The 72089-nt window shown below is 29.7% G+C and overlaps 3 protein-coding genes across 3 annotated transcripts; 1 reads left to right on the forward strand and 2 right to left on the reverse strand.

Moving 5' to 3' along the window:
* Nucleotides 1-28615: 28615 nt before the first annotated feature.
* LOC124938387 (cytochrome P450 81C13-like) lies at nucleotides 28616-31351 on the reverse strand. Its single transcript, XM_047478813.1, has 2 exons — nucleotides 30454-31351; nucleotides 28616-29255 (listed from the first exon to the last, which is right to left on the reverse strand). Exons 1-2 carry the CDS (start codon nucleotides 31339-31341, stop codon nucleotides 28680-28682), a joined length of 1464 nt encoding a protein of 487 aa, XP_047334769.1. The 5' UTR covers nucleotides 31342-31351; the 3' UTR covers nucleotides 28616-28679.
* Nucleotides 31352-43116: 11765 nt separating this feature from the next.
* LOC124938984 (pumilio homolog 12-like) lies at nucleotides 43117-45959 on the forward strand. Its single transcript, XM_047479504.1, has 6 exons — nucleotides 43117-44087; nucleotides 44157-44342; nucleotides 45042-45165; nucleotides 45235-45398; nucleotides 45482-45740; nucleotides 45813-45959. The coding sequence occupies exons 1-6, from the start codon at nucleotides 43117-43119 to the stop codon at nucleotides 45957-45959; spliced, it is 1851 nt and encodes a 616-aa protein (XP_047335460.1).
* Nucleotides 45960-56649: 10690 nt separating this feature from the next.
* Nucleotides 56650-57640, reverse strand: LOC124938221 (pyridoxal phosphate homeostasis protein-like). The gene has a single exon (XM_047478622.1). It carries the CDS (start codon nucleotides 57544-57546, stop codon nucleotides 56815-56817), a length of 732 nt encoding a protein of 243 aa, XP_047334578.1. The 5' UTR covers nucleotides 57547-57640; the 3' UTR covers nucleotides 56650-56814.
* Nucleotides 57641-72089: the final 14449 nt, after the last annotated feature.

Raw genomic sequence — 72089 nt, forward strand, 5'->3', positions numbered from 1 at the left:
GACTATTTTAAAATAAAATAAAAGATGAAACGAAAATAAAGTAAAAAAGTAGGCCAAATATGATATATATTTGTCATTAATTTAATTTATATTTATTTTATAGGTAAAAAACAAAATAAATATAATATAATAAGAAGAAAGAAGGGAAAAGAAGAATGTAGAGGAAAAGAAAAGAAAAGAAAAGAAAAGAAAAGAAAAGAAAAAAAAAAGAAAAGAAAAGAAAAGAAAAGAAAAAAGAAAAAAAAAAAGACCGACAAAAACAAGACACATATTAGAGACATTTAATAAAGTTGAATAGGTAAAATGTGAACTTATCTAATACATCAACATCGAAAATGATTATGAAATGTATTTTTGAATGATTATTTGTCTTAATATTTATTTATTTATTTTTATTATAATTTAAATGACATCTGATTAATATATTATTCAATATATTTAAATTGTTAAAGTTTTAATAAGTCTTAAAATGTTTATCATACCACATAGGATGTGTTAGACACAAAAAAGTGAAAACAATATTTACTTAATATTTTCTTTTAAATCATTACTCTATGCATATTTTGTTAGTTTTTGTTTATTAGAAAATATTACTCTGCATATTTTGTTTATTGTTATGTATCTTTATGTTTAACTTGATAAATGTACATATTTTGTTTATGCTCACATATTTCTTTTATAACTTAAATGAATTTAAGTGCAAGACTTTGAGAATTTTATCAAAGTTATTGTTGATATACATTATTTATAACGTTGTCTACAAATACGACACTCCAATGCAGATCCTAAGTAATCTATATATATAATGATGCTTAATTTTTAAAGTGTCCGGATTGCCGGGTCGAAAGCTGTGGTTAATTTGGATATATGTGAGAGTAATGGATACTTGGGTCGGATTGTGGGTTGACCCGCCCATAAACTTATAACGGTTAAAAATAAAATTAAAAACCTAACAAAACACGTACAACCTTTTAACCAACTAGGCTAATAACACTTTATATTTTAAATAAAACCAAAATTTGATAAACGCGTGACATTTTAACAATATAAGTTCAACATTTTAACTAACTAATATATATATATATATATATATATATATATATATATATATAATTATGCTTAATTTTTAAAGTGTCCGGATTGCCGGGTCGAGAGCTGTGGTTAATTTGGATATATGTGAGAATAAATGAATACTTGGGTCGGATTATGGGTTGACCCGTCCATAAAAATTTTACCGTAATATTTTTTTCACGGTTTTTTATATTATCACTCGTGCAAATTCACGAGATACATGCTAGTTAAAAATAATAATCTTAATTCATTTTGGTTCTTAAATATAGAGAGTCAGGCTTAAAATAATAAAAATTGTTTTTAATTTTAAATGAAAACTGCATAAATTGCAGTAGGATCATTAATGCTAATTTCTTAAAATATATTAATTAGAAGACAATTTAAAAAAAACACTTTTAATTACACTAATTCTAAAAATTAAATTTTGATTGTATTAAAGATTGATACATTCCAATCATTTCTATATAGACTTTGTATAATTTTAATCTCAAACAAACAAATGAATTATCATGCAAATAGTAAGTTTGTCGTGAAGATCGCAACTAGAACTAGACAATGAAGATTGCAACTAGAACTAGACAATGAAGCTGATAAAAACAATTAGTCTAAGTTATACTATTTTTTTATCACAAACTATTTGAAAAAACTCAAAAATCACAAATTCTCATTCATTATGAGAAGTAATAATAACTTTCCAAAATATCCCCTAGTTAAAAAATTTCAAGATTAATTTATATAGTTAACGTGAAGGATATAAATTGTAGAGATTTAAACAATTAAACTTGTTATATATCATCTTCACTTGTCATATTTTAGTATGGAACACTACAAACTTAATTATTATATAATTCAAAATATCAAATAACTAGATAAAAATATCTTATAACCGCAAGCAAACCGACCTTACTTGAATACAAAGAAAAGGAAGAACACATAGTCCAAATGATTTATGTTGGCACTTTATACGAAAGTGACTAAAAATGGGTATTCTGTTAGCTTAAGATACCAAGCTTATATCATACAACATTTGTTAAATGGTCAATTTCAATTAGGCATCACTTATATTTATTAATGTATGAACTATGTCAATTTTAAAGACCAACTATATATTTAGAGAAACAATGACAATGTTAAAACCCATTTTTAATAACTTTTTATTTAGGTGGATTCAAATATAAAAGTGTTTGAAAAAAAACAATTGAATGTAGATTTAAAAGTGTTTACCGCATTACAGTGGTCCGGTAGAAAAATAAAATAATAAACTAAAATGTTACTGACTCAAATTCTAATAAGGGATCACGATGATTGAGTGTTAGCATATTTTTCTTAATTAAAATAAAATAAAATTTTAGAAAGTATTTATTAATTTAGTCATATTCTAACTTCATTCTATTTGTTATTTTGGTAAACAATTCTTTTTATTTGATTCATGATTTGAAAAGAAGAAGATATTTGTTATATATATATATATATATATATATTTAAATATTCTGAATTAATATTTAAAAATTTTAAAAATATAGTAAAAAAATCACACAATAAACTTGAATAATACTAAAATAATATCTATATCAAATAAATTACTTTCATGATCCTTATATAATATAAATAGAAATAAATAAAAAGACACTTTCCAACAACAAACCTCCACATCAACCATTAATTAATTATATATTTATCAAATTAACGAAAACTTATTGGTTAGGTGTTTCGGTTAAGGTTAATTAAATATTTAATTTAATTAAACATTATTTTAATATTTTAGTAAATAAAATATTAAAATAATATTTATTTTAAATTATTATTATTTATTTTATTATCTATATATATCTAATAATGCTTAATTTAAAAGGTTGGAAGTGCACAACACGCTCTCTCTCCATAATCATCCTAAAAAAAATGTAATTTTTCTCTCCTAATTTAATTAAAGTAATTTCTCTCTCCTAATTTAATTAAGATAATTTCTCTCTCCTAATTTAATTATCTTAATTATTTTCCCTTTTCTAATTTAACTTTTACTCTCTCTTTTTTTAATTTTTTTAATTAAATTTTGTTTTCTATTATTATATATATATATATATATATATATATATATATATATATATATATATATATATATATATATATATATATATATATATATATATATATATATATATATATATATATGATATTTCATTACCATTTATTATCTAAAAAATTATCTATATTAATTCAAGATATAAATAATTTTGTTATAAACACACCTACCTTTCATAAATTTTATATATATATATATATAAACAATTTTTTTTATAAATGCACTTACATTCATAATTTTATATTTATTTGTTACCTTATATATATATTATATTATTTTTCATCAATAATTTTATGTATTTCATACATTTTTTCTCTTATATATATATATTTAATATTTTCATTATGAGTATAAATAATTTTTATGTTATAAAAAAATTAACTAATTACTAATAAATATTAAATACAAAATATATATACATACAAAAAATAATAAAATTATTTCAACAAACATAATTGGTCTAGCGGTTTAAATATTTACATTTTATACTGAAGACTAGAGTTCGAATCCCAATACATGTAAATCTATATTTTCAAGGTGGTGTAACTTTTAAACAAATGACATCTCAAATGTGAGTGCGGTTGGTTTGACGAACATTTGAAAGTCTGAAGTCTCGAGATGGAGGTCGGGTGGTGAGTGATTTGTCAAGTGTGAGGTTGAAATTAGTGGTTGGTTTGAAGAGCATTTGAAAATGAGAGATCGAGAGATGGAGGTTGGGTGGTGTGTGGTTTGTCGAGTGTGAGGTCGGAATTACTAGTTGGTTTGATGAGTATTTGAAAATGTGAGATAAGGATATGAACGTCAGGTGGTGTGTGGTGTGTGGTGTGTGGTGTGTGGTTTGTCGAGTGTGAGGTCGGAATTAGTGGTTGGTTTGACAAGTATTTGAAAATGTGAGATTAAGAGATGGAGGTCGGGTGGTGTGTGGTTTGTCGAGTGTGAGGTCGGAATTATTGGTTGGTTTGACAAGTATTTGAAAATGTGAGGTCATGAGATGAAGGTCGGGTGGTGGTGGTTTGTCGAGTGTAAGGTTGGAATTAGTGGCTGGTTTGACGAGCATTTAAAAGTTTGAGGTCACGAGATGGTGGTGAGTGGTTTGTCGAGTGTGAAGTCGGAATTAGTGGTTGATTTGGCGAATATTTAAAAGTGTGAGATCACGAGATGGAGGTCAGGTGGTGGGTGGTTTTCGAGTGTAAGATTAGAATTAATGGTTGGTTTGACGAACATTTGAAAGTTTGAAGTCACGAGATGGAGGTCGGGTGGTGGGTGGTTTGTCGATTGTAAGGTCAGAATTAGTGGTTAGTATGACGAGCATTTGAAAATATGAGGTCATGAGATGAAGGTCGGTTGGTGGGTGGTTTGTCGAGTGTGAGGTCGAAATTAGTGATTGGTTTGATGAGCATTTGAAAGTGTGAGGTCACGAGATGGAGGTCAGGTGGTGGGTGGTTTGTCGAGTGTGAGGTTAAAATTAATGGTTGGTTTGACGAGCATTTAAAAGTGTGAGGTCATGAGATGGAGGTCGGGTGGTGGGTGGTTTGTCGAGTGTGAGATCGAATTTAGTGGTTGGTATGACGAGCATTTGAAAATATGAGGTCACGAGATGGAGGTCGGTTGGTTGGTGGTTTTTCGAGTGTGAGGTCAGAATTATTAGTTGGTTTGATGAACATTTAAAAGTGTGAGGTCACGAGAAGGAGGTCGGGTGGTGGGTGATTTGTCGAGTGTGAGGCTAGAATTAATGGTTGGTTTGACGAGCATTTAAAAGTGTGAGGTCACGAAATGGAGGTCGAGTGGTGGGTGGTTTGTCGAGTGTGAGATCGGAATTAGTGGTTGGTGAGCATTTGAAAATATGTGAGGTCACGAGATGAAGGTCGGGTGGTGGGTGGTTTGTCGAGTATGAGGTCGGAATTAGTGGTTCGTTTGACGATCATTTGAAAGTGTGAGGTCACGAGATGGAAGTCAGGTGGTGGGTGGTTTGTCGAGTGTGAAGTTGGAATTAATTGTTAGTTTGACGAGCATTTGAAAGTGGTTAGTGTTTGGTTTGAAGTTGGATAAGAAGTCTGTGATCAATTGCGATTGGTTGTTGATTTGTTGAAGTGAGAGTAAAAGAAATGTTGACTAAGATTGGTGAGTGGATTATCGAGGGATATAGACATGAAAATATGAATCACAAGATTATGGTAAGTGAGTGGTTTGCCGATGGGATAAAGAGACATATGAAAAAGTGTGAGTCACAAGATGATGATCAATTAGAGGATTAATGGTTGAGTTTTAGGTTTGTCATCAATTGAGGTCGACTAAGATTGGTGGTGGTTACTGAAGGGATAAAAAATACATATCAAAAAATGTGAGTCACAATATGAGGGTCAATTGAGGGGTTAAGTGGATACCAAAAGCATAATATATATATTAATATTAAGTTTAAGATTAAACTTAATTTTATCTAAAATATTTATAAATAAATAATATTTTATATATATTCTTATTAATATCTTTTAACTATTTTTATAAAAAATCTCTAATTCCTCAAAATCATCATAAATTATTATTATTTAAATAACATAAATTATTTATAAAAAAAAATAATCCTAACAAACTCTAAAAGTGAATCGCCATATATGTATAATTGTGTAGTTAGTTTAGAGGCGACCTTGGGCAACCCAAAAAATTTTAAAATTCACTTCCACCCATTATTAATATATATTGTGTTAGGCCCAATAAGTATTTTATTTAGTTATATATTTATAAATTCAAACAATAAACTATAATTAATTATAAATATTATTTATTATTAATGAAATACAATTTTATTTTATAAATTAATTTTGAGGAGTGAATAAAGAAAGGAATAATGTGTCACTGGTTGAAAAAAAAGATAATGAGCAAAAAAAAAAAATAGAAGAAAGAAAATTTGTATTTTTTTAATAAATATGAACATTATTTTATAATTAATTTTATTTTTTTAAACAATAATTATATTTAATTATATATAAAAATTATCACATTAACATTTTTATACTTAAAATAATATAATTTTTTTTTACAGAGATAAAAAAATATAAATTAAAAAATCAAATAAAAATAAGTAATTGTGTAATTATTATTATTAAAATTTAAAATTAAACACAGTTAAATTTAAATAAATATTTAATTATAATTTAATATTATTACTATATTTTAAAATTTTAATAATTTTATAAAATCAGGGGTAAAAAAGAATATTAAATCTTATAATTATTTATGCATTTTTGTAATTATACCCATTATAATGTATAAATTAAATAACCATTCTAATTTAATGTAGGTACCTTATATAAGTTATTATATATGGCGAATGGAAGATACTTGTTAATTATTTTCTACAAAGACACCCCAAAGCTTTGGGCCGATAGATATACATGGGCCTAAAGCCCACCACTAGATCATTCTTAATAGAGAAGAAGAGATGTGAGAGATATATATACTAGTATTCATTTATTTTTATTGTAAAAGATTATTTAATTATGATTATTTAGATTTTAGTTCTTTTTTAAGATTTTAATGATACAAATATTTTAGTATTGTTTTATTAGTATTTTATAATAAATAATTACTTTTAAAAAATCATTAACATCAAGTAGCCACTGTAAATAAGAATTTATATATTCAAAAATTTCAAAAATAATAGTAGTAATGTTATTTTTAAATTGGTTAGTATGATAATTTTTTGTAAATAATGTTCTATCCACTTTTATGCTACATATTGTTTTTCATTAATTTTTTTGATTACATTCCAAATATTTTCTAATTTTTGTTTAAGTCCACTCATAACTTTAATTTTGGATATATATGATAAATTCTGCTCTATACAAAGAAAAATGGCCTAATATATTTAGGTTCTTCAGATAATTTGAGATTTTTTTTATCTGTTAAATTAAATTATGCAACATATTTCTTTATAAAAAAATAAACATGTATACGAAAGATACAGTACTTCTTAAGATTATAATTTATTAAAATATGAAAAATATGTGACGTTTATAAAAATCTTATTTATAATCATATTAGGAGAGAGAAAAAATTAGTTAAATTATGATTTTGAATAAATTGTATAACGTTAATTAATAAAATAATAAAATTTTATCCGTTATTAATTTGTTAAGGAATGAATATTAAGAAATGTATTTTGAAATAATAAAATTTATCGGTTATTAATTTTTCAGTTAAGTAACGTTAAGAAATATATTTGGGAACGTTCAAATTTTTATTTTGAAATTATTCATTAATTAAGTGAATAACCTTAGTTAATAATTAAAAAAAGTCTTTAATTAGAAAAAGTTTATTAAGTAAATTTGTTAAGTATATTTTGAAATAATTCAGCTATTAATTAAGTGAGGAAAAATTGCAAAATATTTTGAAATTAGTCAAGAAGAGGAAGGGAGATAAAATAATTATTTTAAATCTCATTATATAAATATTTAAATATAATATTTATTTATATGATATTATATAGATTTAAAAAAAATATGTTTAAGTAATTAATATTTAATTAATTAAATATGTTAAATGTGAAACTTTATTCTTTCTTATTTAAAATTAATATACTTTTATTAATATACTTTTTTTAATTATATTTATTAATTTAATACTTTAAAAAAATATTATTATATTATTAAAGTTAAATTATTATCCTATGTTTTGTTTGGATGTATTAATAATAATTTAAATTATAAAATAATTTAAAATTTTAAAAATAAATATGTATATTAATAAAAGTAATATGTGAGAAAATTATTATGAGATTCAAATTTCTATTTATATAATTTATTTAATATTTATATTTTATTTTAATTATATATATTACATTTATAAAATTAAATAATTTATAAATTTAAAAAAATGTAAATATATTTAGAGAGACAGTCAATTTGATAATACTGAGCTAAATGTGGATAATTTAAGTAATAAAATAGGAGAGAAAGTGAATGAGTGGGTAGAAATTATAAATATATATTATTATATTATTAAAATTAAATTTATTATCATATATTTATTATTTAATGTATTAGTAATAATTGCATTTTTAAATAGTTAAAAAATTAAAAATAATTAATTAAAGTAATACAGAAAATAATTAATAATAGGTTTACATTTTTATTCATATAATTTATTTTTTATTTATATTTTATTTTAATTTATATTATTTAAATTATTATTTTATTTTAATTTATATTATTTAAGTTAATATTTTATTTTAATATTATATTTTAATATGTTTAATTTTAATTATAAATATAAATATTACATTTATGAAATTAAATAATTTATTAATTAAATAAAGATGTAATAGAGTTAGAGAAGGTTAATGTGAGTAGCTTAAGTCGTTCGTTTCGTGTGTATACTCGTATTCGTGTCTATACTCGTGTTGTGTCCGTATCGACTCGTAACCGTGTTTCGATTGTATAAACTATAATCGTATCGTGACCGTGTCGTCTCGTGCTTGTATCGTGTCAACCCAAGACCCGAGTGAGATAATATCGTGTCGTGTCGTTTCGTACAAATGTCGTGTTGAATCGTGTCGGTTCGTATTTATCCAACCCATTTCCCAACTCAACCTCTAACTAAAAATCTTCAATTCAAACTTTTTTTTTTTTTAAATATTATTCTATTTGGTTGAAGAATGTTAAGACATTCAAGTTTTTGGAGTTCTTAATTTAGGTGATTGAGACGTAATTCAATGTACACGTAATTTAAGTTGTTAGAGTTGGACTTAAGTGGTTGAAGTTCAATATTATGATACTTCTTAAGATTTATATCGTTCTATGTTAATTTTATTGAGTATTTAATTGTTTAATGAAAAAAAATATATGAGAGAAATATAAATTTTTATTCTCTATCTTTTTTATTTTTTTTATTTTCTGCAATGTTTGTTGGTTGTGCTTTCTTTTTCGTATATTAGATTAAGATAATAATACTTTTCAAAAAAATAAGAAACAAATGTCCCATTATTGTTTTATATAAGGAAAATATATAATTTGATCAATGAACTAGCTATTGGGTTTCTTAATTAAGGTAAACAAAGAATAAAATGTCTTTAAAGTCATAATCTAAATATAGCATGTATTCCGTGTAGAACTGGGCAAAGGGTTAATTAAATACGAACCGACACGATCCAACACGATATTTGTACGGAACGACACGATACTATATTATCTCACTTGGGTCTTAGGTTGACACGATACAAGCATGAGACGACACGGTCACGACACGATTATGAATTTATACGATCGAAACACGGTTACGAGTTGACACGGAAACGATACGAGTATAGACACGACACACGTATAGAAATGACACGAGCACGAATATACAAACGAAACGACATAAACACAATTAGTCAAATTACCTAAGTTACCCACATTAACATTCTCTAAACCTATTACATTTTTATTCAATTAATAAATTATTTAATTTCATAAATGTAATATTTATAATTAAAATTAAACACACTAAAATAAAATATTAACTTAAATAATATAAATTAAATTAAAATATAAATAAAAAATAAATTATATGAATAAAAGTGCGAGTCTATTATTAATTCTCTTCGATTACATTCCGTTAACGCCGTTTGGGGTGACCCGAAATGAAATTCGAGTTTCGGATTCTCTCCCTTCTCTTCTACTCAACTTTGATTGGTCCGCAACAGGGGAACACATGAATCGTTAGCAGAAGATCCGGATTGAATACGGTTTTCCTCCCTTTTATATATAAAACAATATATAAAAATGAATTGAAATTATTTGTATTTATTTTTTCATGTCCTTTTTTGTTTTTGTGTTTAAACTAATCTTATAATTATTAATATATATATATATATATATATATATATATATATATATATATATATATATATATATATATATATATATATATATATGAATCATTTATAAAAATAAATACATTATTCTAATATATAACATATAATATATATTAACCTAATATATAAATTATAAACAATTAGTTTACAATATATTATAATAATAAAATTATTTTATGTTTGTTATTTGTAGCTGATTAAGTAACTAGAGTAGCAAATAAAATAAAATGGTGAAGATGTTGGGTTTTGTCTCCTAGATGGAGAGACCCAACTTGTTGTAAGCTTTATTTAGACCCACGATATATAATGTGAATAAATATTATTTTTCCACTTTAGGTTAACAGTGTTTGGAGAACAACAAGAGAGAGACCAGAGCAAAAACATATTCAAAGGTTTGAGGTAGTTGTTGGAGAAGATTTCCGTTTTCCGGAGTTTGCACCGTTTGATCGACTTCAAACGTTAACTGCTTATTGGTTATTTCTGGGGCTACGTTCTAAACAATGAAGATTTGTTTTTTGGTTGCAGAATTGATAAGGTTGGTTGATCTTACTCTTTCTGCTCTTTGTTGTTATTTGTCAAGATTGTTGTGTGCTCTTGTTGCAATTGATTAGTGACTCTAGTTTATATCTAGAGAGAACCCCTGTTTGTAACCTTATTGATGATAGTGGATTGTTAAGTGGCCTGACTGGTCCCGTGGTTTTTACTCTCAATTTGATGAAAGATTTTCCACGCTAAATCTTGTCTTGCAATGTCGTTTTGATTTCATTCTGTTTTTCTCATCTCTTATACTCAGTTAATTGGAAAAGCATTCTGTTTTGAAGAATACATTTACCCATCAAAGTGGTATCCGAGCTTGGTTTTATTTGAGTATAAGGATGGAGACTAACACATCCAGTATGGTGAGCTTGAATGGTTCCAATTATAATATCTGGAAGGCTAAAATGGAAGATTTACTGTATGTGAAAAGTTTTCATTTACCAGTGTTCTCTTCAGTAAAGCCGGCAGAAAAAAGTGTGGATGATTGGAAATTCTTGCATAGACAAGTATGTGGTTATATTCGTCAATGTGTTGATGACAATGTTCTGAACTATGTTATCTCTATTACTGATGCTCGTACTCTTTGGACTAAGCTCGAAGAATTGTATGAGAGAAAGACAGGTAATAAAAAACTATTTTTGATCAAGCAATTGATGTCCTTAAGGTATCAATTTGGTTCTCCAATGACTGATCACTTGAATACTTTTGTGGGAATTATTAATCAATTGGAGGCGATGAAACTCAACTTTGATGACGAGATACAGGGCTTATGTTTACTTGGTACTATACCTAATTCATGGGAGACTTTTAGAACAACTCTGTCTAATTCTACTCCAGATGGTGTTCTTTCAATGGATTTAGTAAAAAGTAGTGTGTTGAATGAAGAGATGAGACAAAATACACAAGACTGTTCTTTATAATTAGAGGTCTTGGTTACAGAATCCAGGGGGAGAAGTAAAGGTCGAGAAAGTAATCGTAGCAAGTCTCGTGGGGCTTCTAATAAGTGGACAAATGTTGAGTGTCATCATTGTGGCCTAAAGGGTCGTATCAAGAAAAACTGTTTTAAATTGAAGAAGGAGAACAAGAAGAAAACTCAGAACACACCCATTACTTCTAACCACATAGAAGGTAAAAATCATGATGATGTTGCTATTGTTGATGATTTCCTTATTGTTTGTTATAATGGTGTTGAGAATGTTAATGTGTCTTGTGATGAGATGGATTGGATTGTAGATAGTGGTGCTTCTACTCATGCTACATCACGACGAGATTTTTTCTCAACATATGGGGCTGGTGATTTTGGTATTGCTCGTATGGGCAATATTGGTCAAGCGCAAGTGGTTAGAATTGATAATGTTTGTGTGGAGATGGCCAATGGCACTACTCTTGTTCTAAAACAGGTTAAACATATTCTTGATATTCGCTTCAATCTTTTATCGGTTGGAAGATTGGGTGATGAAGGCTTCTATAATTCTTTTTCTGACGGTGAATGGAAGCTTAAAAAGGGATCAATGGTTGTTGCCGAATGTAAGAGACTTTCGAATCTGTATATTGTTCGTTCTGGGATATCTAAATGTTACATCAACACTTGTGAGGTTGATTCTTCTTCTGAGTTATGGCATAAACGTTTGACTCATGTTAGCGAGAAAGGCTTAGCTATGTTGGCTAAGAAGAATGTGTTATGTGGGGTTTCAAATATGCACTTGAAGAGATGTTCAGATTGTTTGGCTGGAAAACAGAGACGGGTGTCATTTAGATTATCTGAATCAAAAAGAAAGTCAGAATTACTAGACTTGGTGCATTCTGATGTATGTGGGCCAATGAAGTCAAGATCACTTGGTGGTGCATACTACTTTGTAACATTTATTGATGACTAGTCCCGAAAGGTTTGGGCCTATACATTGAAGACGAAAGATCAAGTGATAAACACATTCAAAGTGTTTCAAGCCTCAGTTGAGAGGGAAACTGGAAAAAAAAGGTGAAATGTATTCGAACAGATAACGGGGGAGAGTACATTGGACCTTTTGATGAGTATTGTCGACAGCAGGGTATTCGTCACCAAAAATCACCTACGAAAACACCACAGTTAAATGGGTTGACTGAAAGAATGAATAGGACACTGGTGGAAAGGGTGAGATGTGTGCTTTCACAAGCAAAGTTGCCAAAATATTTTTGGGGTGAAGCATTGAGTACAGTAGTCCATATGTTAAATCTCACACCATGTGTTCCTTTGAACTTTGATGTGCCAAATCATGTTTGGAGTGGTAAAAATGTTTCTTATGATCATCTTAGAGTATTTGGATATATGGCTTATGTTCATGTTCCCAAAGATGAGAGGTCAAAGTTGGAAGACAAGACGAAGAAGTGTGTATTTGTCAACTATGGACTGGATGAGTTTGGATATCGGTTTTTTGATCCGATTAATAAGAAGCTTATTCGTAGTCGTGATGCTATATTTATGGAGGATTATACCATTGAAGATATCGAGAAGATGGACGAGGTTGTTCCAACTCAAGTAAATGAGGAGATGGTTGAAGTGAATTCAATTCCAGTTGCTCCTAACTTGATAAACATCAACAACAATCAAACTGAAAATCAAGGTATGGGTTTATATTTTGGTAATCCTTTAAATACTAATGATTTTGTTGATGTTGACTCTAGTAGTGAATCTAATGTTGGAAATGAAAATAATCAAGGAAATGAAAATGTTGATGAGTCCATACCTTCTAATGAACCAAGACGGTCTACTCGATAAAGACGTCATTCAGTTAGATACTCAGCAAATGAGTATGTATTTTTCATTGATGCTAAAGAACCGGAGAGTTTTCAAGAAGCTTTGGAAAGTGAAAATAAAAAGGAATGGATGAATGCCATGGAGGATGAGATGCAATATCTTCGTGTGAATAACACTTTTGAGCTAACAAAGTTGCCTAAGGGCAAGAAGGCTTTGAAAAATCGATGTCTTTATCGATTGAAGCAGGATGAGCATACTTCACAGCCTAGATATAAGACTCGGTTGGTTGTAAAAGGCTTCTCGCAAAGAAAGGGTATTGACTTTGGTGAGATTTTTGCTCCTGTGGTGAAAATGCATTCTATTCGTGTGGTTCTTGGTTTAGCCGCTAGTCTTAATCTAGAGGTTGAACAAATGGATGTGAAAATATCATTTCTTCATGGAAATTTAGAAGAAGAGATATATATGGAACAATCAGAGGGTTTTAAAGACAAACTGAAAGAAGGCTATGTTTGCAAGTTAGTGAAGAGTCTTTACGGTTTGAAATAAGCACCACGACAATGGTATCGAAAATTCAGTTCAGTTATGATTGAACATGGGTACAAGATGAACAAGACTGACCATTGCGTTTTTGTGCGAAAATTCTTTGCTGATGATTTTATTATTATTCTTCTGCTATATGTAGATGATATGCTGATTGTTGGAATAAATGTTTCTAAAATCAGTGAGTTAAAAGAAACTCTAAGTAAGTCGTTTGCCATGAAAAATTTAGGACCAGCACGTCAAATTCTTGGGATTCGAATTATCCGTGATTGGGATAACAGAAAGTTGCATTTGTCAAAAGAGATGTACATTAAGAAAGTTCTTCGACGCTTCAATATGAACAAAGCAAAAGTGGTGAATATTCTTGTAGCTTCTCACTTTAAGCTTAGTCATACTGGTTGTCCTTCCATTGATGATGAGAAGTTTTTTATGAAGAACATTCCATATTTTTCAGCAGTTGGTAGCCTTATGTACGCTATGGTTTGTACTAGACCTGATATAGCGCATGATTGGTGTGGTGAGTAGATATTTATCAAATCCGGGAAGACATCACTGGGAAATCGTGAAGTGGATTATGAGATATCTCTAGGGAACGACGAATCTTCAACTAAATTTGGGATGTGAGAAGCCTATGTTAATTGGATATACTGATTCTGATATGGCCGGAAACTTAGATAATCGAAAATCTACTTTAGGATATTTGGTGACTTTTGCCGGGGGAGCTATGGCTTGGCAATCTAAATTACAAAAGTGTGTTGCTCTTTTTACTACTGAAACTGAGATTATAGCTGCAGTTGAGGCAAGAAAAGAGTTATTGTGGTTGAAAATTTTCACAATGAAACTTGAGTTGAAACAAGAAAGGTACGTTTTATTTTGTGATAATCAAAGTGCAATTCATCTTGCCAAGAATTCTTCATTTCATTCAAAGTCGAAACACATTGAAGTTCGTTATCGCTGGATTCGTGATGCTTTGGATGAGAAGATGTTAGAACTTGAAAAGATTCATACAGATGATAATGGATCAGATATGTTGATAAAGGTGGTGTCACGAAACAAGTTCGAGCTATGTCGCTCGGTTGCCGGGTTGACATTACCCTCCAACTAGTCGGTCGGGGGAGTTTGTTGGGTTTTGTCCTCCTAGTTGGAGAGACACAACTTGTTGTGAGCTTTATTTAGGCCCACGATATATAATGTGAATAAACATTATTTTTCCACTTTAAGTTAACAGAGTTTGGAGAACAACAAGAGAGAGACCAGAGAAAAAACATACTCAAGGGTTTAAGGTAGCTGCTGGAGAAGATTCCTGTTTGCCGGAGTTTGCACCGTTTGATCGACTTCAAACGTTAACTACTAATTGGTTATTTCAGGGGTTACGTTCTAAACGGTGAAGATCTATTTTCTGGTTGCAGAATTGATAAGGTTGGTTGATATTACTTTTTCTGCTCTTTGTTGTTATTTGCCAAGATTGTTGTGTGATCTTATTGCAATTGATTAGTGACTCAAGTTTATATCTAGAGAGAACCCCTATTTATAACCTTGTTGATGATAGTGGATTATTAAGTGGTCTGACTGGTCCCGTGGTTTTTACTCTCAATTTGATGAGAGGTTTTCCACGTTAAATCTTGTCTTGCATTGTCGTTTTGATTTCAATTTGTTTTGCTCATCTCTTATACTCAGTTAATTGGGAAAGCGTTCTGTTTTGAAGAATACATTTACCCATAAGAAGAATTTAAATAAAATAAAAATGACTGAATTGAATTGTGAATCTACACTCCTTTGTTTAGAGTTAATTAAGATTTTAGATCCTTCCGTTTAAGGTAGGTTAATGTTAAAATTATATAAAAAATAAAATTTTCTCTTAAAAGTTTCAAACGTATATATATATATATATATAAAAGTTAGGTTAATTTCTTAAATATATACATGATCTATGTATATCCTTGAAGTTGATAAAAAAATTTCAAATTTAATAAATCAAACGGTAATAGGAAGACGACGTTAATAGTTTGACATGTATCGGCACGTGGCTTTTCTTTTTATCTCATATTTCGACCTCAACGGTTGAAATCTGTTGTTCCAAATGTTATGTCCACTATGTACCACTTTCACAAAAATTAATTATTTTATAGAATAAGTCAAATGTAATGAAGAGAGAGAAAGAAATGTCCATATATTTTGTGTAGGTGGTACAAAGTGGAATATAACATTTGGAAAACTTATTTGATCCCTACTTCAACCTTGTTTTCATCATTCCTCGGCGACGGTTGTGGTGCTTGTTCTACAGATTCTTCCGGTGTGGCGGCGGTTTCAGGAAAACAGTCTCAGAAATGGCCGGAGACGAGCATTTCCAACATTGTAGCTGAGTCAGGGTGTGGTAGTTCCGACCTTCAACATATCCCTATCGACGGAGGAATAATAAGACCCGTCACGGCGGAAGAGAAATTCGAGCTGGGATGGAAGATTGGGAGAGTATTTTGTCGGAATCGGTCTCCAAGCCAAAAACAGTCTATTCTTCGTTGGATCATGAGAGATATGATCCTATGGAGGACCCTTCTCTAGGGTTGAACAAGCTTCTCCAAACTGGTAACGGACAAGCGTCGGATTCGGCGTTGTAGATCAAGGGTTTTCGTTGGATTCTTAAGGTCAGGCAGTTGTGACTAATTCTAACAGCGGCGAAAATTTAATGAGTATGAATTTTCATTCAAATCCTCAAAAATCGAGCAATGACAAGTTTGAATTCGCCCAAAACTAGATGAGTCTCTCGAATTGCAAGGGACCCGCATCTCAAAATCTGATATTCTCTCTGTTGCCTTGCCGAGAAACCTTATGCCCATTTCACTCTTAACTACAGCTTTCAATCCGCTGCCGCAGCTGCCTCACCAGTTTAATAGCTCCTACGTCAAGCCACAGGTTTATAACCCAAATCTGATAATCACTCAAAAAAAGGCACGTGTATATTATGTGTTGATACATATAAAATTATTAATTAACGGCCTTCTTTTCGTTACCGTTTAATTTATTAAATTAAAATTTGAGAATTTTTACCAAACTTAACTTTAAGGATATACACCTAAACGTAGAACAGTCTCCGGTTCCACGGGTTCTCCAAGGCATGGTTGAAGACGATGAAAGCTTTTATTTATTCGAAGAATCATATAATTCTTCTAATTCAAACAAAACCTCTCAAGCCCAAGACACTTCTTCTTCTGGTCATTCTCATCCCTAAAGCTAGAATTTCTCCATCCATGAGTGAGCTCAGTTTATATTCGTCTAGGGTTAATTTGATTACGCTTTGAATAAATGCACCACTTCCTTGATTTTCTGTACTGCCGTATTTTCTATGTTAAATATTAATATATAAAGGTCTATATTTTGTTTTATGATAAAGTATTGTTACCAAATTGATTGGAATTCACAAAATCTGCCACTTTTTTCAGTTGCAAAAGAGATTACAATAGACGATCTATAAAACCCATTGATTCTTTAAGCACCAAATATATATCAACGGAACAAAGCTTCGATCTTCAAACATTGATTCATCAAACTGAAGTTTGTCTCCGTGCCCATGCCAAATATTCTATGGCCACCCACAGTTATGACCCATAATTTCTCGCTTGTCATTTTGTTAGATGCATCACAACTATCATTAATTTCGTTAAGCAGCACAAATTTTTCCTAAAAATATATACAAATAATATTGTTCAAAACAAATGTAATTTTTTTTAAAACAATCTTAAACTGAAATAATGTAAAAGTAATTTAAAAGTATAAAAGTTATTATATTCTCTTTTTTTGATATGTACGCATGAAAGTCTCCATTACCGTTGGTATCCTTTCTTATAACTCGATAAATACATGAGTTAATTCATAAAAGAATATTACTAATTAAAAAGATTAACAAACTCACAAGCCGTCTTTTATGTGTTAGAATATTTATGGATCCTCTACAATATATGGACCTCATAGATTCCTCAGAATTCGATTTCTGACTTGTCTTTGCTTTCTTACTTTTACACTCATATTTAGGAGTCGCGAAAGTACTTTGCATTTTTGTCCAACTATGGTTGAAAACGAACCATGACTTTTTGTTACATTGTTTCGCATGATATACAATATTTCTTATCTTTTAACCCCATTTTCTATTGAAAATTCGTCGAATATCTGATGTGTGAATCTCATCGTTTTTGAAACGCAACTGTCATAAGTTATGACATATTTTTATTCATTTACTATAAACAAAAAAATGAAATTAACTTACATTGAATTGATGCCATCATAATTTTTTAACTTCTAAGGGCACATCATTCCAATTAATGTAGGGACCGTCTTGTTGGGTCTTGCCAACAAGACGTCATTATTTTGTTCAATATCCTCGTAACATCTAGTAGAAAGTTATCACAAGTATTAAAAATTAAATATATTATGAATAACAAATAAAGTGAAATCAATGGAGAGAAAATTACTAATATAATCTATTTATATTAAAAATTTATAAAAATGTGAAACACTTACTTAAGTCTGTTAGGTTGGATTTCCAAAGTATCATTTATTTGTGCATATAAAGACAAAAATGGAACATATGTATCTTGTGTATTCTCTTCAGACATAATCTTCATGAAAAAAAATAAAACAAATTATAACAAAATCTGAAATGAAAGCTTTAATAATTCCCATGAGAAAATTCACAACACTGTAATGGCCTCATGTCTAATAGAAAAAACAAACCAGCATAAATGAGTTATGACATGTGTAGTCAAACCAAGTCAATACAAAAATTAATGCATAAAAATAAGAAGAAAAAACAACCTAGAAACATGAAAAACTCAAATAAAAGCATTAAATGAAAGATATATGAGATCAAAACTCAGCAAAGTACTATTAAATAGCCTCTATTTTAAAATAAATGATTATTTATATACCCTAATATATATTTAATAAGACAACTTAAATTTTTTCATAGCCACCCAGATCAAACAAGATCTTAATTGGGTGCACATAATGATTAAATTAGCATATTTGAAAGCAAGATAGATGATGATGCTTTTATTTCTGATTTTACTTTCACATTAGAAAAATCAATGGTACAAAAACTCAAGAACAATGTACCATTTTTATATCAATGCCTCACCCACAATGCCTCACCCGCAATGTTTCAGAAGAACTCTTATGGTGAGAAACATGAATCAAAAGAGCAACACATATAAACTTGCACTATACAAGATAAAAATCAGCATCTCCTTCAAGAACATCAACTTTGAGAATTGAAACATCTGAGCTTAAATCAGAAAACACATTTTTTTTCAAGATGAATGTAGAAAGTGACATAAATATCAAAATCTTCCAATTTATCATCATAAGAACAATGATTTGAATAACTGGAATATCAACTTTCATTCTTTAAATATTTGAAATACTCAATGTTGTTGAGCAAAGTTTGTGAAAAAAGTTACTCAAATCTGTCAACGCGCCCCCACACATAATTTGACAATAATGTTTTGAAAGTAATTGGAATTAATCGTTCCATAAAGATATGAAAATCATGGCTCTTTAATCCACTCAACTTGCACCCATTAAAATCAATACATCTTGCAATGTTTGACATGTAACCATCAGGAAATATTAGATGTTTAAGTCATTCAAGCACTATTCGATTTTTTTCTTTGGTTAACGTATAAATATATTTAGACTTCAGACCATTACTATCGGGATGCACATAAAACGAGGGACGATTGCAATGTAGAAACAAGTATTTCATCGAATTGATATTGTCTTTTGTCTCTCCTTTCACATTCATAACGGTGTGAATGACATTGTCGAAAACATGTTTTTCATTATGCATGACATCAAGGTTGTGACGGATGATAGAATGTTTCCAATAAGGAAGCTCCCAAAAAAATACTTTTTTGGCAATTTATGCAACATACCGAAATCTGAAGGCGTGCCATTAGGATTTTCCATAGTCGTGGGCAAATGACACACCATTGACAATATTTCATTGTTTCTTGGTCTTTGTGGGGAGGTGAAAACTCAATTCGGTCTTTGATGATTTTTTTTATCTCGTCTGAATTGATATTGTTTTGGTGAAAATTGTCTATGAGAATCAAAATAGCACGACTTCATAATAAATTTCAGTCGAAACGATTTTGATTTTTTCATACATATAGGACATCCATGAATTCCGACATTACTCCAACCATATAACATTGTCTATGCTGGAAAATCATTAATCGTTCACAAAAGAGTCGCTCTCATATTGGATGTTTGTCCACTTGATATGATATGTCGAATGTTGGAACACCTTCCACCCATAGTTGTTTTAACTCTTCTATTTTTGGTTGCATATATGTGTCAATATTTTTCTTTTGATCCCGACACAATTAAGGAAAAAAACATGCATTGTGTCTTCATACACTTACTTGGTGTGGAAGATTATATAGAGTCACCATTATCGTTCAAGAAGAATATGTAGATATATTAAAAGGTGAAAATTCATCAGCGCATAGGCCCTAAACGGATATTGCGTTTCTCGAATGGAAATTCGGGAAATTTATGGTCAAATGATTTCCTCACATCTCCATCTAAAAGATGACACATCACGCCATTTGTTATCATGTTGCGCATGCCACGTCATGTGTTCTGCTAATACATTTGAAGTGTATAATCTTTGTAACGTCAAAGGTAAATATATTAATTGTTTCCAAATTTTTTTCTTTGTAGAGTTGACTTCATTTTTTTGTATCTTGGTTGCAAAAAAAAACTTACAATGTTCAATTAGGTTATCATCCTTTCATAAAAGTATACAACCTTTAATACATACATCAATCTTTACAATCGATAAACCTAGTTCTTTGAGCAGTTTTTTTTGCGTTATAATAATTCTAGGCAAGTTGTTCTCATGTGGCATTATATTGCGCATCATTACAATAATGTCATTCATTGCACTTTCAGATAAATTGTAACCAGATTTAAGACTTATAAGTCTCGCAGTTGCCGATAATTTGGTTTCGCTTGGGTGACCTGGACAAATAGGTTGATCTGCAACATTTAACATTTCCCAAAATTTGTCTCTTTCAATAGGTTTATCTACTGGAACATTAGATGAAGAACTTCCATCTTTATTTTGTATTGGCGGATCATAACTAGCTGTAACATTGAAAACCATTTTATGGTACGAATAATGTCGTCAACACTAGAATTTGGTTCAACATTAACTTCATCCAAAAATTGTACAAACTGAGTTGGTGCTTCCCCGTGACATACCCACGTATGATAGTTCTCAATAAAATCACTACGATAAAGATGACTTCTATAAGTTTCTGAATTTTAAATTTTACGATTTCCGCATTTTTTACATGGGCTCAAAATATTTCTTCCATTCATACCGTTAGCATTGTGCATAGAAAATTGAATAAACTCTTCTATCCCTTTAATAAACTCGTTAGTTAATCCTCGACGATCTGATAAATTTTTATTGTACATCCAAAGTCGATTTTCCCTCATATTTTTTTGACAAAATTGTAATTATCCAAAAATTTAATTGAAATTACCTTGGATAGACTTTCTTGAGAAACTTATAATAATTAGTACAAATGAATCAAAATTATTGATGGACATACATGTATTATTCCAATAGCAACTAAAGATTATTCATTCATTAACGAATGCAAAATGATAAGCTCAGCTAAATCTCCAAATATAAGTATCGAAACTTTAAAAGCCCTATAATATAATCAAAATTTCAAATAAGAAACAAAAAAAAAAAATCCATACATTTCATTTATAAAAAAATCATTGTTTTAGATTATACTATAATATATAAATGTCAATATTCTACTTTATAACATATAAAGACCTTGTCAGTGCTAGTACCAATATTGCCATATATGAGTTCATGAAAATACAATTTAACATTGAACAAACATGAGATATTTGATCAAAATTAGGCAAAATTGGATTCACTTTGAACTAATTCTTCACATTTTGTGAAACTTCTTCTCAAAAAACTTTCTTCCAAAGTATAAAAACTGGAAAAACTGCTAGACGAGAAAGTCTAGAATTTGAAGAAAGAAAGCATTGGAACATGTCTCACCTCATATTCGACCTTGTGTTTCTCAGATTCCTCGAGGGGAACGTATTACTTATCTAGACGAGTCTTCCCCTGCCTATTCAGAGCAATATGAACCGGATCTGGCAACAATGAAACAATTTTCATTTCCTGCGTGAATCAAATACAATATTCTCCTAGGTTAAAGCAAATGAGAGATGGTAATTTGGATCCATACCATGTTCGAGAAGATTGAAATTTGAAATAGAAATAAAGATCACAAAGCAATTTGTTGTCACTGTTGATGGAAAATTACGGCATAAGAAGCCACCTTCGTTAGGGCTATTATAAATGTTTGTCATTTGCGATGAAATTTATGACGAAAACAAATGTAGAAAATAAAGTTGAAAGTAACGTCGAAAATCTACGACGAATTTTTTCTCCCAATATTTTCTACGAATTTTTTGACTAACTAAAAAAAATTCGACACTAATCATTTTCGTCATAAATTTAATACAAAAATATATTATAAATTAATTGAGAGATTTTCTTACGGAAATTTACCTTTTAATTTATCGACGATTATTGATCATAGGTAAATATATTTATTTGTTGTAATGAATTTTTTTTCATGTTTTTCGTGAATTAAACCGTCGCGATTACCGTCACATATTTCCTACGCTAACTAAACGTCGCTAATTAGACTTTTTTTTTTATAGTACATTCGTCCATAAAGGAATCCATGCAAAAAATTCAACAAACTAATGGAAGAAAGAAATCCAGTGAGGGTATAGGATGCGCAATAACGCCCGAGTTTTATCTTTAAATGATCATTTAATTTTTACTTCCCGAAATTTCTTTTCCCACGAGTCTTCTCCTCAAACGTATGCACTCGCTGGCCGCAATTTCTCTCCTCCTTCTTCGAACAACATATTCAGGGTGACAGCGCGCGAACTTGGAGTCTATGCAATATTCTATCTCTGATTCATAGTCCTCCAAAAATTTGAGGTAATGGATTTGATTCACAGTCTTCTCTACTTCTTATATGTGATAAGCTAGCTGCATTTGGTTAACCACTTTATATTTTATATGTGATAAATTAACTTAATCTGAAAACATGGGAATTTTGATTTGGCTTAGGATTGATATGATTGGCTAAAATGAAAAGGAAAAAGATCATCAACTTATGACTGAAATGGATGAGACTGATTATAACAACAGACCGATATTTATTTCATAACTTGTACGGAATTGTTTTTGAATGATTTTTTATCATTTAATTACGATTTTTTTTAATTAATTTGATTTTTTATAAAGAAAAAGAAATAGAGAATATTGAAATTCTCAAAATACTTGTTCAAACATAGCTAGTTTTCAAATAGACCTATTAAGTAGGTAGGATGGAAATAAATATGTTAATTAATGTTTAGAGAGTATGGACTCACCTACACAGTTAGAATGTGTTAAACGAGACTATTATTATAAGAAATTAAATGTTTCGAAGGAGGAAGTAATTGATCAAATTCAAGTCATAAAATATATACAATAATGAAGTTTAATATGGAATAAGCGGAGACGCAGGTGAATTCATTATTTATTTTTATAGATTTTTGAATTTGTTAACGTTAAATTTTGTTCGTTTGTTAATATTTTTACGTATGTTTGTATTGTTGCTCATAAATGATTATTTTTAAGGCCGGTCCTAGGGTAAGCCCGACAAGTCCTTGGGCTAGGACAGCCCCTTTCCTAGTGAAGTCCAATTATTAAAATTAGTAAAGAGCTGGCTCTGATTATACTTTGAATGTGTTTAGTGATAAAATGAATCCTCGTGTTTTTATATTGTTTTATGGTTATAATTTTAAACATAAAAGTATTAAGATATTTTATTAAATTTGTTATAATTTTAAACATAAAAGTATGTAGTTTAGTGGTAAAAGATATAGGTAAGCTTTTTAGTTGATCATGGTTCAAATCTCACAAAAACCTATTTTTTTAATTTATTTTTAAAATTAGACTTAGTAAAGAGCTGGCTCTGATTATACTTTGAATGTGTTTAGTGATAAAATGAATCCTCGTTTTTATATTGTTTTATGGTTATGGTCAAACAAATATTATTTATATTGTATTGCATGAAATAATAAAAAATAAAACATTTTGGGTTAATTAATTCTGTATGCAAGCATGTGCATAATAAATTTATTATATTTTCAAGTCAACAAATAAAAAATAAAAAAAAAAGTGTCTCTTAAGTCAAATTCCAACAACAAATAGCTAGCTCATTATTCCAAACACGTAAATTAAAACATCATGTGATCGGTCTTAAGAGTGAAAAAAAATCCCATGGTTCCATTTATTCAAACATCTAATGCTGCCTTCATAGTCAACATTCTCCTATTGTACCTTTCATTCATATTAGCCACTCTACTATATATATATATATATGTATGGCCGATCGATCTTATTACTTATTATAGGTCATCTCTCTTAATTTATTACTCATAATTATAATTATGAATAGTCTTTCTCGTTTTTCTATCGGTATTATTATAGTTATTCTGGTAATGGGTTCGTGTTTCATAGATGTACAAGCTCGGGTTCTTTGTCAGAAAAACATTTCAACTATCGCTTCATCTTCGTCTTCAAGTGCTTCTAATTCTATCAACTCGAGCGGAGGAACCATGCGAATTTATTCCATTTTGAGAAGCATGTCTTACAATCTTGCTTCTGGACCAAGTCCAAAGGGTCCTGGCCATTGAATTTGCACAATTTTTTCCTTGGTTCTTTTCTTCTTTTTACCACATTTATTTCTTCGATTTTCGGATGTAATTTTATTCAAAATTAGATTATGGTAAATAATTGTATTGATGTGGTATTTTAACTAAAGTTATTTTTATTTGAATTAATTATAACTATTTGATTCACATATTATAAATCTTATATTTCTTGTACGGACACATAATTCTTAAATTTTATGTAAGTTATGGATGATAAAATTAGTTAAATTAAGTTGTTGAATTTGGAATCAATAATACAAGAAGTGAAATTCAGCCTTCTACTTGGAATTGCAAGTATACTTTTCTACTACAATTATGATAAGTATTTTTTATATTTTATAATAATATGAAATTTTAATATATTATTATATACACATATAATTTAAGTTTAAATATTGCTTATAGTGCTATGTGAATGACTTTGCCCCCCATCTAAGATAGTTTTTTTTTTTTTTTTTTCTTTTTTAAGGATTACATTATCACTATTTTTAGTGTGACTTTAAGGCAACAAGAACATAAGGATGAAATAACAAAAGGAAATTCATAGTTAAGCATTTAACATCTCAAAATCAATCATATATCTACATAAACACGCCAATTAAGTAAATCATCCCAACCCGACATGTTGTACAATCGTGTGTTCCATGCCATTTGAGATAGTTATCGCCAATAAATAGTGTATAGTAGCATAAATTATCTGAGTTATGAATCGTTGCAGTTTCTTTCTTATATATTTTTATTTCTTCCATATTCCTTAACTAAGTTCATTTTCTTGTCTTCTTCCAGGATAATTCAAACACGCGATCTTAAACTTAATGCTAGATATGATACATATGAAAATTCAATATGAATTTGATAAAATATATTTTTTGGAAATTCTGTAGCTGATTTACAATACAAATTTCACTGCATTTATAAGAGTTCAAATTTAATTTGTATCACGAACTAGTATATGAAATTTAGGGTTAGGGACGGTCCTGCATGCATTAGAAATACATAAACTTCAATTTTAAATATGATACTCACAAAATACACCAAACTTATTACTAGGAGAACTACAATTAATCTTGAGATTTACATCAACACTTTGGGAAATCTTTCTCCTGTTACATGAATCAAATTTTCATGGAATTTGGTTTATATGAGTTGATATTGTCAATTTACGATATTTTTGATCTTCATATACCTGGTTTAATGAAAAAACATTTTAGTTTAAAAGAAATAAAGAATAATGAAATAACTGTGAATCTGAAATTCGATCTAAATATTAAAGTCTTGGATACTATTTGTAATGAATTCTAATGAATAATTTATAATAAAGAAAAAATAAGAGAATTAATGATGCCGAACGACCATTCAAACAAATATTTAATTATAAATTTAAAATGTTGAAATTATATAGACAAAAAAATACTTATTAAATAGAAATAAATAAATAAAAAATAGGAAAAAATAATCAAATTGGATCGATAATTGTTGATAAACTGCTTCGTTTGTAAAAGGCCAGCTACTTTTCAACTGTCGGCAAACAAAGTCGTCTTTCTTTTTTTTTTTTTTTTTTTTAATTATGAAAATTCATGTGCATATATAATATTTAATGTCCCACATCCAATTGTCAACATCATAACTTTACAAAGTTATTCGAAATCAAATTATGTTCATGAAATGCAGACAAGAAAAAAAAAATAGAATAAAATAGTCTTAACAAAATATATTTAATAATTAGCTTAATAATATATTTTTAATACTTCTTTAATTTAAATTTTCTTTTCATTTATTTTATTTTTATTAATATATTTTGAAGAAACTTTTTTTTATTTTTTTAAATAATATAAATGTTTTTTATTATATAATAATATTATAAATTTAATAATAAATATTTAAAAAATAATAATCCAAAATCCCAGAAAGTTAAGAATCGATTTTAGAGAGTAAGATGTTACAACTTTGATTACATCTGGAACAGAAATTATGATGGTGAGATTTAAATTAGTTTATTCTTAATTAAAAAAATAAAATAAAATAATAATAACTAAAATATTTATAAGCCCAAACCCAATTACTTGTCTAGGGCCTCGTTTGATGAAAGAGTTTTTGGGATAAAATCCAGTTTTTATCCCAAAACTCAAACATCTTCTCAATCATCAAATCAAAAAATTTTATCATTTAAATACCAAAACTACCCTATAATTTTATCCTCTCTCTCTCAACCATCATTCTCTCATTTACACCATTTCCTCTAAAGTCAAAGGGCAAATTAGTATTCAAATTTTAAAAACCATTTTTTTTCTACTTTTTATCAAACAGTTTTCTTTTTTTATAAAACTCAGACAAAACCTAAAAATCCCTCCTCAAACAAGGCCCAGGTTTTTTTTACTTTAAATGGGCTGAGGACCTATATGGGCCGGACCGAGAGGGAAAGGCAAGGCTGGCTTATTAATAACTAAAATATATATAAGCCCAAACCCAATCACTTGTCCAGGTTTTTTTACTTTAAATGGGCTGAGGACCTATAAGGCTATATGGGCCAGCCCGATAGGGAAAGGCCGGTCCATTTTATTTTCAGGATTTTCTTTTACTTCAATTTTTTTCTCATTCGGTTTCGAAAATACTGAGTGCTAAGAACGGTTAATACCCCATTTTCTAAAAATAATAATAATAATAATTTTATTTTTCTAATCAAATTATATTAGAAAATATCATCAGCTTCCCATTTCTAGTCATCTACTAGTTAAATCGAAAAAATCGTATAAAATGACATGTTATAATTATTATCTATAATAAAACTCTTTAATTTAACCCAAACTATTTCTCTTATCCTCTAATTTCAGTACTAGAAAATAAAAATAATATATAACAAAAAAAAATTTAAATAAAAATAATATATATAACAAAATAATGTAAATAAAAATAATATATTTAACCTCTATTCCAAATTGAGGTTAAAGTTTGTGATAATCTCAATTAGGCTGAGATTTTTAAATAAAACTCTAGTACTGAAAATAGAGTATAAGAGAAATATTTTTAATGTTGTATTAATAGGTATTATACCGATTAAAAATATCCAATAATAAGTTAAAATAATAACAATGAGAATAAGAATAGTTCATGCGTTTGTGGCTATGCTCGTCAGGTTGTCACAAACAAAGAATTGAAAATGTATAAAAGAGAAGATAACTGAATATAAAATATTAGAGAGAAAATAATAATGTTTTATTTTTTAGTATTCATTAAAATATTCAGCATTTACATATTAATAAAGAACATTAAATAAAAATTAAAAGCATAAATTTGTGTTGAAATTCCAATCAAATCACAAATAATTATAAATTCAGATCTAAAGATATATTTCATTTTCATTTAAGATGTTCTAAGTTAAAAATCGAATTAATAGTTAATCTCTTGAGAAATAGTCTGGTCACTTGAACAACAAACATTTTTTACTTTAAAAAAAATTGACTAAGACTTTTTTTATCGCAACCTAAAAAAATAAAATCAAATGAGATAACAAAGTTAAATGAGAAATATTTGTAAGTGAACTAAAATGGTGAAATTAATAATGTGTAATTGTAAATCCATCTCTACCTACTATTTATAATTTTAATTTGGATTGAATTAAATAACTGTATTCATGTTATTATGAAATAAATAAGATATTTTAGATAAAAATATTTTTAAAAAAATATATAAATAATATATATATATTAATAATAAAATTATAACAAATATTTTAATTAATATTTGGAATAATCTGTAAAAAATGATAAAAATATAAAAGGTCAACTCTTTTTTATATTTTTATATTGACAAATATATTTTGGAACACATGTTAATAAACATATAAATAATGAAACTGATCTTATTATAATTAAGAAATGTTACCTTATCTTCAAAGAAAAAACATTAACTATTCTTTTTTTTTTCTTTTTTTTTAAAGATCAAAGATAACATGCAAATAGTTTTATATGATGAGTAAGGATTTATTTATTATACAACTATACTTAATCATCTTGACTTTTCACATGACAATCTCAAGCATTATTTAGTTAGAAGAGATCGTCAGTCAAGAATTTTCTAGGGCTATACAATACATCTTGAAGATCAACAACTTCTCCAACTACTTCCCACTCGAAACATTGTACAAGTGTCGCGATAGCCAAAGACACCATCCTTAAACCCATGTTATTTCCGGGACATTCCCTCCTTCCCATCCCAAAAGGGATGAACTTGAAACTATCGTGACCACCCGCCATAACCGATTCGAACCTTTCAGGCTTAAATTCTTCAGGATCATCCCAAAACATCGGATCCCTTTGAATTGCCCAAGCATTAACAATAAGTGTTGTTCCCTTTGGGATGTCATATCCTCCTACTACACAATCTTCGGATGAATAATGTGGAAGTAGAAGTGGTGTAGTTGGTCGGAGTCTAAGTGTCTCATTAATTATGCAACGGAGGTAGGGCAATTTGACAATATCCGATTCAATAATCAAGTTCTTGTGCCCAATTTTGTCGTCGATTTCACATCTTAGCTTATGAAGAGTGTTTGGATGAGTTAGAAGAAGCGACATAACTGATTCCATGGTAATCATGGATGTTCCTGTTCCCGCAATAAACATTATCTATAAAAAAGAAATGTAAATGTTAATGTTAATATATAATTGGAGAATATATTGTCATTTTAGTGATAAATTTGTATTTGATTAATTATTTCAAATTGAATGTGAATGTACTGAATGAATAATAGGGTAGGTATGATATAAAAAAATAAATGTATCAATCCATCAATTGTAGGATCCAATATAGATTAGTATCGAATTAAGATAAAGTATACTAACTAATAGGGTAGAAATTAATTTATCAAAAAAATCAACAAATGATCACCCCTTGAATATAATAACTAGAAATTCAGTCACATGTTATAAATGAATCACTAAACATTATATTTTTTTAGTATTTTTTGGTAATATATAATTAAGGAATGATGTGACAGCCGATATAATCAATTTCCTTTTATTAAAGTTGTAGCCACCGGAATTGACAATTTAAGGTCATTTTCATTTTGGGTTTTTAAAAGAATTTAATAAAAATTATTTTTTTAATTAATTATTTTTTAACAATTATATCACTAATTTCATTAATTAATATACTAATTATTTTAAATTATTATTTTTTATTTTATTCATAATATATAAATATAATACCTTTAAGTTTTTTTTTATCAAAAATAATCATTACCTCCTCAAAATCATCACCGATCATTATTTTTTTTCTCCTTCTAGGTTTTAAAAAAAATATCAATCCAACTTGGCCTAACAAGTTATTTAGAAACTTTTTTATTGGTTTGATTTATAAAAAAATCTAAATTATTAGATTTTTTAGTTGAATTATTATAATATATTTAAATATAAAATAAAATTATTTTAATATAAAATAAAATTATTTTAATATTTTAATTAATAAAAAATAAAAATTTAGTAAAAACATCGTGTGAAGATGAATATTTTAATTATCTTAATTATAAAAAATAATTATAACTAATTTTAATCTTTAAATCAAAAATTATAAATGATACTTCTTTCAATCTTGTAAGATTCCCAAATCAACAAATATTTTAATTGGATAATACAAACTCAAATCTAATTAATCTATTCTTATTTAAAATGATCATAATTAGAAGTGACAATAAAATAATAATAATAATAATAAAAGGGTAATAATTAATTGTTTGATCCAATTTTTTTTTCTTGCTGAAATATTAATATTATTTAATGAAAATGAATTATTTGAATTAAACAAAAAGGAATGATTTATGCTTACCGAGATTAAGCTTTTGATAACATCTTCTGAATAAAAGTGAGGATCAGATTGTTGAAGATTTATGAGACTTTGTATGAAACTGATTGAATTCAATTTCCCCTGTTTTCGAAATTTATCCAACATCCCAATCAAGAACTCATCTCTCTTCTTATGATGAATCATAACCTTCTTCTTCATCCCTTTATAACCAATCCATTTCAAGATCGGAAAATAATCGCAAACGCTCAAAGGCGTTCCCGGAGCAAACCGATCCATAATATCATCAACAATTCTCTTACCCACCTCCAATTCCGCCATCTCATACTCAACGCAGCGTTCGCCGCAAACCAATCTCATCATCATGTTAAAAGTCAAAACGGGTAACCAATAATTCAACCGGATCTTGTTTTCTCCATTTGAAAATCTCTTTATCAGGTGATGAACAAGCATGTTTGATTCTTCATCGCGAATAAATGAATACTTCTGGAGACTTCTAGAAGAGAAAAGTTCGATAACGGATACTCGCCGGAGACAGCGCCAGAGATCGCCGTACGGAGCGAAGACGAAGGTTGTGTAGTTGTATGTGAGGTGGTCGCCGGCCATGGTTTGTGGGCGATTGGCGAAAATGATGTCGTTTTTTGTGAAACATTCTTCGGCGGCGGATGGGGAGGAGATTAGGAGAATTGGGCGAGAACCGAATTTGAGGAAGAGGATTGGACCGTATTTTGATGAGAGGGTTGAGAGAGATTTGTGTTGAGGGGTTTTATTGATTAAGTGGATGTGACCGATTATTGGTAGGCTCGGTGGACTTGGAGGTAGATTCCGGCGACGGCGATGGCGGAGGATGAATTTTATGATGATGATGAGGGTTAGGGTTAGGAAGAAGAAGAAGTAGTATAGATCTTCCATGGAGTCTGTGATTTGGTTCATAGTGTAGTGATTGCCAAATGGGCAAGAGAGTGACTTTTTATATTTCATTTTGTTGACCCACACATTTTATTTTATCACAATAATGAGACTATAGATTATTTTAAAAATGATTAAAAAAAGAAAGACTATAATGGGTTGACCTTGGAGTTTATTTTTATAATTCTTATTAAAAAAATTAAAATAATATAAATAGTTTAATTTTAAAATTCACAAAATTAATTTAGTTTACATTTAGTTAGTTATTTATCTTTATAAACTTAGTGTTCACTCGAATATGGTTGCAAATGGGTGTGGCCGAGTTTAATCTAATTTGAGCTCGAGTTCGATTTAACTTAGTATTTATTAGCTCGGTTCAAACTCATGTTCAACCGAGTTTATAAATTTGAGCTCGAGTTTGACTCGACTCGACTATTTACCTTTAAGCTCGAATCGATTCAAAAAACTTGAATTAAAATTAAATTTTCAAGCCGAATTCGAACTCCACCAAATAGTCGAGTTTAATTAAGCTTCGTACCAACATTTATAAAAGAGAATACTTCATTTCCGAACACACAAAAATGATTGAGTAAAAAAATAATATGAAGAAAAAAAGTGAAACAATATTTATGAATAAGTGAGAAATAGTGAGGAGAAAAAAAGTGTTTTGTGAGCGTAGAGTCCCTCTTTTTAAGACCCAAATTTCTCATATTTTCTAAATATATAGTATTATTAAATATTTAATTGATTAATAAATATAAATTATAAATCAATAATATTAATATGTAATATATGTATATATTTTAAAAATAATGATTGTGGAAGCCAAAACATTTTTAACTAATAATGTGAAAACTTTAGTTAATAATTTTTTTCTTTTTCTCTTATTTAATAATTTATCTATCTTTATTTATTAAATATATAAATATATATTTATATATTTTTGATAGTTAACTTATTTATATATATATATATATATATAAAAATATATATATATATATATTATAGAGTAATAATAAGGAGGATGAATAAATTAAATAATTAAATATATAAATATATATGTTTTGAAATATATTATATGTTTTAGAGTGATAAAAATAATAATAAATAAATCAAAAAAATATTATTGAAATAATTTGTTGAGATTATGTTTTGAAAAAAAAAAATTATTTATTTCAATTACTCATTATCTTATTTTAATAACTATTTATTAAAAAATTTCAAAATTGTATACAAACACAATATATATATATATAAATTGTTCAAAGATGAATTAAAGATGAATTAAAAATGTTATATTTTACAATGTCACCACTAATAAAAGAAGAATGAACTTGATATTTAAAGTATCAGAGATTAAGTTTTTTAAAATTCACCCTACATTTAGTATGATATATTTCTTTTATATATATATAGGTCGTAAGGATATAAATTAGAAGGTATTAGAATATATAAATTATATAAATTATTAGTGTTTGGTTGGGAGTAAAAAATATGTATAAATTATATATATATTTTTTATTATTTTGTGTTTGGTTGGTGGTACAAGAAAATAATAAAAAGTGTAAAAGATTATTTTATTCTTATATTTTTTAAAATTATTTTTAATATTTATTATAAGTAGTTGGTATTATTAATTAGATGAAATTTTATAAAAAATAAGATATAATTATTGTATAAATATATTTTTAAAATAAATAATATTATTATATGGTTTACATTATTTTATATATAATTATTTATAATTTAATTTATATAATTATATATACATATAACTTATTTATATATTAATTAATTAAAAAATAATAATTTATGTATTATTATAAATATTTGTATATTGAAATAATATTAATTATTTATATAAAATAAAATATTATTAATAATAATAATTTTAATAAAATAATATTTAAAATTAGAATGTTATAATTATAAATTAGTTTCATAAATAAACTATATAGTTATAAGTTGTATTAATTAATAATAATAATAATAATTTATATAATTAATTATAAATATTATTTATTAATAATGAAATACAATATTAATTTAAAATTTAATTTTATATATGACTTATTTTTTAATTAAAATTATTATTAATTTTATATAATCATTATATTTAATTATGTATACAAATTATTACATTAAAAAAATTTATACTTAAAAATAATATAATTTTTTTACAGAAATAAAATATATATTAACTAAAAATAAATAAAAATAAATAATTTTGTATTTATTATTATTATTATTTAAATTTGAAAATTAAACAGTTAAATTTAAATTAATATTTAGATATAATTTATTATTATTACTATAATTTAAAATATAATAAAAAAAATTTAAATTTTAATAATTTTATAAAATCAAGGGTGAAAAAAGAATATTAAGTTTATAGTTATTTATGCAACCTTGTAACTGATGTAGATAGATATAATATTATACCCCTTATAAGGTATAAATTATACCTAATTTATACTGTATATATAAATATATAATAACCAAACAATCCTTTTAATTTACTAGAGATATAAGTATACTTTATCTACAGGGTTGTAACCCTGTCAAACTATCAAACGTAGCCTTGGTTTAACTTAATATTCTTTTTTATTTTTGAATATTAAGAATAATTCCTAGGTTGCCTTGTTTGAATGAAATGGTGAAGAGAAAAGAATAATTATGAAGGTAGGATATGATTATTACAATAATATAATATATATTTAGTAAATATATTTGCATTATAATACAAAAGATGAATTAGAAAATTAAGGTTTTCAGGAGTGTGAAGAAATAATTGATGAATATTGTTAAGTGTAAATAAGTGTTGTTAAGAACAGTTAATTAACTGCTAAGAATTGTTAGAAGTGTTGTTAGGAGTAGTTAATTAACTGTTAAGAATTGTTAGAAATATTGTTAAGGACGGTTAAGTAACTGTTAGAAGTTTTAAATAACTGAAAATACATGAACCACTTTGTATAAGTATAAATACACTAATAAGAAAAATAAAAATATTATCGGGTTATATTTTCTCATTTCACTCTTCTCATATCTTCCAACTATTGATTCTTACATCTATTAGTCATCTTGTAAACAAATTCAGATTGAATTTGTTTATGGTATCAGAGCCTAGTTGAGTGAAGAAAGAAGATCAATCCGAAGTTACTCAAGACATGACATCCAATTTCGTAACTCCAAGTTATTCGAAATCAAATTATGTTTATGAAATATATTTTTTTTACGGTAGAAATATGACACTACCCTTAATTTTTCTTAAAAAAATTTAATATAATTCATTGTTTTTTATTTAATTATTAAAAAAATGGTAAAACTTTACTTTTATATACTTGTTTTTTTCAAAAATTTTCTCGTTATTATTTTAAGCCCACCCTATTTTTTTTCAAGCCCACCCCAGTTCGAAATCCTGGGTCCGTCCTGATAATAGAGAATGACTATGAAGATATCAAAAAGATCATACATATGATTGATACTAAATTTTCTATCAAAGATCTTGGAAATGCAAAGTTTTTTTGGGTCTTAAAATTGTAGAAAACGATCTTGGTATTTATTTAAATCAAAGGAAATATATTCTAGATTTATTACATGATACAGGTCTAATGGGTTGTAAACCCACAAACACGCCAATGATTAAAGGCATAAAATTTGAAGATGAAACTCAAGATGTATTATGTGATCCTTCTAAGTATAGAAGGATAATTGGGAGACTTCTATATTTAAATTACACTAGACCAGATATTGTATATGATGTTCAACAATTATCTCAATTCATGTAAAACCTCTCTTATGTCATTATAATGCAGCTTTGTACTTAGTTAAATACCTAAAAGGTACAACATCATTGAGTATTTTGTATGCATATGAAAATGATTATTCCATAATAGAATATTCTGATTCTGATTAGAGCTCTTGTGTTGAAACAAGAAAATCTATAAACAGGTTATTGTATATATTTTGATAAATCAATCATATCTTGGAAAGCCAAGAAACAAGCAACTATTTCTAGATCTTCTGCAGAATCTGAACATCGTAGTCTTGCTGCTATAGTTTGTGAACTTCAATGGATTTATTATATTCTTAATGACCTGAATTTTAAATTAAAGTTACCAATATCTTTATATTGTGATAATAAAGCTGCCATATATTTGAGAATCCGGTTTTTCACGAAAGAACGAAGCACATTGACATAGATTGTCATGTAATTAGAAATTAATATTTGGATGGTTTTATTCAACTTTTTCATGTGCAAACACAAAGAAACGAGTTACAGATATTTTCACGAAAGTATTGAATTTATCTCAATTTCAAAACTTTCGATCACGTTTATTTTTTCAAGATATTCATCTTGAGGGAGGAGTATTGAGATAAGTTATATTTATTTATTTAATTATTAGTTTATACTAATAATCTCTATTTTCTTATAATTACAGATTTAATATTTTCATTTTCAAACAAGAATTTATAAAGTTTATTTTCTTTCTTTAAATTGTAATATTAGTTCAAGGACTCATTTATAATTTTTACTATATGAGGATAAGATATGTCACGATCCCAAATTCTTAGATTGATAATGTAATTATGTAACAAAGACTTTTGGGTTTTTCATCAATCAATACACACCATTGTTCTTCATCTTTGTTTCTTGAATTCTCGTTCAATTTCTTGATTAAAGTTCAACAATTAGGAATTGTTATTGCCTCGTTCCTTTGAGAAATTCCAACATACACGATCAATATGGCTGCTTGAAACAAGATAGAATCAAGAATATGAAGAAAGATGAATAGAAAGAAAATAATGATTAGTACAGTAAACAGAAAAATAATAGAATCAATATGAAGAGCAGAGAGATAGGTGAATTTAGGAAAAATTATAAAAAAAAAATTAGATAAAACGACATCGTTTAATTGTGGGACACAATGCTATCCCACCTAGGACAGATCCGAACTCCAATCTAATCTTGTTTTTTTATTAACTTCACAAACTAAAACTAACCTGTGTTATTCATTCTCAAAATAATATACTTTATTATCCAAATTCAGATTTTTATTTATTTTTATTAAAACTTATTATTAAATATATATATATATATATATATATTATTTTTATTAAAATATTTAAATTATTATTTTTATAAATTTGATTATTTATATTTTGATATATATATTTAAATTATTATTTTTGTAAATTTAATTATTTATATTTTAAAATATAGATACTTTTAATTATTATTTTATATAACTTTTTATTTTTATTTTAAAAAGATTAATCCAATATTATATAATGAAAATTGTTTAAATATAATGACAAAAACATTATAAAAAAACACGATGTTCAAAGTGTTATCAAATAAAGTGGAAAATAGCGAGATTAAGCATTTGTGAAACAATAATAGAAATATAAGTAAAAAATGTTTATCAACTAAGAAACCTGACATAAAATATAGTGTTAACGATTTCAAATATGCTCAATAAAATCAATATTGGACGTTCTCAATAGCACATGATTAGGAGAAATATTATAATTTTATTTTCAATAAAATTTTGAGAAAGAAAAAAAACTAACAAAATCAAAACTAGCGTTTTCGAATTGAGATGATAACTCACGGAAGACCATAATTTGTGGGAGGTGTGACCAAGAAGGTTATACTAAAAGTAGTCAATGTTTTATTGAATAAAATTATCAATTGTAATTATTTTTATAAATTATTAAATTATTATATATGGTTATGGTTAAAATATTTTAAATATATTAGTATTTATCTATTATTTATGAAGATGGTAATGTGAATATTTATTATATTATATTATATAAATAATAATTGAAATGTAGATATATATATTAAAATTATAAAATTTTATAAAAATAATAATTTAAAATTTATATATCAAAATATAAATAATAATGTAAATATATAAGTCAAAATATAAATAATATAATTTATTAAATATAAAAATTAAATATTTTAATAAAAAATAATGATTTAAATAAATATATTTAATAATAAATTTAAATATAATAAAAATAAATAAATTAAATTAAATTAAAATATGAAAACTAGTAGGTTAGTTTGAGAATGAATAAGATAAGTTAGTTTAAGAAGTTGAACGTAAAATGCATCAAAAGATTTTTTTTTTCTATATCATATTTTCTTAAATTTTTATTGTTAATATTATTTCTTTTGTTAGTTGATTAAATCACAATTAATTTTAATAATTAAAATAAATATTTCAATATTAATAGTAAATAGTTTTATATAGTCATAATAATTTTTTTTTAATAAATAAAAATGTATTAATTATTAAATTAAAATATAGATAAAATAAAAGAATTATAATTTTATAACTTTAAAAAAATTGTAATTATAACTTCATTCAAAATTAATGGTAGAAAATAGCTTTAAATTTTAAATTTAAAATAACTCGTTTTCAAATTTAAAAAAAAAATCTCAATATTCTCTCGTCGATTTTTCTCTCTACCTATGAAACGATCCAACCACTCAACCATTATTAATGTAAAAAAAAATATCTAGTTCAACAATTTGGAACTCATTGCAATTTATTTGTGAGCGTCTTTGGAAATTCTTTTTTTTAAGCTAACTAAAAAATGATCCGAATAAATTTTAATAAAATCGAACCAAGAATTTAATTTTCTTTTATCGAATTCAAATTATTCTAAATTCAAAACTAATTTGAATTCAAACTAATTCAAATTATTCTAAATTCAAAACTAATTCGAATTCAAATCGAAAATTCTAATTTTTCTAATTCAAAACAAAATTTGAATTAAGATTTTAAACAGACAAGAGCTTGAAAAATAGATATAAGATAGTGGAGATATTCTTTTAAAAAATAGATGTAAAATATAAAAAGCAAGTGGAGATACTCTTATAATCTTGAATTCGAAATAGGTATTGAATGATGAAGTTAGATCAAAATTTAAGAGTCTTAAAAAAAATAAAACTAAAAGATAGCAATATTAGATAAATAGAAGCTCTTACATATTAGAATAGAAAGAAGAAGAAAAAGAGAGAGGTGATTAGTTATGAGAATATATATGAGGTGGCTGCAAGGAATGAATTATGTTTAGAGATTAAAAATGAGGTATGCGGCTGAGAAATTAGGGTTAGGTTTAGAAAATAAAGGAAGAGTAGGTTTGGGACGTAGGGTTAGGATTAGTAAATAAAGATTGTAAAATAAAGATTAGGTGTGCGGCGCACTAAGAAATTAGGGTTTAAAATAAAGATTAAGTGTGCCGCACTAAGAAATTAGGGTTTAAAATAAAGATTAAGTGTGCCGCTTTCTTAGAGAATATAGATGAGGTGGGCCTGAGAAATAGACGAGGTGGGCTTGAGAGATTAGGGTTAGAGGATTAAATGAATTATTATATATTATATATAATAAATAATAAATAATAAATAAATCATTATAAATTATATAATAAAATAAATAAATTATTATATATTATATATAATAAATTATATATTATATATAATAAATAATATAATTTATAATAAAATAAATAATAAAAAATGAATTCGGTTTGATTTTCGAATTGAAACCTCAACTCAAAAACCAATCCGAAAACTGTATTTGAATTAGTTTGAAATTCGATTAGAAAACCGAAAATAAAATTTGAATTCAGTTTATTCGAAATCGATAAATTCATATTCGATCGGATATTCATTTCAGACCAAATATTGAACACCTCACATATTCTAGACTTAGACTTATAAGGAATATATTTACAAGTCTAAAGCATTAATATTTTATTAGCGCAACAATTATAATGTCCATAAAATGTCTCATAAAGCAAAAAGAATAGCACAATTTTACATTTTTCCAAACTAACGAATCTAAGCCTCAACCGGCTTAAAAGATGTTATGTCGAAACAAGGCAGGAGGAGCTGTACACAAAATATATTTGATTAAGGTGAAATTATTTTAAGATTAAAGACCACACTCACATTTATTTTAAAAAAAATCTTTTGATAAATATTTCTAGTATTTATTAAAAAAAATGGAGTTTGTAACTAGTTTAATTAATTTATAAAATGAAGATTTCCAACTAATTAATTAAAATTCATATAATAATAATAATGCTAAACAATTTTTTTTTTTAAATAATAGAAATATTAGAAGAAAAAAATTGCTAATCAATTCAATCTCAAGTTTTCAACCACCAATGTCTTTCTAATCCCGATGAATGTAGTGTGCCTAAATATAGGCAAAATTGTGAAATAAAATATGGTAGTTCGTTTCAAATAAATATTTTTTTTTTAATATTTATAAAAATAAATTGTATAAAATATAAAATGAAAATTATTTATAAAATAGTTTAACTAGTTTAAGATTTTACATTTCATAAACAATTTGACCAAATACTTCCTTCTATTCTTAATTTTACATTAGATGAGAAGTAAATAATTCCAATAATTTACACAAATATTTTTTTTTTCTTTATGATTATATTGAAGACCCTGTTATATAAAATTGTTACAATTTGTTCTTGTGTTAATAATACATTATGTCTTATCATTGTAGATGGATTAAAAAATTAGAGTCTGATTTTTATTAAATTTTAGAAATCACAATTTTATGAGCAGAAATAGTCATCTTACTATATCGAGATTTCATAAATCAAATTTATTCTCCAACATCTTTGTTTACAAATTGATATATACTAATTAGTTATCATTAATTTTCAAAATTAGTTATCAATAATTGTAAATAGTGCCTTTTTACTTACATTAACAAATTAAATTACACACAATGCTGTGACTTATATTTTCTTTTTTATAATAAATAAATATTAACTAAATATAACTATTATAAATATTCATATATATCAATATTTATAAAAAAAAATACCTTCAAACTTTTGAAAAAAACTATTCAAAATTAAAATAACTAAATAAAATAAAAAGCACTATATATGTTTTTAACCATTCAGTTGTTACAAACCAATATTTAGAAATCAGTTATTATTATTATTATTTTAATTTTTTAAAATTTAAAAATAATGAACAATCTTACAAAATTTCAACCAAACATATACATCGAACAAAAAAAATGCTCTTCATTTTTAGGCTTGATAGTATAGTTCTTTGGAGGTATTTGCTATTTACCCTAACATATAGTTTGAGAAATTAATTGTCACCTTAAGTTCAAAGGGTAAGAGTTCCGAATCTTCGGATTTGATTGGTTTCTATACCGAATTCATTTTAAATCATTTTAAATAATAAAAGTATATATAAAATATGTTTTTTTTTAATAAAACACTAATAATAATAATATACCTATAAATCAATTGAGCATACAAATACTATACTATTATAATTATTATATTTTTTCAAACAACTATTCTAAAAATGGTTGGAGAATTTAATTATTAAGAAATGACTATGAATTGGTTTTTGGTTGCTACTGAAACATACATATTAATCGGTTGGTTAAGCGGTTCGATAATCACTAAATTAACATCGGTTAAAAAATTTGTCGTTCATTTGATGTGGTCGATGTGGTTAATTTTCAATTCGATCGGTTTTCTTTTCACCCTCAAAACCTCACTTAATACTGGACCTATCACTTTGTAACTAGTCACATACTTTAGAACGAACTCAATTTTTTTTAATTATTAAATATCTCCGGTAGTTCTTCTGGCTTTTGAATAATATTTAAGAACATTGATTCAAAAAAAAGGTAACTGAAGGTTCTTGATTTTTTTTGGTTTCCACAACCCTAACCATTCTTCATTCCGATTACTTGATCCATAAAAATAATTTTCTTTTATCTATCTCTAAAATAATCTAGAACAATATTTTGAAGGAACTAGTGTATTGTATCATACTATCACTATTCTTAGTATCGATACTCCAATCTTATGATAATATAATTGTGAAATTCGGGAACTTATTTCCGATATTGAGTACAGACGTACACCTGAACCATAATCCTCCTAGAGTGATTCATGGACCTACTTCAATCAGATTTATATTTTGGTATGAAATACTTTTTAACGACATTTAGCTTCTTCACACTATCATCCCTCACTAAGTAACGCATATTGATCATGACGCGTCATTTTAGGAAGTCTTAGAATCCGAAATGGAAAACTCTCTTTTGGAAGGTGGCCATGGCACCAAGGAAGTCGCAGAATTCTCCTAACATCGACAAATTTTGTTTGTCGTATGCAAGTTAACGACAAAAATAACAATTAATATTTTTCCCACGCTTAAAGATTATTTTAGACACATTTAAAACTAAAATAAAATTGTAGAGTAGAATAATATTTATATGTAAAAAGATAATTGTTTGATAAAATATATTAAAATGATAAGTTAATCTCTATTAAATTGTATTGAATTTAAAATTAATTGTAATAAATTGTCTTAGATGAAAAAACTATTGGTCTTTCTACCTTAGTCTTATTAATATAGACTACTTATTAGTCAAGATAAAACCTACAATATCATTAAATATGGTAATTAAATATAACATAATTCTTGACAATATTTAAAATAAATAAAGAAGTTCAGTGTACATTTTAATTAATTTTTATTTTAATTAAAATCTAGTTAAACAAAACAATCATTATAGGTCTAGGGCACACTTATTTTGAGTGTAATTCTTTTTTAATGTATTAGTTTTTTTCTCTCACCATTTTAGGACATATCAATCAAATTCTATGTAAATATTTTTGTAACCAATATTTCATAATCAAATAAAATCTATAAAAAAAATCAATATCAAACAGATATAATAAATTTAGTTTCGCATATTTTAAACAAGTTAGGGATTTGTAAGTCCACACAAGAGTCCAATCAAATATAAGTTTCAGTTTAAAAATTAATTCAATCTTCTCACTTCTTTGGTTTAAAGTGTGTCCGAGTTTGACTAAATTAAGATATACATAATGTCAAATAAAATCTCATTAAAATTGACACATGTATAAAAATTCAATAAATTGTATTTTTAAATTAAAGTAAAAAAATTGATTCATATATATCAAAAATAATAAAAATTAATTTAAAACCCAACAACAAACACATATAAAAAAAATTAAAAAAAGAATATAAACACTTATTTCTACCTAATATATTAAAGAAAGAGATAAACATTAAATAAAATAGAAATATCAAAACTTTTCAACTAATATATGTCAAAACAATTAAAATATATATTTTTCTTAAATTACATATATTTATACAATTCTTTTCAAAATAACACACCTTTTAATAACTAATATAATAACAAAAAAAATTGTTTAAAAATAACTTTATTAATCAAATCTTACCCAACCAACAAGGGAATAAAATCAAACCCTTAAATTTTATCAAATTGTTAATGTATATATTTTAATAAAATAGTTAAATAAATATTATCTAGGGGCCGTTTGATTTGTACGGAAACGCATGAGAGAGATACTGAAAATGCTGACAAACGCCGTCGCGTCCGCGTTTTGATATGTACTAAAGAAGTTTCTATATATTGCATGGACTCTCCCTCTTCACTCCCTTTAAAGCTTAACCATACAGTCTCTCAATTCCCTTTACGAATTTCCCAAAAATCTCGCGTTTTGCTCAGCAAATCTCGTCCAGAATCCCTTCTTCTTCTATCCCCAAATTTTTATTTTTATTTTTGACGAAGAATCTGAATTTAAGAGAATTTTGAAGCAGATCTTTTATCACATATCTTCTCTATAAAACCCTTAAGCCCCCAACTCTCTTTTTCTCTCTTAAGGTTTACCCTTTAGATCGGCGCAGCTACAATGGAGGATGTCAATGGAAATCAGCATATTCGTCGTCTTCCAATCGGGTACCCTTCTGAGAGTCTTCAATCACTGTATCTTCCTTTGCCTGAGATTAATCATAGTGGTCGATATCCACGAGGTGTTATTTCCCCATCTACTATTGACCCACAATCTCTTGTTTCTTCGTTCTCTGGCCTTAATCTGAGTTCGTCGAATCATCATCAGCGCCAGCCGCATGTTATTCCGGGCTGGAAAGGTAGCAATTTCGGCGGCACTGCTGTTGTGGGTTCTTCTACTGTTGCAGAGGAGGTTCGTGGGGTTCCTCCTTTTCCAACTATGGAGAGATCAGCTGGACATTATTCCAATTCCATGAGAGGTTTTGGAGGGACCCACATGAATCAACCCTTCATTGGGGCAGATAATTATCAGGTTTATCAGGGGGATCGGAATTCTTGGGTGACGAGCCAGTTTCAGAATGCAGGAAACGGCGTGAATCCTCAGTATGAATTTGGGCAAAATGATGTCTTGTCTCCTTTCTTTGTTCCCAAGAAACAATGGGGAAATCAATTCAAACCATGTTCATCAACTGTGCCTTGTCCTAGCAGAATCACATGTTTGTCTGATTTTGATGGGTCAGATGTTGGGTTAGTGTTTAATGGAATGCAGAGAGTTGTAAGGCCTAATCCTTCTTATGGTCAGCAATTGAATTTGTCTTTAATGGATCTACGAGGGAAGATACTGTCTATTGCAAAAGATCAATCTCTTAGTAGAATACTGCAAGATAAGCTTGAGTCTCCTACTCAAGAAGAGATTGAGATGGTAATCTCAGAGGTTATTGATCATATGACTGATTTAATGACAGATCAATACGGGAATTATATCTTTCAGAAACTAGTCAAAGTATGCAATGTGAATGATAGAACCAGAATCATTGGCACATTGTCCAGGCCCAGATTTCAGCTTGTTCTAATCTGTAGAAACCTACTTGGGTAAGTTGCTTTTTTTTTAGTGCAAGCAAAATATAATTTGATCATGGATTTCTTTTGTCATGAATGCAGGTCTAGGTCTGCTCAGAAATTGTTAGAGTTCATTAGTACTCCTGAACAGATTTCCATGATAATGTCTGCTTTGGTTCCTGGAGTTCTAGAATTGGCCACTGACCAACATGGTTACCATGTACTCCAACAATGCTTGAAAAGTTTCTCTGACAATGATAATCAGGTAAACTTGTGTTTTCTTCTATTGTGGAGGAATTTTCGTTCACAATAATTCATGTGACTTTCGCCTTAATCATGGATTTATGAAATAGATTTCACCCTTTCAAACACATTTGTATAGTCTACAAATTGTGTGTATCTAATGTTCATATAACACATTTGATGTGGAAGACTTGGTAAATCCTTTGGAAGATAGTTTAACCTGATTAGGCACTTGATAGAAAAGTTTATTTTTTGATAAAAAGATAAGGTACATTGACATGTAACAAACAAGAAACAATGATATTTTTTTTGCTAACAATGTCAAATTTTCAATCATTTGTGTTTGTTAGTGTTTGATCCTTTTATCTGTGTTTCACATTGAGTTAGCAGCCCATGTCTCTTGTTCCTTGTCTTTGTTTCTTAGTTATGAGAATACTCCAAAACATTTTGCATTATTTAATTGGATATGTGATTATTCACATATAATATTATAGTGTTGTTTCAGGCTATGTTTGTCACCATTGTGATAGTTTTGGCTTACTTGGTTAAATGTGTTTCATCCTTTGAATAAATATTATATTGTAATCCACTCTACTTCCAAATGACACAAAACATATCTATTATGAAAAGTCAAATGAGATGAAAATCCTCATATTGCAAGGTTCTTGTGCTGATTCTTGACAATCTTTCAACACTGAATCAACTTTAGAACTCTCGAGTTTCATCCTTCCAATTTTATGGCAGATATGATTTGATTATTAAAATAGGTTTGCTTAACTTGTTCAATGATTATAGTGTAATCCACTCAACTTCAAACCAACTGCAGTCAAATGGGACAAAAATCGTTGAATCTCAAGTTTCCTGCACTGTATCAACTTCAGAATCATACTTTTCAATATTATTTGAGATACATAATGTTGTAAATTGTTGTGTGCAGCTCCTTGTGATGGCAATTGCTGAAAGGTGCTTTCAAATTGCAACCAACAGATGTGGCTGTGTTGTTCTACATACATGTGTAGATGAATGTAGTGGAGAACTCAAATATCTTATTATTTCCGAGATTATAGCGAATGCCTCACATCTTTCCGAGGATCCTTTTGGGTTAGTATATTTAGTCGCGTACATATGATTTACATTCAACATAAGATTGAAAAATGCTTATATTTCTTTCTCTTTTTCTGTAGCAACTATGTGGTGCAACGTTTACTGGATCTTAAGATACCAAAAGTAACAGGCGATATTCTTAGGCAGCTGGCAGGAAACTTCTTTTTCTTCTCTCGAAACAAGTTTGCAAGTAATGTTGTTGAGAAATGTTTGGTTGAAGCAGAACCAGCTCAATCAGAACAAATCATCATGGAGTTGATTAGAAATCCTAACATATCTATGCTTCTGGTTGATCCCTATGGAAATTTTGTTATTCAGTCTGCGTTTTCTGTGTCTCAGGTATGTTTACGACACTAGAAACACAAATAAAGTAAAAATGTTTTAGTTGATAATTTGAATGATTTGATGTAGGGTCGTGTGAGGACTAATATGATTGATATGTTCCAAGCAAATGCTCCAATCTTGCGCAGCAATCTGTATGGGAAGAACATTCTTCAAATGTTGGAAAAGAAGAAAGTTCGAGGGTTATCACAATCATCATTCTCTAGTTTCTATTAGATAATAGGATTGGAGTTTGGGCTTGTTTTTGAAACATTGTTACAGTTAAGTTTGTTCCCCATAAACAAACTACATTAATAGGTTTTTGTTTCCAAAGGTGTTTATTATTGTTGTTCACCTGTAGAATTTGTTCACAGGTTTGTTGTCTTGTTGTCTTGTTGTCTAGGAACAGTACTGTTATTTTTATGGATTCAGATATATTTTAGATGGAGAAAAATATCACAGATATCATTGCTTTATTTGCTTATGTTATTTTAACTTAGAATATATTTCTTTTGAAAACGACAAAGTGTCATTTAATTAAAAACCTAAAAGGGAAAAAATCTACACGATTTTTAGAGATTAAGGCAAAAACAAACATTTGTCGCATTACAAACGACAAATATATTACAAATAGTTGGATAACTGGTCGGTGTAATTTATATTTATTCAAAATAGACATTTGCCTTTGTTTATAAATAGACATTTGCCCTTGTTATAAACAAAACATTAAATATATTTTTTCATTTGTACTTAGTAATCATTAATATTTTAATATTAGTCTAATTATTATGAGTACATAACCATGTTATTATAAAGTAATTGAAAAAAGAGATAGTTTAATTATATCTATCTAACAATAACTCATTCTATACCAACTTTTTAATATGTTAAACCCATTTTTTTTTCTTTTTCTTTTTGTCACAACTTATTCTATATGAACTTTATTATATTAATCCGTATTTTGTGGAGAACTTTCCAAGAAAGGCTAACCAAAATAATATTTTGTGAGAATCAACCAAGGAGTTTTAGAGTAAAGTTCGCTTCAAGAATCTATTATTTAAAATATGTTGAGCTTGAGATGGATTCAGGATTTAGAGTTTGATTAGGTTTTAATTTTTTTTTGTATGAACATGAAACTTGAGAGTATATATGATAAAGTGTTTTAGTCACACTTCTTTTTTCCTATCATTATCATGTTGTCACCAGCGCTGCTGCAAAGGTCCAATCCGATCTATAAACCACCCGACGAGCTATGCTGTGAAAACTTACCAAATTTACTTTCTTCCGGCTTAAAGGAGCGCGATCATAGAGCGGGCGATCATAGAGCGGGCGATCATAGAGCGGGCAACTTTATCGGATAAAAGTCTGAGATACAATGTTCCTAGTAATGGTGGCTTCGCCTTCAATATTTGCCCATGATGGACTGATTCACACCAACTCTCACCACTAATACTTGATTAGTTCACATTTCAAATTTTGAAAGTTTGAGAATTTTATCACTTTTAACTATTGGTAGCATCATTACATTGTTTCTTTAATTTAATGTTCTTCATCTCATAAAGGTGGATTTAAGAAGTCACTTCCACTTCTCATATATCATGCCAAAATGATATGTCCTTCCCATTTTAAAATGTCACAACAAGGGCAATACACTTTTATGAGTTTAATTTATTTTACATATATTATTAAGCTTAACAAAGTTAGAATAAATTTAACTAAATCAAATGAAAGTCTTTTATTGTGTGACATTCCTTGCAACTTATGATACTAGTGTCAATATCTTTCTTGGGCTTGCAAACATTTTTCATTTAACTTTGTTACATTCTTTGTCTATATTTTCCTAGATAAAATTGCAAATGAGCTGATCAAGAAGTCTCATCACTGTTTTCGAAAGTAGAAAATATTGGCACCAATAGTTTTGAATTCTTTAAAGAGGGATAATAACTAGTTAAACCAAACCCGTTTGTAAGAAATTTTGTAACACAACCTTCAATTATATTATTAACATTATCAATAAAATGTTGTAATGCGATAAATAAACTTGTCATGAAATCCAATAAACACGGTTTGGGATTTGCAGTTTCCATTACAAGATCCATAAATTCAAGATGAATAAGAATTGAAGATAATCCCATATTAAGTTCTTTAGATTAACCTTTCATTGCCATCAATTTGCTCAAATCAAATCAGTGTCACAAGAATCTAAAGTAGTTGAGATAAATGTTCTTTTAAGAAATGAGATTCACTTCATGAACAAGCTTTGATGTCATCATTAAGAATCATCTTCAAACTGGTCCTGTTTTTTTCTTCTTACAGTTGATACATTAAAGTTTGACACTTTAATTCAGCCATGTTTAAACCATCATATAATGTGATCTCTTTTGAAAAAAAAAAAACTTTTCAAGGTGAAACAAATATAGTCAGAGTCCAAGTATGATCCTTTGATCTCCTTGCTTCTCTTCTTAAACCAAAGTAGAATAATATAGGTTATCAACAATCAAATCTAGAACACAGATCAAAACAGAACACTATGTATTTGCAAACAATCATCAACTTCATCCAAAACTTAGAAATTAGAATGAACCCAAAACAATAGTAGGACATCTAATCAGAATGATGCCATGAATTTTGTTTGTTGTGTGAAGAATCCTCTAATCCAAATCCAAATTTATAAAGTAAAAATATTTTAGTTGATGATTTGATGTAGGGTCGTGTGAGGTCTAATATGAATGATATGTTCCAAGCAAATGCTCCAATCTTGTATGGGAAGAACATTCTTCAAATGTTGGAAAAAAAGAAAGTTCGAGGGGTATCACAATCATTATTCTCTAGTTTCTATTACATAATAGGATTGGAGTTTGGGCTTGTTTTTGAACATTATTACAGTTAAGTTTGTTCCTCATAAACAAACTATATTAATAGGTTTTTGTTTCCAAAGGTGTTTATTGTTGTTGTTCAACTGTAGAATTTGTTCACAGGTTTGTTGTCTTGTTGTCTTAGGAACAGTACTGTTATTTTTATGGATTCATATATATTTTAGATCAAAAAAATATCACAGATATCATTGCTTTATTTGTTTATGTTATTTTAAGTTTGATTTTTTTTTAGAAAACGACAGCATGTCATTTAATTAAGAAACCCTAAAACGGGAAAAATCAACATGAATTTAAAGATTAAGGCAAAAACAAACATTTATCGATTACAAATAACCAAATATACTAACTTATAAGATATTAGATCAATGGTTTGGTGTAATTTATATTTATTCAAAATAGACATCTACATTAAATGTATTTTTCATTTGTACTTGTAATCATTAATATTTTAATATTAATCTAATTATTATGAGCACAAAAACCATGTTATAAAGTAATTGAAAAAGAGAGTTTAATTATTTTTATCAACAATAACCTATTCAATACTAACTTTAATATGTTAACCCGTTTTTTTTTGTCAATAGATTTTCAAGAAAGTCTAACCAAAATATGAATCGTACATTGGAATATTTTGTGAGGATCAACCAAGGAGTTCCAGGAGTAAAGTCCGCTTCCAGAATTTACTGTTCCAAAGTACGTTGATCAACTCGAAACTTGAGAGTATATATATATATATATGATAAAGTGTATTAGTCACACCTCTCTTTTCCTCCATGTTGTCACCAGCGCACAGCTGGAAAGGTCCAATCCTATCTATAAACCACCGACGAGGCTATGCTGTGAAAATTGACCAAATTCACTTTATTCCCGCTTAAAGTGGCGAGGTCATAGAGCGAACAATTTTATCTGATAAAAGATCGGGACACCAGGATCAGTCTTGGTAATGGCTCCGCTTAAATATTCACACCAACACTCACCACTAATACTTGATTAGTTCGCATTTCAAATTTTGAAAGTTTGAGAATTTATCACTTTTGTCTATTGTTTCTTTAATTTAATGTTCATCTCATAAAGAGTGGATCTAAGAAGTCACTTCCACTTCTCATATATCATGCCAAAATGATATGTCCTTCTCATTTTAAAATGTGAAGACCATTTTTCCCTCCAAAAAAACTTTTATGAGTATAAATTTTTTACATGTTATGATTTATTGTGTGACATTCCTTTATTGTGTAACATTCCTTGCAACTTATGATTGCAAACTTTTTTCATTTAACTTTGTTACTTTCTTTGTCTATATTTTCCTAGATAAAGTTGCAAATGAGCTGATCAAGAAGTCTCATCACTGTTTTCGAAAGTAGAAAATATTGGAACCAATAGTTTTGAATTCTTTAAAGAGTGATGATAACTAGTTTAAATCCAACTGACATAACAAATAAATTTTGTAACCCAGTTTTTAATAACCACGTTGTAATGCAATAAGTGAACTTGTCATGAAATCCAATAAACACGGTGAGGGATTTGCAGCTTCCATTACAAAATCCATAAATTCAAGATCAATAAGAAATGAACATATATAATCCCATATTAAGTTCTTATCCTTTTGACACTAATGCGATAAGTGAACTTGTCATGAAATCCAATAATTAAACACAGTTTGGGATTTGCAGCTTCCATTACAAAATGCACAAATTCAAGACGAATAAGAATTTAACATAATCCCATATCAAGTTCTTTAGATTAACCTTTCATCACCATCAATTTGCTCAAATCAAATCAGTGTCAAAAGAATCTAAAGTAGTTGAAATAAATGTTCTTTTAAGAAATGAGATTCACTTCACGAACAAGCTTTGAAAAAAATAGCTTTTTAAGGTGAAACAAATTAATATAATCAGAGTCCAGGTATGATCCTTTGATCTCCATGCTTCTCTTCTCAAACCGAAGTAGAATAATACAGGTTATCAACAATCAAATCTAGAACACAAAGATCAAAACAGAACACTATGTTTTTGCAAACAATCATCAACTTCATCCAAAACATAGAATGAACAATCCAAAATAACAGTAGGACATCTGATCAGAATGGTGCCATGAATTCTGTTTGTAGTATGAAGAATTCTCTAATCCAAATCCAAATTTATAAGGGTTGAAATCAAGAGGATGTTTTTATTTTAATTTAATACAAACTGCTGCAAAATCAAATAACAAAAAACAGGAACTTATCTGATGAAGTTGCACTCTGATCTTTCTCAAGCTGAAAGAAAAACAATTTTAGTGCTAATTTCACTGTTTCTTGGGATACTCCCTGGCACCAAATATGGTTGATCCAATTCTTACATTGGTGCTACCCATTTCAACAGCCAATTCAAAATCACCAGACATTCCCATTGATAGTTCACATTTTTCTTCTGCAATTCCAAGTTCCTCACATACTTGACTTCTACAATTTGCCAGTGCACTAAAATTCAAAGGGGTTGAAGTATAATCAGGCATCCCAATGGTCATTAACCCAGAAAATTCAAGGTTAGGACAAGACAAAGTTACATGTTTTACAAGTTCCAATACACTTTTATGAGTTTAATTTTTTATACATATATTATTAAGCTTAACAAAGTTAGAGTAAATTTAACTAACTCAAACGAAAGTCTTTTATTGTGTGACATTCCTTGCAGCTTATGATACTAGTGTTGATATATTTCTTTGGTTTGCAAACATTTTTTATTTAACTTTGTTACTTTCTTTGTCTATATTTTCCTAGATAAAGTTGCAAATAAGCTGATCAAGAAGTGTCATCACTGTTTTCGAAAGTATAAAATATTGGCACCAATAGTTTTGAATTCTTTACAGAGTGATGATAACTAGTTGAACCCAACCCATCATAACAAATAAATTTTGTAACACAACCTTTAATTATATTATTAACATTTTTATTATATTATTAACATTTTCAATAAAACGTTGTAATGCGATAAGTGAACTTGTAATGAAATCTAATAAACACTGTTTTGGATTTGCAACTTTCATTACAAAATCCATAAATTCAAGATGTAAAAGAATTGAACATAATCCCATATTAAGTTCTTCAGATTAACCTTTCATTGCCATCAATTTGCTCAAATCAAATCAGTGTCAAATGAATCTAAAGTAGTTGAGATAAATGTTCTTTTAAGAAATGAGATTCACTTCATGAACAAGCTTTGATGTCATCATTAAGAATCATCTTCAAACTGGTCCTGTGTTTTTCTTCTTACAGTTGATACATAATTAAAGTTTGACACTTTAATTCAGACATGTTTAACCATCATATAATATGATCTCTTTTGAAATAAAAAAGCTTTTCAAGGTGAAACAAATATAGTCAGAGTCCAAGTATGATCCTTTGATCTCCTTGCTTCTCTTCTAAACCGAAGTAGAATAATATAGGTTACCAACAATCAAATCTAGAACACAGATCAAAATAGAACACTATGTATTTGCAAACAATCATCAACTTCATCCAAAACTTAGAATGAACAATCCAAAACAATTGGACATCTGATCTGAATGGGTGCCATGAATTTCTGTTTGTAGTGTGAAGAATCCTCTAATCCAAATCCAAATTTATAAAGTAGAAATATTTTAGTTGATAATTTTAATGATTTGATGTAGGGTCGTGTGAGGTCTAATATGATTGATATGTTCCAAACAAATGCTCCAATCTTGAGCAGCAATCTGTATGGGAAGAACATTCTTCAAATGTTGGAAAAAAGAAAATTCGAGGGGTATCACAATCATCATCCTCTAGTTTCTATTAGATAATAGGATTGGAGTTTGGGCTTGTTTTTGAACGTTATTACAGTTAAGTTTGTTCTTCATAAACAAACTATATTAATAGGTTATTGTTTCTAAAGGTGTTTATTTTTGTTCAAGAATAGAATTTGTTCACAGATTTGTTGTCTCGTTGTTTTAGGAACAGTACTATTATTGTTATTAATTCAGATATATTTTAGAAGGAGAAAAATATCAAATATATCAATGTACTTTATTTGCTTATGGTATTTTAATTTTTTTTTTTTTTTTGAAGAACGACAAAATGTGATTTAATTAAGAAACTCCAAAAAAAAAAAAATCAACATAAATTTAGAGGTTAAGGCAAAACAAACATTTCTCGGATTACCAACAACCAATTATACTAACTTGTAAGATATTAGATCACTGGTTTGGTGTAATTTATATTTATTCAAAATAGGCATATGCCCTTGTTATAAGCAAAACATTAAATATATTTTTTCATTTGTAATTGTAATCATTAATATTTTAATATTAATCTAATTATTATGAGCACATATACCATGTTATAAAGTAATTGACAACACTAACTCATTCAATACTAACTTTAATATGTTAACCCCTTTTTTTTCAAGAGATTTCCAAGAAAGGTTAACCAAAATATGAATTGTGCATTGGAATATTTTGTGAGAACCAAGGACTTCCGAGAGTAAAGTCCGCTTCCAGAATTTACAGTTCCAAAATATGTTGATCGACTCGAAACTTGAGAGTATATATATATGATAAAGTGTATTAGTCACACCTCTCTTTTCTTCCATGTTATCACCAGCGCTCCTATTTATAAACCACCCGACGAGCTATGCTGTGAAAATTGACCAAATTCACTTTATTCCCGCTTAAAGTGGCGAGGTCATAGAGCATTTCAAATTTTGAAAGTTTGAGAATTTATCACTTTTAACTATTGATAGCATAATTTCTTTAACTTAATGTTCTTCATCTCATAAAGAATGGATTTAAGAAGTCACTTCCCCTTCTCATATATCATGCCAAAATGATATGTCCTTCCCATTTTAAAATGTGAAGACCATTTCCCCCTTCAATAAACTTTTATGAGTTTAAATTTTTTACATATGTTATGATTTATTGTGTGACATTCCTTTATTGTGTAACATTCCTTGCAACTTATGATTGCAAACTTTTTTCATTTAACTTGGTTACTTTCTTTGTCTATATTTTCCTAGATAAAGTTGCAAATGAGCTGATCAAGAAGTTTCGTTACTGTTTTCGAAAGTAGAAAATATTAGCTCCAATAGTTTTGAATTCTTTAAAGAGTGATGATAACTAGTTTGAATCCAACTGACATAACAAAGACATTTTGTAACCCAACTGACATAACAAAGAAATTTTGTAACCCACCCAACCTTCAATTATATTATTAATGTTTTCAATAAACACGTTGTAATGCAATAAGTGAACTTGTCATGAAATCCAATAAACACGGTGAGGGATTTGCAGCTTCCATTACAAAATCCATAAATTCAAGATCAATAAGAAATGAACATATATAATCCCATATTAAGTTCTTATCCTTTCGACACTAATGCGATAAGTGAACTTGTCATGAAATCCAATAATTAAACACTGTTTGGGATTTGCAGCTTCCATTACAAAATTCATAAATTCAAGATGAATAAGAATTGAACATAATCCCATATTAAGTTCTTTAGATTAACCTTTCATCACCATCAATTTGCTCAAATCAAATCAGTGTCAAAAGAATCTAAAGTAGTTGAGATAAATGTTCTTTTGAGAAATGAGATTCACTTCACGAACAAGCTTTGAAAAAAAAATAGCTTTTCAAGGTGAAACAAATATAGTCAGAGTCCAAGTATGATCCTTTGATCTCCTTGCTTCTCTTCTCAAACAGAAGTAGAATAATACAGGTTATCAACAATCAAATCTAAAACACAAAGATCAAAACAGAACACTATGTTTTTGCAAACAATCATCAACTTCATCCAAAACTTAGAATGAACAATCCAAAACAATTGGACATCTGATCTGAATGGGTGCCATGAATTTCTGTTTGTAGTGTGAAGAATCCTCTAATCCAAATTCAAATTTATAAAGTAGAAATATTTTAGTTGATAATTTGAATGATTTGATGTAGGGTCGTGTGAGATCTAATATGATTGATATGTTCCAAGCAAATGCTCCAATCTTGCGCAGCAATCTGTATGGGAAGAACATTATTCAAATGTTGGAAAAAAGAAAGTTCGAGGGGTATCACAATCATCATCCTCTAGTTTCTATTAGATAATAGGATTGAAGTTTGGGCTTGTTTTTGAACATTATTACAGTTAAGTTTGTTCTTCATAAACAAACTATATTAATAGGTTTTTGTTTCCAAAGGTGTTTATTGTTGTTCAAGAATAGAATTTGTTCACAGGTTTGTTGTCTTGTTGTTTTAGGAACTGTTATTGTTATTGATTCAGATATATTTTAGAAGGAGAAAAATATCAAATATATCAATGTGCTTTATTTGCTTATGTTATTTTAATTATTTTTTGAAAAACGACAAAATGTGACTTAATTAAGAAACTCCAAAAGAAAAAAAAAATTTAGAGGTTAAGGCAAAACAAACATTTCTCGGATTACCCACAACCAATTATACTAACTTGTAAAATATTAGATCACTGATTTGGTGTAATTTATATTTATTCAAAATAGACATCTGCCCTTGTTATAAGCAAAACATTAAATACATTTTTTCATTTGTAATTGTAATCATTAATATTGTAATATTAATCTAATTATTATGAGCACATGTACCATGTTATAAAGTAATTGACAACACTAACTCATTCAATACTAACTTTAATATGTTAACCCCTTTTTTTTCAAGAGATTTCCAAGAAAGGCTAACCAAAATATGAATTGTACATTGGAATATTTTGTGAGAACCAAGGACTTCCGAGAGTAAAGTCCGCTTCTAGAATTTACAGTTCCAAAATATGTTGATCGACTCGAAACTTGAGAGTATATATATGATAAAGTGTATTAGTCACCCCTCTTTTCCTCCATGTTGTCACTTTATTCCCGCTTAAAGTGGCGAGGTCATAGAGCATTTCAAATTTTGAAAGTTTGAGAATATATCACTTTTAACTATTGATAGCATAATTTCTTTAACTTAATGTTTTTCATCTCATAAAGAGTGGATTTAAGAAGTCACTTCCCCTTCTCATATATCATGCCAAAATGATATGTCCTTCCCATTTTAAAATGTGAAGACCATTTCCCCCTTCAATAAACTTTTATGAGTTTAAATTTTTTACATATGTTATGATTTATTGTGTGACATTCCTTTATTTTGTAACATTCCTTGCAACTTATGATTGCAAACTTTTTTCATTTAACTTTGTTACTTTCTTTGTCTATATTTTCCTAGATAAAGTTGCAAATGAGCTGATCAAGAAGTCTCGTTACTGTTTTCGAAAGTAGAAAATTTTAGCACCAATAGTTTTGAATTCTTTAAAGAGTGATGATAACTAGTTTGAACCCAACTGACATAACAAAGAAATTTTGTAACCCACCCAACCTTCAATTATATTATTAATGTTTTCAATAAACACGTTGTAATGCAATAAGTGAACTTGTCATGAAATCCAATAAACACGGTGAGGGATTTGCAGCTTCCATTACAAAATCCATAAATTCAAGATCAATAAGAAATGAACATATATAATCCCATATTAAGTTCTTATCCTTTCGACACTAATGCGATAAGTGAACTTGTCATGAAATCCAATAATTAAACACTGTTTGGGATTTGCAGCTTCCATTACAAAATTCATAAATTCAAGATGAATAAGAATTGAACATAATCCCATATTAAGTTCTTTAGATTAACCTTTCATCACCATCAATTTGCTCAAATCAAATCAGTGTCAAAAGAATCTAAAGTAGTTGAGATAAATGTTCTTTTAAGAAATGAGATTCACTTCACGAACAAGCTTTGAAAAAAAAAAATAGCTTTTCAGGGTGAAACAAATATAGTCAGAGTCCAAGTATGATCCTTTGATCTCCTTGCTTCTCTTCTCAAACCGAAGTAGAATAATACAGGTTATCAACAATCAAATCTAGAACACAAAGATCAAAACAGAACACTATGTTTTTGCAAACAATCATCAACTTCATCCAAAACATAGAATGAACAATCCAAAACAACAGCTACACATCTGATCAGAATGGTGCCATGAATTCTGTTTGTAGTATGAAGAATACTCTAATCCAAATCCAAATTTATAAGGGTTGAAATCAAGAGGATGTTTTTATTTTAATTTAATACAAACTGCTGCAAAATAAAATAACAAAAAACAGGAACTTATCTGATGAAGTTGCACTCTGATCTTTCTCAAGCTGAAAGAAAAACAATTTTAGTGCTAATTTCACTGTTTCTTGGGATACTCCCTGGCACCAAATATGGTTGATCCAATTCTTACATTGGTGCTACCCATTTCAACAGCCAATTCAAAATCACCAGACATTCCCATTGATAGTTCACATTTTTCTTCTGCAATTCCAAGTTCCTCACAGACTTGACTTCTACAATTTGCCAGTGTACTGAAATTCAAAGGGGTTGAAGTATAATCAGGCATCCCAATGGTCATTAACCCAGAAAACTCAAGGTTAGGGCAGGACAAAGTTACATGCTTTACAAGTTCCAAACATTCAGATGGACTCACACCATATTTTGATTCTTCTCCACTAGTATTCACTTGAACCAACACTTTCAAAGGCTTTCTCCCAATATTCTCCACAACACGATTCAAAAGGTTAGCAATCTTCGTATCGTCAACAGTTTCCACCATAGCAAGGTTTGGCACACCAGTTAGAAGAGGTTTTACTTTGTTGCTTTGCAGATTACCAATAAAATGCCATTCAATGTCTTCTGGAAGCTGAGGTGCTTTCTCGATGATCTCTTGAACGTAATTCTCACCAAAGTGACGGTGGCCGGCGTCATAGACTTCACGGATGATGGAAACGGGCTTGATTTTGCTGACGGCAACTACTCTAATTCGGTCAGAAGACCTGCCGGATCTGTCGGCGGCTAGCTGGATGCGGTGGAGGACTGACCTTAGAGCCGTTGCTCCGACACCTTCTATGGAGGAAGCGGCCATCGGCGGATTACGATACAAATTTTGAGATCGAAGATATAAACCCTAGTTATTCTCTAGGCCATGACTGTTCTTTGAACTTATCTTCTATATTCGGTTAGAATGTGATTTTATAAAATTAAAATAAAGGTAAGAACATAATATCATATTTAGTTGTTAAATGTGTACTATTTTACAATAATTTTATTTTAAAATATTTTTTAATAAAATTAATATGGTAGCGTAGCAACCCAGTACCATGTTTGATTGTCATGTCTCTCGAGCTAAGTGATTCCAGGATATGTTACAGCTTCTCATTAACTCTGGCATCTAGTCATGCGGTTTTGTCCATTGACCTGTAATTAGACATTTTCTGGCGAATGAGTGTTTGCAGGTTAGCTCCTCTAGTGTTGACTGCAACTAACTCCCTCCTTTTGAGAGCCTCACGTGTGTTAGTAGTGGAGGTCCACTTCAGAATTGTGTTCTCTTGAAGTATCAGTCCTTCAATCATTTTGTTAAGATCGATACCCCTTGTTAGGGAATCAGAGAACCTGTCGTGAATCAGTTGTCGAAGAGTTGCATCATTTCCTTCGCTTTCTCCTCGATCTCCTCCATTATCAGATCTATGCTGAGTTGTTCCGGGGAGGGAGCCTTGGGTTTAGCGATCGCAATTTCATTTCTTTTACCTGCAACTTCGGCAGGTCGTGCAATAGCTGAGATTGATTCTCTTATGTGGATACCTTGAGCAGCTGGAGCTGCTGCTATGGTAGTTGCTGGTGAAACAGCTGTTAAAGGAACAACCACTAGTGAAGGTGCTTCTGTTAGTTGTGCTATAACAGGGCCTTCAGCTGACGTTGCCGCTGGTCTTTCAGCAAGAATATCAACTGACACTGCAGCTAATGCTTCAACAAAGTCTTCAGCTGGTGCTTCAGTTGGTACTACGACAGGACGTTCAGTTGACGCTTCGGCTAGTACCACTGCAAGGGTTACCTCAGGAGTTGTAGCAGCGACTGTAGTGACATTTACTTCAATTATTAAATCAGAGTCTACTGCTACCTCTACTGCTGTTGTTTCCTCCAATCGTGCCTTCTTGGCCTTAAAAATAGTCTCGACTGACTCTCCTGTTGAGTCAAGGACTCGGTTGCTTGAGCTTTCAGTAGATTTCTCAAGTATCAGCCTCCTTCTCTTTCACGTTGTTGGTCGCTAAGAGAGGGTTGTTGATTGTCCGCTTGACTGTTGTGCAGATATTTCGAGGCTGGAGTCCTGCACCCCTCTTATCTTGAGAATGTAGGTACTGACCGTCCTTTTGGTCAGAACCTTGGATGAATGGATGTTCACTCCCCTGCGTACGTTTACCTTAAAGTGTTCGAGCAGCCTTCTGATCTGCACAACAAATCCAGTATGCTGCTTCTTCGGGAGCGTCACCGTGGTTATTAGGGTTGTGAAGAGGACTGATGTCCATTTGATGGCAATTCCTTTTGTGATTCTCACCATTATCTCGAAGCGTCGAAAGACCCTACCTTTGCTCGAAGGGATTTTGCTACTATATCATTGAGCAGACGATATTCTAGTTTCATCAATTTCTTCTTTCCATGAAGAGGAATGAGATGAGAGAATTCCGAGAAAACCGTCTGCATCTCCTTAATCGCGGCTACCGGTATCTGGTCGAAGGCGATGAACCCTTTCGTCGGAAGCTCAAAGTATTCGGGGAATGCCTCTTTTGAGACAATGAGCTCAGTGCCTTTCATCATGCACTAGATGGTGTCCTCGACGACCTTCGCTATCGAGAAAAACTGGCGTACCTCTTCTTCGTGTACGCTGTTGGTTCCCCCTAGAAACTTCTTCAGGTCGGTTGTTTCCAGGGATTGGAACATCTCCACCATCTTAGGAATGGCTAGAGTGTAGACATCGAAGTCTATTTGCAGAATGTTCTAAGAGAAATATGTCATTTCAGATGCTCAGAGTTTCAGAGAGAAGATGAAGAAAATTAGGGTTATGGCTAAGATCGCAAAAGAGAATGTAAATCGTTTAGAAATGTTGGTCACATATTTATATAACATGACAATCCACGTGTCTTCATGTTATTTGAATAAAAATTGGCGTACACAATTTTTAAAAAGAAAAAAGGGAAGTATTTATTTTTAAAAATTTTGTTTATAAATGTGGCCGTTTATTATCCTAAGGGAGATAATGCGACAACGTATTGATAAGGTCGAAATGTTGTTCCACTCCGCTGAAGAGTAATCGAGTGATACTCACTAAGATATTTGACGCACTGTGCTGTCTGCATGCCTTGTATTTCAGCTAAGTGTCACTACTCTGCTAAAGGCGTTCTGCCGACGCATAATAACAACTGATATATTATGCTTGGCATGATACATTGCTCATCAGTTGAGTTGAAGTACTCAACTGATAGCGCGTAGTATTCAACTATAGTGATGACAACAGACTTTGCATATCAGCTGAGTGTTATTACTCTGCTGAATTACAAGTTTCTTATGCATAGCCTCGTCTGATGTACAATGTCATCAGCCGACACTTCTTTCAGCTGGGTTAGAGACAACTGTTTCAACATGTCTGACTTATCAGCTGACCATCAGATTCTCCCTAAGTTTATGCATGATTAATTTATTTAAATCTAAAAAACCTAAAATATTTCTAAAGTAAGAAAACAGTCACGGAGAGTGGCTTTGTGAAGATATCAGCCACTTGTTGATCAGTTGACACGTATTCTAGCCGGACATGCTTCTGCGCTACATGGTCTCGGATGAAGTGGTGTCGAATGTCGATATGCTTTGTCCTTGAGTGCAACACAGGATTATATGTGATCGCTATGGCACTGGTGTTATCACAGAAGATTGGCGACTCATATACTTGAATGCCAAAATCTCTCAACTGTTGTTGAATCCACATCAGTTGAGCACAACAGCTACCAGCAACAAGGTACTCTGTTTCTGCTGTTGATCATCAAGGAACTGACACGTTCCATTGGTGCTTTTCCTATCAAACTTACATCATGCATAGTCTGCATGAGAGTAACTAATTAAGTTGAAACTGTAATCATTTGGATACCACAGTCCAACACATTGAGTTCTCTTAAAATATTTCAAAATACGTTTAACAGCTATGTAATGAGATTGTTTAAGAAAGCCTGAAATCTTCCACACACGCTGATAACAAACATGATGTCTAGTCTGCTGACTATCAGATAGAGCAGGGAGGCAATGATCCCTCGATAGGCTATGATATCAACATCTTGACCGCCTTCATCTTTGTCCAATTTGCTCGATGAGTTCATGGGAGTTGAGGCAGCTAAACAGTTCTTCATACCGAATTTCTTTAGTAATTCCTTGGTGTACTTAGCTTGATTATGAATATTCCATTTTCAAGTTGCATAACTTGAAGTCCAAGGAAGAACGTTAGCTCACCCATCATGCTCATCTCAAATTTGTCCTACATCAACTTAGAGAACTTTTTACATAATTTGGAGTTAGTTGACCCAAAGATGATGTTATATACATAAATTTGTACAAGTAAAATATGTGAGTTTTTGACAAATTTAAAGAGTATTTTATATACGCTGTCAATAACAAAATCATGCTCAAATAATTTTTTTGACAATGTGTCATACTAAGCTTTAAGAGCTTTCTTAAGTCCATATAATGCTTTATCTAATTTGAAAACATGATGAGACAAAGTATGATTTTGAAAATCAGGATGTTGTTCAACATAAACATCCTCATTGAGTATGTCGTTAAGAAAGACACTCTTAACGTTCATTTAATATACTTTAATTTTTTTGAAAGCACCATATGTTAAGAAGATTCTAATAGCTTCTAACCTAGCTACAATAGCAAATGACTCCTCGAAGTCAATTCCTTCCACATGTCTGTCCTTGAGATACTAGCCTAACTTTGTTTCTAATAACTAGTCCATATTCATTTAGTTTGTTTCTAAATACCTATCTAGTTCTAATAACGGATTGATTATCTGGTTTGAGAATTAGATGTCAAACTTTGTTTATTTCAAATTGGTTTAGTTTTTCTTGCATGGCATTGATCCAATATGGATCAAGCAATGCTTCAACTACTTTCTTAGGTCCGATTTGAGAGATGAAAATAGAGTTTGCATATTCATCAAATAATTGGTTTATGGTTCTAAGAGGTGCAAAGGGATTTCTTATGATTAATTATGGTGGATGGTTTTGTTCCATCTGAAGTTCGGTCATAGAAGGTCAGTTGTCTGATACACTATTCCAGTAACATCCAGACTGTCAGTTGTCTGCTGACTTTCAGTCTGGCTGACTAGTTGAACATCAACCGTGTCAGCTGGCTGATCAGATTGATTGTTTTTGTTGACTTGAACTTCATCGTCACTATCAGATTGGAGATTAGTTGCTTCCAATCTGTTAGATAATTTATTAATTTCATTTAAATTATTTTCAACATATTCATCAAATACAACATGGGTTGATTCTTCAACAGTTAGAGTTTGTTTATTGAAAACTCTATAGGCTTTGCTGACTGAAGAATAACCTAGCATGATGCCAATATTTGCTTTGGCATCAAAGACAGTCAAATGATTTTTACCATTGTTGTGAATAAAACACTTACAGCCGAATATCATATAGTATGATATTTTAGGAACTTTGTCATATCAAATTTCATAAGGTGTTTTATTAAATCGTTTATTAATCATTGACCTGTTTTGAGTATAGCATGTTATATTGATAGCTTCTGCCCAAAGTTTTTGAGACACACTAGAATCATCTAACATTGATCTAGCTTCTTCTTTCAGTGTCATGTTTCTCTTTTCAGCAACACTATTTTGTTGTGAAGTTCTAGCACTAGACAACTCGTATCTAATACCGGATTCCTCAAGGAAAGAGGACATATTTTTGTTTGTGATTATGTTCCTCTGTCACTTCTAACTTTTATAATGCTTAAGGATTTTTCATTTTGTAGTATTCTAAGAATTTTAATTAGATTAACACTAGTTTGATCCTTAGATACTAAAAATACTATCCAAGTAAACCTTGAGTATTCATCAATTATGACCAGTGTATATCTCATTCCCCTTAAACTAGTTACTTGAATTGGATCAAACAGGTCCATGTGTAGTAATTCCAGACATCTATCAGATTAGATATTCCTTTTGTTTTTAAATGTTGATCTGATCTGTTTGCCCATTTGACAAGATGGGCAGACCTTGTCTTTATTAAATTTCAGTTTAGGAATTCCAGTTACAAGATCTTTTATACAAATATTATTAATTGTATTAAAGTTTAAGTGATTAAGTCTTTTATGCCATAACCAATTTTGGTCATCTTTGACAATCATACATACGAGATCTGAAGATTTATTCTTCCAATTAATTTTATAGTAGTTTCCTACTCTACTTCCTGTCAGCAAAGTGTTCCCTTACTGATCTCTAACAAGATATACATGTTTGTAAATTCTATTATGTGACCATTATCGCACATTTGACTTATGCTAATTAAATTGTAACATAAATTTTCTACAAATAATATATTATTAATAGTAAAGTTACCGTGGAAAATCTCACCTTTCCCCATGGTTTTACTTTTCGAGTTATCACCGAAGGTGATTTTTGGTCCGGTACATTTTGATATGTCCGTCAGCAGCCGATTGTTGCCTATCATATGCTTGGAGCAGTCGCTGTCCAGATACCATACTAAATCTTCCAAGCTGATGTCCTGTTTTACATGCACCTATAAACATTGACAGCTTTGATACCCATATTCATTTAGGTTCTTGGTTAATTAGTCCCTTGGGGATCCATACTTGAGTTATTTTTATGGATCTCTCATTTTGTGTTTTTAATAATGTGTATTTTTTAAACTTGGCATATTTCTTTCTACATGTTGATGATCCGTTAATTTTAGAAAATGATTTTGATAAAACATTCATGGCTTTCTGTCACGTTTGTGCTTACTAGACTAGTTGACTGCCCTGTTTTTGGGCTTAAGCCAGCTTGACTTTTGGTTAGTTGGCTTAACATATTTAATTTCATCTTTAAGAGTCAAACTATTACAGTTTTGATTAGTTCAAATGTCAGTTGAATTTTCCTTGACGAAACTTATGAAATTAAGTTTTCCTTTTACCGGGTCAACTTGTTGTAGGACTCAATTGGATTTCCCCCAACAAATCCCAGGCCGGATCTGCATCCGGGCAGGTCTTTGTTTCTCATGCAATTGTTTGAGAGCATTTCCAGACTTAGTCCATGAACTAACCACATAGTTTATTCTTTGATTTTTAACAGATAAACTCTGAACTATTTCTTTAAGCTTCTCATTCTCAGCTGATAGCTCATTCATTTTGTTTTTCAAAACTTTTAGTTCATTATTTTGAGTTGAGAAACTTGTATTGTTAGATTTGTTTTTCAAGTTTATTTCGTTAAAAAGATCTGACAGTTTCTTGTACTCAATGACCATGTCATTAAGTGCAGTAATTAAATCATTTCTTATGAATTCATTAGAGGTGAAATCAAATACCTCATTGTCATCTGCCATGATGCATTTGATAATTTCTTTCTCACTTTCACTTAAAGAGCTCTCATCAGAATCACTTTCAGCCAATTTGTTCTTGCTTTTCTCAACAAGCAAAGCCTTCTGTTCCTTCTTGTTCTTGGAAGATCTGTGATCCTCCTTGTACTTCCTCTCGAATGGCTTCTTGTCATCCCTTCTAGTTTTCTTACAATCAACCATGAAATGACCTGGTCTGTCACAATTAAAACATTTTAAATTAGCATTAGACTCATTTTTATAATTATTTCTATTAAGATTTAAGTTAGAATGATTCTTCCTCATGAATTTACCAAATTTCTTGACAAATAATGACATCGCGTCGTTGCTGATCTGTTCAGCAGACTTGACAGATGTCGAAGCAAGTGGCTCTTCAGCAGTCACGAATGCTTGTGTTGTGATGGAGGTGGACGGATCCTCCTCATTCCTTGAGTTTATCTCAAACTCATAGTCCTTCAGATCGTTAAAGAGATCATACAAATCGATCTTGTTGAGGTCCTTGGATTCCCTCAAAGCCATCGTTTTGATATTCCATTCTCTAGGGAAAATGACGTCATTTTGTTCATCTTCTTCACGAATGCCGTAGAATCACACCCGACGCCGGGGACCTTCTAGAAGCTCTATCTCCACCATTACTCATCTTTATCCATCCAAACTTCGCCAACGTGCACGTCTTTCCATCACCTTCAATTCCTCTAGGATAAGAATAAAATTGTACCCTAGAACTAGGTCTGTAAGGACAAAACAGAAACGAAGAAGAAGAGTTTCAGAAGCCAAATTCAATATGAATTCGACTTCGAAACCGACATGGCTTAAGTATAAATACTCCATAAGTCTTCATCTTCCAAGCCATCGAACAAAATCCAATAATCACGACCTTCTTGAAGATTTCCAATGGAGCTCTGACGACTAGGTTTTGAAGAAATTATTCTGGTGATCTAGATTCGATCCAGAGCTTTGGAAAGCTTCCTTAAGATCATAGGAGTATTCTCTAATCACAAGTAAGCTTCCAGAACTATCGTAATTCAAGTTGTGATTTAAAGTTAAAATTTTTCAAGTTCGTTCAGGTTAATCTTATTTAGGGTTCAATTTCATACTTTCTATAGTTAAAATCAATCCCTAGATGATGTCCAAGCTTTCTATTGAAGAATATTTTGTCAATTCAACCCTAATAAAAAAAAAATCCAAAATTGATTTGAAAATTTGGAAAATTTGAAATTTGTGTTATTGAGTTTTTAAGTTTGAATTTTGATTCAAATAACTTCCTAACATGTTAGTAAACATGTTTGGATGATTTTCAAATGATATTACATACATCCCGATCATGTTTGGTTGAACTGGAATTTTAAAAAATAAAAGTTTAAATTTCAGATTGAAAGTGTTAGGATCGACTTCAACAATAGAAGGGGGGTTGAATATTGTTGAGCTAATTTTGACTTTCAATATGATTTTAATCCTGTTAGAGATTAAAATCTGTTTCTATTCTTTGACAAATCGTCGCAAACTCTTGAACGATTTGAAGTTCGGAAATGCTTGCTAGATTTGAAGCGGCAGATGCAAGACAATAAGATGTAGTAAGAAAATAACATGAGTTTTATGGATGTTCGGAGATAAAACTCCTACGTCACCCTTCTTCTGTTTCTAGAAGGATTCCACTAGAAAACTTTGGTTTGTATAGCGTTTACACAAACCCAACCAGAACCTAGGACTTAACAGCTGCCTATTATGAACTCTTAGTTATCACTCTGTTGAACAGACAACGTTCTGTTCAACTTACAACACTGAGTATAATCTCAGATAATACATTGAATTAACTCTCAGCTTAGCGTACAGAATGCACTTCTGAAGGATGAGCTAGAGAAATTAGATTAATCGAGAATTCAAAGGCTTGTTCTTCGTATGTGTTCTCATTCAAAGATTTTTGTAACTTGTCCGAAGATCCCAAAAGTTCTGAGAGAGTTCGTCATTGTACTCTAGAGATCTTTTATATTTAAGTGTAGCAACGGTCGAATATAACTTTTGGATACGTAAATTAATCAGGAGGATTCGCCGTACCGAGAATCCAGATATTCAGGGATCCGCCGTTCAGAAATCCAGGGATCCACCGTTCTTAAATTCAAGGATTCGACATTGTACTTTAAATTCCTTTAATATTGAGATGTAGCAATGGTCGAATCTCGTTTGTAGATTCGTGTCGACTTTCTGATGGTTGAACGTGGAAGTCTACTGTTAGCCCAACTTCAGACTGATGTTGACGTAAGCCTGTTGTTAGGGCTTCTTCAACTCTGTTGTTTGAAGTAAGTTGTCTGCTCGCGCTTTCTCAGCTCTGCTATTTAAAGTGAGATGTCTGTCCGCGCTTCCTCAGCTCTACTATTTGAAGTGAGACATCTGCTCGCGCTTCCTCAGCTCTGCTATTTAAAGTGAGACGTCTACTCGCGTTTCCTCAACTCTACTTTTTGAAGTGAGGCGTCTTCTCGCGCTTCCTGCACATAACACATTTGCACAACTTAGTTTTATTCAATTATCAGCGCATCATCAAAACTATGTCGCATTGATTTAATTATCCTAAGTTCATTTTAATCAATTAATTTTTTTTTTCTTAATTCAACTTAATTTAATAAATTCCTATTTAATCTTAATTAAATAGTTTTCCCCTTTTCTTTAATTAGCTTAATCTAACAGAAAGTTTGTTACAGTGCTTGTTTGATGTTCTTGTTTTGGTCGTGTTCGATTTATCATTAGGAAGTTGTTGAAATAAGAATTAAGCCATCGAAAGTTCCCAAATTTTGCTATAGAAATCGTTTTGAAAAATCAATCGTCTTAGGGTTTGATTGATCGGTTTTAGGATTAGGGGTTATGATCCCTACATCCAATGAAATTGATACCAACTTACCGATCATATTTTCATGATCTATATCAAAAGATACAAACCTGCAATTTTTGGGCCAAATGAAGAACACTTGGTGTTCTTTGATCGAGTCTTATAGGACCGAGGACCGAGAACTCTCGATCCTGATCGGGATCGAGAAAATTGACCTAGAACTGAGACTAATGACCAGTGTTCTTGAGTTTTGACCAAGCCCTAATACCGATGTTCTTGAGCTAGAACCGAGAAATCTGACCGAGGATTTTCACCTAGGACTGAGAAGTCTGACTAGGGACCGAGACTCCCAGGTCATAGTACCGAGAAGTCGAACCTTAGGACCGAGCCTCCCAAACCCAGGACCGAGGATCTCAGCCTAGAGCTAGCCTCGGACTGAGAGGTTTTTATACCTTGACCGAGAAACCTGACCCTTGGCTAGTCCAAGACCAATATGCTTTTATACCTAGATCGATAATTTCAGCCAAGGACCGGGAGTCCTTGGCACCCTAACCTTGGGACTCTGGTCCTTCGACCGAGTATCCCAAATCCCGATCGCGAGCTTCCTTAGTCTAGACCGAGTCTCTCCGGTCCCATACCAATAAAACCGGACCCAACCCTTAGGACTCCAGTTTAGAGGTCTGTTTGGTTCCACTTTTCAAATCCCAAAATTATTTTTTTAATTTTAGAACCCCAATTCATTTTCAAATAATCCCGAGAGGATAGAAAATAATTTGAAAATATTTTCAGGATATTTCTTAAACAAATATTTTGACTAAGGCTCTGTTTGGAATCTATTTTAAATTCTAATACTTTTCTGATATTTTTCAAGTCTTGTACTCAATCTTTCATAACCGCAATCTTAGGTACGTACTTCTATATAATTTTGTACAATTATTTATCTAAACTTATCCTTGTTTATGACCCCCGAACTACTAATCAAAGAAAATAAATGTTATAAATAAATCTTTTGATAGCTAGACTTTTAAAAAATAAAACGGAATTCAACGGGCGTTGCGGACATAGCGCGAAATACTTTTCCCGAGCATAACCAAATAACGAGCCTCTTATGGATACTCTAGTATAAAGTACGTTTATATACGTACATTATACTGATTTTTCTAAAATCATTTAGCGACCCTGTTTTCAAATAAATAATTCTTTCTTAAATTAATTATGTTAGATTATTTTAAACTAGATTTCAAATCAAATTGTCCCTTGGTTACAATAAATACCCAGATTATTAAAATTTAAATAAAATTAATTATTTTTACATAATTGATTTTCAAAGCTGTTAGGTATTGTTAAAATCTTTAAAAATAAATGTTTTATTTTAAAAAATATGTCTAGAACGCAAACCAATGTTGAAACCATCGAACATCGAGCCACCCCGAATCCCCCATATTGGCACATGTCATCCGACATGTGCTAAGCTATGGACATTGGAATTTCTTGGGAGTTACAGATCTTTTCATAAGAAAAACCAACATTTGTAAGAAACTTCTTACAATGATAATATGAATTGAGAAGATTGCAATTGACCGATAATATTTATTTCTTTAACAATTTAAACAACATGTTAAATGAATAATTTGTCCATTGCCCAATATTCTTGAGGTGGAGTAATTTTATTAATGTTGATGCCTTTGAAATTCTGAAGTCTTCATATAATGCTTCATTATATTTATTTAAGAGCTTATATACTTTTTTAGCATCCTCATTTGCCTCATCCTCATTCGAATCAATATTACTCGTAAGACCCACATTTGATGCATCAACACCATATGGATATAAATCATTTATGATATTTCTTATACAATTATCCCCATCAAAATCATTGCGCTCCGAGTTCACATCCAATGTATCATTAGTATGAAGTTGTTCCTAATTATCTTCTTCAATTTGTACATTGCGTTGTCGTTTTTCCCCATGACAATTTCAAAATGTATAGATTTTCCTTATTTTATACAAAATTAAATGTTTTTTTATGCCTTATTTGTCAAAATATTCTTTGTTACCACATTTAACGCATGGACATGCAATAATGGTAATTCGGCCAAAACTCACAGTAAAACTAAGAAAATAATCGACTCCTTGAATATATTCCAAAAGATGTCGATCTTTTTCCGTATAAATTATACATTTTATACCAAAGATATCCATTGTATTTATTAAAAAAAATACAAGATCGATCTATAATGACAATCTAGAATGACAATCTCATATAAGATCTATATTCATTTCTATAATCAAAATCTATATCAAAACCTAAACCTAAAATTTAATGCATATAAAAACCTAAATTCATATCAAAACCTAAATTCATATAAAAAAAATCATATCAAAACCTAAATACATATCAAAAAGCCATATCGAAACCTAAATCCATATCAAAACCTAATCTATATCAAAAATCAATAAAGAAACCAAACTTAAACCAAAACATATATATATATCAATTTAAGACTATTCTATATCAATGGAAGAGGAAGATCTTACCTAGACGAAGATCACTAGAGTAAACAAAGCCTTCATTGCAGCAGCACGGACGACGATCGTCGCAGCCGAGATCGTCGAAGCGGTCGTCGCAACAGGGATCGTCGAAGCCTTCGTAAATGGGAAAGAAGAGAAGAAAGAAGAGAATCTCTCAGATTTTTTACTAATTAGTTGAGCAATACCGAAATACCAATCGGTACTATGACTTAATAAACGTGGCAAAATTGCCGCCCACTTTTCCTTAATATTTTAGGGTTATACCGATTGGTGTTACAACCAATCAGTATTATTAATGGGCTATACCGATTGGTATTATAACCAATCGGTATTATTACTATACTATACTAATTGGTTATAATTCCAATCGGTATTATTAGAATAATACTGATTGGTATTACAACCATTCGGTGGAGATGGTCGTCATTTATCCTTTTTTATTAGTCTATGTTATATAAACTCATGCCAAATCACAATGTGGGTGCCTTGAACCAATATCACCCCATTCCACATCAATGTGAGGTCATATTCACACATTTGGATCCACTTACTTAGAGACCAGGAAATCAAAATGACAAAAATGATGTAGATGTAGCTTAATGGTTGTAATCCCCCTCTTCTAGCCTAACGACAATAAAAAGTGGATACTAACCCTAAGTTTCTAGGTTCGAGTTTGTTATGCGACAAGTTCTATGCCTGGTTAAGTGTGTTTGAAGGCTACATACTTAATTTGTTGTATCATTCTTTTTAGCTTAATGAATGTAAGAAGGTGGGATATCACCTTAAAATTAAAAATAAATAAATGGAGAGAAAATCAAATATTAAGAATTATGTAAGAATTATGTAAGGATGATTAGACACATAAATGTAAATGTCAACTTAGCTTATTTGATCTTGATTTGTTTTTGGATTTGGTCTTTTGATAATAAAAAAATGATTTGGGTTTTTATATGGTTTAATTATTTGATAGAAAAATTAAGTGGATTAATTTTAAACCGGTTAGAAAATAATTGTTATAACTTATGAAAAATATATGTTAAATCGCTAAGTTATATCAAGTATATTAATTGGTTTAAATATAACAAGAAGCTGTTGTAGCATAGTGATAAACGCCTCTGCCTGTCACACAGGTGACCAGGGATCAAATCCCACTGGCTGCAAATAATATTTAAAGTTTTGCTGTTTCAGGGAAATTGAGCAAAATCCATTCGGTTGGAAGTATATATATACCGTTCCGGTTGTTTGACTTCGGTTTGAAGTAAAAGCAACCGCAACCGGTTTGTTCAAGAAGTTCAGCCAACCGGTTGGTCAACCGGAGTTCAGTCAATGAGTCCGGAACCGGTCAGTAAAGTTCAGTCAAACCGGATTGGTCAACCGACACTTAATGCAACCGCCCAGTCATAAATGTTCCGGTTGATTAAGTGCAACCGCCCAGTCATAAATGCTCCGGTTGATTAAGTGCAACCGCCCAGTCATAAATGTTCCGGTTGATTAAGTACAACCGCCCAGTCATAAATGCTCCGGTTGATTAACTGCAGCCGCTCAGTCATAAATGTTTCGGCAGGTAGCTGTCAGGCATGCTTGTCCAAATTCAGAAGCAATCTCCAGGCAGCAGGTAGTTGTCAGGCATGCTTGTCCAAATCCAGAAGCAATCTCCAGGCAGCAGGTAGCTGTCAGGCGGCCGGCTAAGAGCTGCCATGTGTCTAAAATGCTGCCATGTGTCCAACATGCAAACCGGCTAAGCGCATGTCTGCCATGTGTCCAAATTGATCTGTCCAAGAGGGAAGGCGTGCAAGCCTCTTGATCATTACCAGGAGAGAGAAAATATGACCGTTGTGTCCTCTCAGCTATAAAAGGAAGACGAGACGTCTTCATTTAAAGCACCAAGCAGCAATAATCAAGTGAAAAATATCAATCACATCTTTTTAAGAAAATCATTAAGTTAGAGAGATAAAGTCATATATTCCAAAAACCGGTTTGCCTAAAACCGGAAGCTTTTTTGTGTGTTGTTGTGTTGAGTTATTGTATTACATCAAAGTGTGAGTTTGGTGTAACCGGCGAGTAGCGAAGTTGGGCTCGACCGGCAGTATTGTTGTAACTCTAAAGAGTTAGTGGAGATCATTCTCATAACCTGAGAAGAAGGGGTGACGTAGGAGGGTTTGCTCCGAACATCCACAAACAAATCTCTTGTCTCGTGTTCTTTCCTTTGCTTTTATTTACTTTACCTAACCTCAAACTAATCATACGCCTTAAACCGGTCACTCATATCCTTAAACCGACTCCTCATAAACTTCATCCGAATCGTATTCGTTGCTTCAGATTGAAACGGACATTTCCGCACTTGAACTCGGTTCAAGAGTCTGTGACAATTTGTGTAGTGTTAAGAGCGGTTTTAGTCTCTAACCGGACTATCACCAAAAAGTGTGTGTTGTAAGCGGCCACCCTTACCGAAACCGGAAATCACCCCCGGTCCTCCAAGGGCGTCCCCGATCCTAACATTATTGAAATGTTTTTTATATTTAAAATTTAAATTAAATTTTTTTAAAATGAAGTAAAAATATTTTAATTATAAAAATGAGTCATTTGATTGATGGTATAAGAATTTAACGAGAAATGATAAAAGTACAATAAACAAAACTACTAAATTGAACATTAATCCTATAAGTCTCT

The sequence above is a fragment of the Impatiens glandulifera genome, chromosome 5 (assembly GCF_907164915.1).
Source record: "Impatiens glandulifera chromosome 5, dImpGla2.1, whole genome shotgun sequence".
In the NCBI taxonomy this organism is placed as follows: domain Eukaryota; kingdom Viridiplantae; phylum Streptophyta; class Magnoliopsida; order Ericales; family Balsaminaceae; genus Impatiens; species Impatiens glandulifera.

What these genes read in the sequence shown, in the direction of transcription:
- LOC124938387 (XM_047478813.1), bottom strand. Translation starts at nt 31,341, where the DNA reads ATGGAAGATCTATACTACTTCTTCTTCTTCCTAACCCTAACCCTCATC. An exon ending in TTATCAAAAGCTTAATCTCG is followed by an intron (nt 29,256 to 30,453) that starts GTAAGCATAAAT and finishes TCTTTTTTATAG; the next exon opens with ATAATGTTTATTGCGGGAAC.
- LOC124938984 (XM_047479504.1), top strand. Translation starts at nt 43,117, where the DNA reads ATGGAGGATGTCAATGGAAATCAGCATATTCGTCGTCTTCCAATCGGG. An exon ending in CTTTCCGAGGATCCTTTTGG is followed by an intron (nt 45,399 to 45,481) that starts GTTAGTATATTT and finishes CTTTTTCTGTAG; the next exon opens with CAACTATGTGGTGCAACGTT. An exon ending in CTGCGTTTTCTGTGTCTCAG is followed by an intron (nt 45,741 to 45,812) that starts GTATGTTTACGA and finishes GATTTGATGTAG; the next exon opens with GGTCGTGTGAGGACTAATAT.
- LOC124938221 (XM_047478622.1), bottom strand. Translation starts at nt 57,546, where the DNA reads ATGGCCGCTTCCTCCATAGAAGGTGTCGGAGCAACGGCTCTAAGGTCA.